Source organism: Rhyacophila brunnea, unplaced genomic scaffold (genome assembly GCF_057557595.1).
Source record: "Rhyacophila brunnea isolate RB1 unplaced genomic scaffold, BYU_Rbru_1.0 scaffold_23, whole genome shotgun sequence".
Classification (NCBI taxonomy): Eukaryota; Metazoa; Arthropoda; class Insecta; order Trichoptera; family Rhyacophilidae; genus Rhyacophila; species Rhyacophila brunnea.
In genome coordinates, this window is record NW_028232893.1 from 17,445,914 (window position 1) to 17,506,861 (window position 60,948).

The 60,948-nt window shown below is 33.8% G+C and overlaps 2 protein-coding genes across 4 annotated transcripts; one reads left to right on the forward strand and one right to left on the reverse strand.

The window, feature by feature from the left end:
- Positions 1 to 17,430: 17,430 nt before the first annotated feature.
- pasha (microprocessor complex subunit partner of drosha) lies at positions 17,431 to 46,996 on the reverse strand. 2 transcript variants are annotated; one of them, XM_085950434.1, is made up of 11 exons: positions 46,908 to 46,996; positions 43,571 to 43,840; positions 40,647 to 40,772; positions 38,324 to 38,466; positions 35,592 to 36,535; positions 34,422 to 34,558; positions 28,485 to 28,622; positions 23,224 to 23,426; positions 21,933 to 22,070; positions 20,674 to 20,793; positions 17,431 to 19,012 (listed from the first exon to the last, which is right to left on the reverse strand). In XM_085950434.1, exons 2-11 carry the CDS (start codon positions 43,803 to 43,805, stop codon positions 18,731 to 18,733), a joined length of 2,466 nt encoding a protein of 821 aa, XP_085806560.1. In that variant the 5' UTR covers positions 43,806 to 43,840; positions 46,908 to 46,996; the 3' UTR covers positions 17,431 to 18,730. The 2 variants fall into 2 exon arrangements, with proteins under 2 accessions (XP_085806560.1, XP_085806559.1); XM_085950433.1 differs by having other exon boundaries at positions 43,571 to 43,897.
- A 3,442-nt stretch (positions 46,997 to 50,438) lies between these two features.
- On the forward strand, positions 50,439 to 60,002 carry LOC147069607 (gephyrin-like). 2 transcript variants are annotated; one of them, XR_015071193.1, is made up of 6 exons: positions 50,439 to 50,548; positions 52,197 to 53,158; positions 53,685 to 54,013; positions 54,684 to 55,167; positions 55,535 to 55,797; positions 57,068 to 60,002. XR_015071193.1 is itself a non-coding variant. In XM_085950631.1 (5 exons), exons 2-5 carry the CDS (start codon positions 52,208 to 52,210, stop codon positions 55,661 to 55,663), a joined length of 1,893 nt encoding a protein of 630 aa, XP_085806757.1. In that variant the 5' UTR covers positions 50,439 to 50,548; positions 52,197 to 52,207; the 3' UTR covers positions 55,664 to 57,670. The 2 variants fall into 2 exon arrangements, 1 of the variants encoding a protein (XP_085806757.1); XM_085950631.1 differs by having other exon boundaries at positions 55,535 to 57,670.
- The last annotated feature ends 946 nt before the right edge of the window (positions 60,003 to 60,948 follow it).

Below are 60,948 nucleotides of genomic sequence, written 5' to 3' on the forward strand. Positions count from 1 at the left end.
AAAATTTTACTCATTAAAAGTTACATTTGAACATATTACTTAATTTGAAAAAATCACAAGCATGGTAATCGGTCAAAACATAACATTTCTTTTATAGTGTTGACTGTCAATTCATGGTGGTACTGCATTGTATTATTTGATTAATTATTTGTAATTAAATAAAACACAATTTTATAATACGTACTCCACTTTTTAATTAAATCTTGTACTGGTTTCAATTTTGTAAAACAGAACATGAACAAACAGAATGGTGACAAAACAGAGGGGAAAAATAAAACATTAATTTTTGTAGTAAGTATCTATTTATTAATTTAATACTTAAGAGCGTACATAAGTGAAACGGCAAATAATTCTCAACAGTATGTGGAACGAAATTTCGCAGTCGTCGCCAATCGGAGACTGACTGAAGATGTGTGAGCACGTCAATTTGTTTTGTGATGGCGTCGGAGGAATTTATTCTTAAATCGTGTAAAGATGACTAAGAAACGTTCCGCATGTACTTGAAAAAGAAAACATGTCAATGAATATACTATTATTATTACGAATATAATAATAAACATAACATTAAAAGGACGCTTGTTGAATTTTTATGACAAATTATATTTCGTTCGGCTCGCGTCATTTGCACAATCCGCGCATCGCCTAGTCACGATCTTTTTAGACCATGCCATATTTAATAAATTAATACAATTATAATCACTGCATGTTGGCCATTCGGCGTGAAAACCTCAATTTTTCTGCTTGATTTTGATAATCATGCATAACATAAGGGCCTCATACCTTTTTTTTAACTTCAAGGTGACCTGTATGGCCATTGGCTAATAATAATCGCTGGCAAGCTATATCTCGCCTTAATCAATCTAATACTAATAAGTTCCAAAAGCTTGGGTGACTACAATGAAACAATGCGTTTAAGGCGTTGTGAATACCTTCACAACAATAATTTGTAGTCTAAGGACATCTTTCAGCAGCAGCCTCAAAATGATTCATTGTTCTAATTGGAAAGAGAGGTGATCTTCCTTTTTTATCTCTACAGAATTATTGAACTCATTATTTCGTTGTACCTAGTCACCCAAGAATCCTAGCTTGCTGGCAACACCGAGTTGAGTCCTGTTTAAGTTAGACTTTCCAGCGATTAAGAATGTAGAAATTATATAATTTGATATTTTTTATGGCATATTGAATACCTGTTGATTAAAAATCTATACAACATAATATAGAAATATGACAATTTCAATATTAAATGCTATATTTTTCCTGAAAGGTCATAGTTCTATTTATCGCTGTTCTCTTTTGCCACTGTTCTGTTTTGTCACCGTTCTGTTTCTTCATGTTTATTCATGGTACCCTCATGCATATACCCACTAGAAAAAATCTTTTTTAGAAAAAAAAAATGCGACACCCAACAGGACTTGAACCTGTAACGGCTGAATCCGCGTTAGCGTGCTTACCAAAAATATATAAAGCTTAAATTGTAACCAAATTACTACTAATAAAGCAATTACTGCTAATAACACCAGGTATAACTTTGTTACTTAAAACAGTAACAGTAAAAACTGTTTTAAGTCAATAAAAACTGTTCTAAGTAAACTTTGACAAGAAAACCGTTGTAGTTTAACTTCGACTAACTAATTGTTAGTGAAGCAGAGATTTGGCAAGAATGTTCAACCCACAATCTTCTTATTGACCAAAAAAAAGTCCCCAGTAATCTATGAGGTGTGGAACCTTTTATGGGACGATAGATTGATAAGGTTAAGTGCTACTTTACTGCCGAATTTCACCCCTACCATGGACAATGACCATGACCTTAGATTTCTGTCAACCTTAACTAGCCTGTATGGTCCAAGTGACAAAACTGCAAGGAATAAAACACATTATATATTATTTTCATCAATTTTATTCTTTAAACTTTAGAGCATAATATTAAATTGTGCATCCCAATTGGTTTTATGTACATAAAAACAAACTTATACCAAGATCAAACACTTATCAATAAAAATGCATAATTATTACCGACTAATTGGTTGTTTCAGTTAGTCGAAATATTGTTTATTTATAATCACCAAATACCCTACAATAGTATTAAGACAAAATAGCATTAATAACTCATAATACGTACAATCTAAGGCCGGTATTTGACTATAAAAGATCTTAATCAAATAACTTTTATAAAGAATATTTTATAAAATCTTTTATAATCTATACTTTATAAAAGATTTTTTATAAAAGATAATAGCGCGACCACACGCGCGTTTCTCTAATGCAACATGACACAATCAATTCATTAAAAAATTGAAAAGGGGGCCTCCGAAGAGTTAAAATCTGCCACTCAGTAATTAAATTATATCGCAATTTGGAAACGAAATTGAGTGGAAAATAGGTATTTCCCAAAGCATAACAAAATCCCTGTATATAAAAGGGTTCTTATAGCTCTTGATTAGAAGTAAAAATAGGTTAATTAAGTATATACAAACAATTAGATTGTTCATTTTTTATCGTAGGGGGTCTCAATACCAGTCAGTGCGTCAGGCCTCTACGTCACTAAGTACGACATTATCTTTTATCAAATATTAGTCTATCGCAGCACCCTATTTTATATATATATGTATTTCATAATTATTCAAACAGATGTCACTGTGTGTTAATTTTTTTAGATTATGCAAATCAATCGACAGTGGCTAGTAATATAAGCTTAAAGTCGGGCGAGATAACTCACGAAATTTCTATGTGCGGCCTGTCGATCACGGCCTCATAGAAAGACATAGAACCAGTTCAGTGATCATGCAGAATCTATCTTGTCTCCAATGAGTTAAAATAAATGCTATATAACATTTGATAAAAGATCTTTGTCAAAGATCTTTTATAGTCTAATACCAGCCTAACACAACCATTTAATACAAAATAGCAACAAAAAAAAATAAGACAATATTATACCCAATAGTCAGTAATAAGTGTTCAAGTTCTTATTAAAATTTAACGATTTAAGGGACATCCAGTTAGAACTGTCATATTATTGCTATATACGAAATATAGTAAAGCTCATACTGATGCAAAATATAAGGTACCCCATAAACTTTAGTATTAATTTAAATCACTAGAATAGGTAAATATACTGAGTTTTGCTACACAACTATTTTAATGGATTTTTTATCACCGTTATTCTTAAATGGCAATTTTAAAAGTGCACATATTTTATGATTAATAATCGCTTTTGCAGATTGTTTTCAGTCCCGTGAGTTTCCATAAAAACATATTTTTAAAGGAACAAGCACAGCCAAAGATATCCAATTTTTAAAAATTAGCTTATCTATGCACAATACAATACTTTTTCCACGACTTTGTACATCCATCAAAAAATCATTTTGGGTCACTCGTAATATTTAAACTTTTTTCAAACTATCCAACACTGAAAAGTTTAAAAATTTGTAGTACCTACTTATATTGTAATAAAAAATATGTATACATATTATATCTATCATTTCATCGCTGTATTTTAAATACCTCCTATGTGGTTTGAGTCATATTCTGAAATAATCGAAAAAAACTGTTTTAAAAAATAATCGTAAATGATATACATATGTTTTTTGTAGATTCTAATCATAAATTAAAATTGGATAATCATATTTTTTCTGTAATATATTATTATCTATTATTTAATAGAAAAAATGTAGCTTTCTTCATGTTTTTATCACATAGGATTAATTCTATATACACCGTGTTGAATACGTTGATGTGTAAACATGCCGTGTTCACGTAAGAATATTTGAATATTGATCTATTGCGGCAGACGCTCACATAGGATTAATAATTACGGTGCATGATTTTAGATGCTCTCACATAGTATTTATTTGATATTGATTTCATTTGATTTTTTTTATTATTTGATCGTTCCACAAGTTACATAATACATATTATTATGGTAGAGAAAAAGAATTAATAATTCATTTTCGTCAAAATTACCACATATCGTCGCTAATTTTCTACAAACACGTATCTCAATTTTTGTCAGTTTTGAGTTGTTTGATGTAATGAATTCAGAATTTGAATACGCACATATTCCACTAACACGTATCTCAAAACATACTTTATAACATAAAAGATTTAAGCAATTACATAAAACTCGTATCACAATAAAAGACTTTTATAAATATTATAAACTCGTATCTCGAGTTACGTGTTTGTAAGTATACAGAATACTGAACTCCGACAGATGATTATACTGAAGCTCTTTCTCGTAAGTCAAGATACGTGTTTACTGCAGTAATATTCACAGTAAAGTTGCAACGCATTCTCGTATCTTCGACAATATGACTGATCGGTCGAAAGAATAGTGCGATAAATTTGAGAAACACAACATTTTTTTCATGAAAATATGTGTAACTATACGAAATGGATATTTCATAGAAGAAAATTTATTTCTAAATTAAAAACTGAGAGAATAAAGTTGGTATTTGCCTCTCCTGAAAAGTTGTGTTTTTTGAGATACGTGTTTGTAGAAACATACGACGATATGAGGTATTTATTATACAGTGACGATTAACTGTGGATATTTATTTTTCTTGCAACAAAGCATAGGTTTTGCATACTTACACATTTTTTTTCTGAGAGTGAGTGAAGAGTAATCTTTTGCTTAAATAAAAATATAGATTAAACATTTTTTTGGATAATGATTTTAAACAGTTTTACTTCACTGATACAACTTACAAAACATTTCTTGGTTTTTATTGAAATATTAAATATAATGATAACCATATCGTGACTCCTTTGTTCCTGCCTAACATAACAATATTTTACGATATTGAATATAACCTAACCTAAAAAAACAATTATTACATTTTACAATATTTTTATAATATAAAGGTTTCGTCAATTGTATACAATACATTGCAACAAAAATATTTCTAAACAGCAAAAAATATACAAACAAAATGATATTATTTTCAATACCAAACCAATTCATAAATGGAAGACAAATATACTTTCATTTTTATTATATTATTATGTCAATAGCATCTTCAAAACCAGCTATGTCCACGTCCACACTTTTCATCAAATAATATTTTTGCAATAAAAAAATTTTAACTCACCATTCCTCAAAACCAGCCATGTGCCTTTTGAGCCATTTTACTGGCATCTAAAACCCACTATATTCAGGCCGCGGCTAGTTATTGCTTATACTTTAAATGCAAGAAAATGATGACTGTTTACTCTGCAAAGCAGCCAACTGCACTTTTGACCGAAAATGAGATTTTGATGGCATTTTGTTATAAAGCATGTTTTCTATGCTCACACAAAATTTCAAACTCCTAAACCTATAAATAAATGCGTTATCGTTCTTCAAACAAAACAGCCAACTGCAGGTGCCAAATTTCCAATATCGTAAATGGAACAACTCCGCTCTTTATATAAATTTTCTTTATATATAAAAGGGAAGCTAAAATAGTGTATCACTTAATTCATAGTGGAGCTGATTTGTAAAAAAAAATTCCAACTATATTTTTGGAATTATTGTTAAATTCCGCTCGATTGTTCAATTATTAAGTCTTTTCTCCTTCCTGAACAATTTGCCCAAATGGAGTTAGCCAGTTTGCAGAGTAAGCAGTCGATATCTAAAAATGATAATACATTAATTAATATAAACGAAATATGCAATCAAAAATCTTCATTTTCTGGTAACCTGACTACCACAATTGTACAATAACTAACGCTACCATCGGCACTCACCATTTAGTGTTGCTACCTGACTATAGACAGCTTTTGCAATTTCAACAGATCAAGGAAAAAATTCTTTAATTAATTAAAGAATCATTTAAACATAATATGTCCAAGTTTTAAAATGCGGTCATTAAAATTTGCAGTGTGTTTTGCATATTCTATAACTCTTTGCAAAAAACACATAGCTGGTTTTGAAGGCACAATGACGATATTTAGATTAAATACAAGGTACGGGTTACTTTTTTAATGGATATACTTCACGAATCTCACCCGAGCACCACCCCTGTCAAGTCTACCTCAGCTGCAAATTACTTGGCAGAAACCAGGAAGCGTAAAAGATACAAGACTATTTACGCAAGCCATATCATAACTAATGAAACCAGAACTAAAACTGCAGACACCTCCTATCATATTTGCGCCTCGGGTTACGTCCAATTTAGAACAGATCCCAGTACAAGGTGGATTTGTTATAATATTGGGGGACACCACCTAGGGATTAAATTCATTTCTGTCCCATTTTTAATTTACACTATTTTTTTATTAAATTTTTTCGTGAGTTCATTTTTGTGCAGTTATTATCTAATGTTTTTTTGTCTCACTATCGTTATACCAGTATATACTCACATACTTATATTATTTTTACGTGCTGATATAGATTATTAAAAATACATAATTTGGCAAAGTCCTAAAAACATACCTTTGTATTAGAAAAATCATGGAAAATTTTGGACTAAGTGCATATTAATCATTAAGCTAAACCATACCGATTTATCCTAATAACTACGCTATCTGATATCGTGTCAAATTCCATCAATAAATGGCTACCATCTTTACAATTTAAATGCAGGCGTCAAGATTGAACCAAATTCAGTTAAGTCCATGTAAATAGTTTTCAATTTGATTATCTTATATGATAACAAGCTATAATATATAATTTGATACCCTAGTTCTATAGGGAAACAAAAAGGTTAATAATGCCATCCGATGTAGAAAGGTCTTTTCTTTATAATTCAACAAAAAAAAATAATCAAAAATTTCTTCAACAAATCATAAAATCGAATAACCATCTCTGGGATTAATCGTTAATTCAATTAAAAACGGGAATGTCTGGGTTAATTATTTGTTAAACTGTAAAATTTCACTGTGCATTGCTAAGTTCATTTGAACTAAATAAAAAATAAGCACATTTATTTAAAAAATCAAGGCTTTAACATTGAAATCAGAATTTGCGCAAATTTGTCAAACGCCATTATCTTAGAACAAGGTATTTTGAGTTGTTTCCTTATAGAACTAAGGTATCGTACATGGCGTTTTAATGCTTTGATTATATACATTCGCTTACTCCTCAATTACAATATATATACACGCGGGTCCCTTTTTATGCAGTAGATGTGTTCCACAGGATACCGCATAAAAAAAATATTAACTTACTTCAAAAAATTAAGATTTTAATCATACGAATTTGAAATTTCAATATTGAAAAGACAAACAATTTAAAATCAAATTCAAATTCAATCTTACGATAATAATTAAGAAACATACAATTAAAAATCACGCTATTAAGAAAAAGCGAAAAGGTGCAGTTCATATAATATGTCCGGTGTGTCCCGATTCAAATGCTCACTGTTATGTAAACAATATACTGGTCACTCAGCTTTGATAAGGATGGGGGTCAATATCGCTCAGGGACGCTCAATCTCGCTTGGTTTTATCAGCATTGTACTAGCCGTTGCATAAAACACTACGGGGTAAGCTTGCCTGCCTCAACATCGAAGCATGTGTCAATATCTCCTTGCAACAAAACGGAAAAAACACCGGATTTCGCATGTAACGTATATCGTCGCTGTATATTAAATACCTCCTATGTGGTTTGAGTCATATTCTGAGATAATCGAAAAAAAACTGTTTTAAAAAATAATCGTAAATGTTTATATATTATGTTTTAACATTTTTTGTAGATGCTAATCATAAATTAAAATTAGATAAACATATTTTTTTATAATAATAATATATCTATTATTTAATAGAAAAATCATAGCTTTTTCCATGTTTTTATCACATAGGATTAACTCTATATACACCGTGTTGAATACATTGAATCATGTGTAAACATGCCGTGTTCACATAAGATTATTTTAATACTGATCTATTGCGGCAGACGCTCACATAGGATTAATAATTACAGTGCATGATTTTAGATGCTCTCACATAGTATTAATTTGATATCGATTTTATTTGGTGATTTAATTTTTTATTTGATCGTTCCACAAGTTATATAATACATATTACGATAGAGAAAAAAAAAAAAAATTGCAGTGTTCCAAATTTCATTTCAAAATATTAAGTAATAATAACCTCTCAATTTTTTTTTCACTTCAAAACACTTAAAATGCGTTATTCTCAAAACTCAATTTATGCACAAGTGCCCTTTTGCTTTTAGGGCGAATATCGCAATATTGGTTATGCTAATACAGTCCAAAATATTTAATTTTGAGAATTTGCCTTAAATATAAACAGCATAAAAATGAGACCCGAGTGTATGTATTATAATATAAAATGTATATCTAGAGTCCATTTTTTTTTTCGACCATGTCCGATCCTAAAATCAAATCGTATTGAAGTGATGCTATCAATTTCAAAATGATTATTGTATAATATACCGGTGGCGAAGACTTATTACTAAGTAATTGTTTATTTTTTGACCATAAAAATACCAGTGATGAAGGCTCAATAGCAAACGATTATTTAATGTTTACCCATAACGTGTAGACTAATTTATTTATAACAGTTATTAACCACTAAAATGTAATTAATATGCGCAGTGACATCTGCTTAACTACATAGATATCTTACGATTATTGAAAACTACGAAAGCTACAATTTTTTATGGTCATTGTGATTACTTTCTCGAGTGCATAAAGAATTTTATTTCAACTAAATAAATGTGTAATATTAATTATTGTAACTTATCTACTTGTCGTGACAGATTGTCTTTTCATGCCCACCAAATTGTCAAATAAATGTAATACTAGTGTAAAGTTTTCTGCAAATGAACCTACAATGTGAAATCCTTGTAGCTAACTTAATCAGTGGACCAGCAGGCCTATTCTAACATATCACTTAACATCCAAAAAGAGCTAACTGTGATAAATATATCACATTTATCACTTTACGTATTCAGGCGGTTAATTATGTCAATAAGTTAACCGTCTGAACTGTCAAAAAGTGCTATCTTGTAACAGCCCCTGTCTAGACTGTGTTAACTTGTAGAGCGAAACAGTTTTTCAATTTAGTATTGATATACAAGATCTGACTGTTTTGAAATATGATTACGTCACGGCCGCCGTCTTAATTTATAGTTCTCCGTGAGCTGTCAAATATTGAGTGGCTAGTAGTAACTTAATATTTCTTTTGATGCAATTACATTTTATGCTGCAATCCCAGTGGCATGACTAATAAAATTGTAGGTTACGCTGGTATGTCTGAGGTGACAATTCAAAATTGTTGTGTTCGGCCGTAACGGCCAGCACGAACATAACCGAATTTGACCGATAACTACCAACCTAAATTTTCACTGTATTACGAATTTACCAATTATTTTAGATAACTGTCTTGCGTATGGAATGCCTTCTCTGTTGACCAATGAAAATAACGGAAACGTACCAAAGTGATAACTGTTAAGAATAGACCCGCAGGTCTTTTTGGATGAATTTTGTATATTTGGGCTCGATCTCTAGATGTTAAAAAAAAAATTTTAGATTGCAACATTATTTTGTCCCAGTCTTTCTTGTGCCCCTGCAACTATCGAATCCTACATATGTCTTAAACTTATATTTTATTACATTTTGTTCAAGGCCACTTTCAAATAGCTTGCGCGAGTTTCAATATAAAGAACGGTAAGCCGGCTCTCACATCTAAACTCACCTCGACTGCAACACCTACGAATTGGCCATTCCTATACCGGCTCAAATATATATTCGTTTCGAAAGTTACGTCTGACTGTCGCTAGGTAGACGTGCGCAGTCTTCATATCCAACACCGGATTGACGTTCTTAGAAGGTTTGATTTATGGCTGTGCGGCAGACGAGGCAAGTTTAGATGTGAGAGCCGGCTAAATTATATAGTAGATACCTAGCAGTGGCGAGGGATCGAGGTAGGCTGTTAAGATTCAACATAAATAGTGCACAATAGACTTTGTCAGTCATACTTATTTATTATCATTGAACGAAGAATACAATTTATAGATGGTGCTGGTTAGTTTTTAAAATTCAATTAAACCAAACCATAATAGTTTAGATATGCTATGGGCGATCTGATAAAAATAGTGCACACTTCTTCAGTCATATTTATTTCTTTTCGTTAAATTAAGAATACATATTATTACAAATTATGTCAGTTCTTTTATTGATAAAAAATATTCTCCATCCTATGGCATGGTCTATGTGGGGTTTAAATAAATTTTAAAAACTAACTAAACCTATCTGCAATTTGTAATCTTAGTTCAATGAAAACAAATACGTTTGACTGACAAAGTTTCGTATATATACTATTTATGTCGGATCTTAATAGCCTAACTCCACCCTTCGCCACTGGTACCTAATATGTACAGTGGTTTTAAAACTTATTTATTCATAGTACTATAATCATCTATCATTTCGAGGGTATACTGACAGAAAGCATTAAGTCATTAAAACAAGTTCTGAGATAATCGCATTAATAGCTTATTTTTTTTTTCAAAGCTTTCTCCCATGTAGAATGTTTTATGTTTTATATATTTTTTTTCTACATTATAAAGAATAACCTTTTTGGCATACAAAACATAAGATTTGATGTTGATAAGTTGTATGGATATTTTTTTTTAAATGTAAATGTGATGTGACCGCTGACATAATGCATTCTGTCAGTAACTATTCGCTAACTTTGACATATTATTAGATAAATGACAATGCATTATTGTTATATTTTTTTATGTTAATGATTAGATTGGTACATAATAATACAAATAAAAATAATATTTTTAATGAAAATAACATTATTTATTTCAAATTAGAGAAATATAGAAAATATACAATGAAATAATAATAAATCACAATAATTTTTAAACAGATTTTTTTAAAATTAAATTATTTACCGTAAACTACAATAACATTTCTCTGAAGGGTGTGCAGATTGGATAGTATGCTACATATTACGACTAGCCTTAATTCTGATTGACATTCTTTGCATTTCCTTGCACTTGCACATTGCACTTATTCATGAAAACAATTAGATTAGTATCAGTATTAATATTTAAAAAAAGAACGTCGTTTTCGGCATCGGAATCATTTATATCGGGCTCCGGAAGTAAGTCTGGATAGCTGTTATTCTCGGCAGATAATTGTTGAAACCACCAATGAAAAATGTCCAGTATTACACTTTTTTCACACAAATCCTTTTTTTGGCACAACTTGTTTTTAATGGATTTTTATATTACAATTGTGGAATGTTTTCGATTTCTACAAAACAAATTTGGTTGATACGCGAAGCATTTCTAATGTTTAAAACGTTTATTGTTTCGTACACATCACTAAAACTATATTTATATTGAATGGTAAATGGTAAATGGTTTTTCCTTTTCATATTTAAGACATTTCATTTTTAGCCAATTTACGCCAAGTTTTTATTTTTTATTAACTGATTCGATAAAAATTTGAGGTCATAAAAGTCAGTATATTTTAGCTCGCTTGTTTCGTATGGTTTCTTTTTCGAAATGAAACGAGACATTCAAAAATCATTTAGTCATTGGCACAATAAATCGACGCAAACTTTTGCCTGTTTTCTATGGCACTATGCATAGAATCGCATTCCATAGATTCAAGAAAAGAGCAGATACTTGCAAATTTCTATTATAGCCTCCGCATGTATCGGAGAAGAAAGATATTTCAGTTACACTCGATGGAAGCTGCTTGAGATACCACATGAGACAACTTCCTATTTCGCAACTACCTCGCTTTCCATTTATTTCGGTCCAAGCCAAACAAAATCCTTTATTCGGCTTTGGACCTTCGTAAATAGTTAAGTTAAACATATTTAATTTTCTTTTATAATAGAGCAGTGAAACCTCTGTCGATGGTATATGTAACACACTCTGAAGATCGTATGTTACAGTCATGAATAAGGAATCATTATTGGACATATTTCTTTTTCAGAATGACATTCATTTTTCCTTTTCAAATGACTCTGAAAATCCTCTTCCATTATGATGTTGTCTTCGGGGCAACTTACTTTGTATTTATTACAAAATGTGCACTGGTCCTTTTTTGGTTTGAAAAACGATAAATTATAATTTTTGCAGAACACTCTATGATAGGTTTTCTGTGTCAATGGTGATACGCCTTTTTCTGTGCAATAGTCTTTACACAGGTTATACATTTTGCAAATTGTTAATTTACTGTCTAAATATTACCTTATATATATGTCCTTTCTCGTGTAGTGACTCTCCATAAACGGGAAGGATTCTATGTGAGACTTTATATGGATTAAATTCTCATTGCTTGTTTTGTGAATAGGGGGATGTTTACCTCTACGATCGTGTAACGTAAACTGTACTCCCACGTCTTCTTGTCCTTTAAATGCGTGAATTACTGATCTATTTGAAATGTGTAAAGTAACTACTTTAAAAAAAAAATTCAGACTCTGACTTTTTGTCCACTCTTGAAAAAGAAATAACTCTTTAGTTTTGTCTGGATTTCCTTTTTTCATTCCTTGGTTTTCTATCAACGGGAATTTCAATCTCAACATTTTTTAGAATGTAATCTTTTTTGCGATCATAAGAACAACTCCAACACATCTTTAATATATTATGTTTTGCTCTTTGAGACGAAGTCATTCTAATAAATTCTTCAAATGGTTCAATGTATTGTTTCACTAATCACTAAAGACATATGAATTAAAATTGCAAAGATATTGCCTATGCCCTATGGTGACATCTATTGACAAAATTTGTACTGACAGAATGCATTATGTCACACTTAATGCATATGCCATGTTACAAGTCCCGTATTTTGTACACACAGAACGCATTATAGGTCATATAATGCTTTCTGTCAGTATAAAAAAATAACAATATGACTTAATGCAGTTTCTATTTTCTTACCAGTATATCCTATGACTAAGTGCGTTTTACCAGAACGTAGAGCGTAAAATTCTAAGAATTTTGGCATTTAAAACAGAAAAACAGCAAAAACTCACTTAATGCGTTCTGCAAGTATACCCTCGATTTGAGAATGAAACCTCATGTACACGTTTTATTTAGTAGTTTGCCGACATTTCATCAAAGTGAACTAATTTTAAATAGGAACTACATAATATATAATTTTTAATCTGGCCTACAAAAATTGATAAGATTTATCAAATATGGCCAGTATGTTGTGTACAACATTGTGTAATTTTTTCAGTGGGCAAAGCACACATATTATAAATATATTAAGTACATACAGCATTTCATATTTATTATTTTACATACATCATAATAGTGACATTCTACTGTATTATCGGTATATATTGCCCATATCCTCTGAGGTATTAGTACCATTTATTATATTAATTCGTGGGGTTACTGCCAAAAGTTGGTAAGTCTCGTAATCATGCTATGGAGTAATTGCAGTTTAAAGTTTGACATGCTATGTGCACATTCTATATATCGGATGACTTTGATTTTTTTTCTAGCATCATTGATGTACTACTGGATGAACCATATTATGCTTCTTCAAATGACCCCTGATTTTCTGCGACTCGGCCAAGTGGCGAAACTTACTGTTTTAATATCAGCGGACTAAACTCAATATACGCTCAATTATATATAATACGGCAATAGTCATGAATAAGCCATATATAGCTTGCATCTTACTCTAACTTAGTCAGCTCATGATGACTTTCTCTGACCGCTCAGACATGCATTTTTGGTGGCTTGCAAGCTTTAAGTACAGGACCGAACTCACATAAACGAAAATAAAATGGAAGGAGAATGACAATGTAGAGATACTTAAATTTGACGAATTTCTTATTAAAATAAAACATTAGTCTCAATTTACAATCACTACCAATATTATGAAAGTAATAATTTGTTTTACCGTATCCTTTGGATATCGCGTATATTATTTATGTTACTGAGTAAACTTTAATGTTTTTCTTGTACTGTCATGTTTTCATATTCGTATATAATCAATTTAATTGTTACATAATCGAACCATATATAATTATCACTAATATCAATACAATTTGTTATAATAATTGTAATATTGTTATATAAAATATTAAAATCAACATATAATTAATGGGACTTTGGAATTCTTCGCGGCGCAGAGGCGATAAAATGGACAGAAATACAAAGTTTAAATAAAATAATAAAAATATAATAATTACCATTAGACTTATTTTTATATTTGGAAAAATCCATTGCTTTTAAATTTCATTGTTGATCTTTGTTTGGAAACCATAATGGTTAAATATAATAAATAATATAATTATTATGTATTATATTTCAATAGTATTTTTAATTCTTCTTTCTTTTTCTTTCGACCATGTCCGATCCTAATAGGATCATATGGGCCTCCACAGAGTAGAGGTTTGTATTGACAGATTTTGTTTTTTACGAGAAATGGATGTCAGCCATTTGCTCAACCTATTAGGTCCAAACTTAAGATTAACTATCAGTAGACCAATGACATTATTAATGGACAACGCACTCAATACAGTAGCTAGCAAGTAAATTCACACACAGCGACATTCGCACATGTATAGGTAGACGTCACGCAATTTCCATTATGCGATATCACGCATCGGGAATTTATAGCAATATGACCTTTATTGTAATGGCGTTAGAACAGTGTTTCTAGTGTCAATGTTCATTTGAGCGAACCCGTTCGAATCGAACCTTTCGGCAGACCCGACAAAAAGCATCGGGAATTTATAGCAATATCACCTTTATTGTAATGGCGTTAGAACAGGTTATGCCATTCGGCAGACCCGACAAAAAAGTGAATATCATTTTTATTCCCAGATGCTTCGTCCATATTAATGTCATAGCAGTAGACATATGAAAATGCTTTATTAAAAAAACAAAACGTGGGAAAATAGGTACTTACCTTAAAATATAAAACAATGATAACTATTGTTTCTTATCTAAATATTATGTTTAGAAGATCTTCAATAAATATCTAATATCAAATGAAAATGTAATATTGTTTGATTGCATAATATGTTAATACATTTAATTCCATCTCTCATATTACATTAAGACTTAATATATCAATGTGTCTGATTATTGCATTCCTACTCCTCAACACAATAAAGTTATTAATCTAACAATCAATGACATTAATATGGACGAATCATCTGGAAAAGAAAATGACACTCACTTTATCGTCGGGTCTGCCGAATGGCATAATCTGTTCTAACGCCATTACAATAAAGGTGATATTGCTATAAATTCCTGACGCTTTTTGTTGGGTCTGCCGAATGGTTCGGTTCGAACGGGTTCGCTCAAATGAACATTGACATTAGAAACACTGCTCTAACGCCATTACAATAAAAGTCATATTGCTATAAATTCCCGATGCGTGATATCGCATAATGGAAATTGCGTGACGTCTACTTATACATGCGAATGCGCGAATTTACTTGCTAGCTACTGTATTGAGTGTGTCGTCCATTAATAATGTCATTGCTAACAATGCAATATAGATTATACACAGTGTAACAGAAAAGGCAATTATATAAATGTAATAAATATTACTGACATAATATTTAAAGTTATATTAAATTAAAAGTAATATTCCCAGTTCGTTCCTGATTATTTTCGAATGCCATAAACAGTGTTTTTCAGACACCCTTATGTTCACTATTGTACAGAAATTAAGTTTTACATCCCTTGTAATACGGGTGATATTCGAGAATCCATGATAACGGTCTTAATGCATTATACCTATAAGGAAGTATTATAAGACGATATTCGTAATATCTTCTTTTGTGGTACATTTTTAAAATGACACTTGTATGGTAACTACTCATCTAGTAGTATATCAATGTCTAGCATACATATTTATATATATAGACACATAATCCATTGATAACTCTAAATATCTAAATTATCGACTTACCAGCTTTTGGCAATCTAAGTGCCCATACGCACTTGCGGCAGGCCGCCTTGCGGCTAGCCGCGGCGACCTGCCGCCTATCGTTTTTTGTATGCTGGCTAACCGCAGCGGCCTGCCGCATGCAAGTGTGTATAGGCACTAACATAATATTAGTCTGACGCATCAAAATTCGTGTATATAATTATACTACACCCGTCCTACAAGCAGCTGTAATAATTAAAGTCCTTTGTCGACATATGAAAAACATTTTCATCAAGAATAAGTGTAAAAATCTAAATATATTTTCAATTCAGGTGAGATTTAAGATCATAAATATTTATTATTTTACAGTTACATGTCATTCATTAAAATCATTGCTATTATCTATTACCAAAATACTTATAACTATTTAAAAAAATATTTCATTATGGTTTATTATTCACACTAATAGAACAACACTGACAATATTTTATAATTTGACTATAACGAGTTCTGGTAAAAGACGACATGTCTAATTGTCTAAATCTGTCACTGATCATCGGCCATTAAGGCGAAGGTCACTATCGGTAAAACATAGATCTCAAATATGGCTCTTTGAATGTTCAAAGATGCATGAAAAGTATGTAGGTACTGAATAAAAATTTAAAATTAGGTAACTAAAAAATTACTAAAATTTCATCACAATCTCTATGTTATGTGACAATGAGCAACTATATTTGACATTCTTGAGTGATACACAACCTTTTTACAGTCACTGTCTCCTGTTCATTATATACCTACATGATAATAATATATGAGATGAAATGGTCGGTCGCACATATATACTCGTCCTGACTGTAATTCATCGAATTTATCAAAGTGATTCTGTTTGCATTCACAAAACACATGTAATTTAATGTACCATCTCAGTGTCGATGCAACATTGTTGGTTGAAAAATAAAACAGCTAATGAAACGCGCAGCATATTTAGATGCACATGCCATGAATGTCACTTATGTGTGCAGTGCAAAAAGTCACCGCTGCCATTTATTGATTCCACACAATTTAGAACACGTAAGTCGCTTGTCAAGCTAGTCCAGACGACTGGCCTGTCACCAGTCACGATGAAAATGACAATTGAAGCCACTGTGCATCTCTGTTTTTTTGTGAGATATAGAATGACGTTTTCGAAGCCTAAATATTATTTTGACAGTCGAGTTTTAACTATAAATTGCGGCCGTGTATGTGTGTCTGCGGGCGCGGGAAAGAATGCAACATTGTAAACAGTTTTGATTTATGATTATGTTGGTTTCAAGTTGAATTTCAATATAGGTACATTGAGACCTAGTCTTAATTGAGATTAAAAGGGTGCGTAATGGTCCCCATTATGGGAGGGCTGAGAGCTCTAGCCTGGGGGCCCGGCGCGACGGGTTGACCAGCTGAGTAAGATAAACGCACATCACAAATTTTCTGATAGTAAAGACGCTATTTCACTTCAAGAATAATAACATTTTAAAATATGTGATTGTATGATACAATTTTATGTAATATGCTGATTGATTAAATGATAATATACGTGTAAAATTTATTGTATAAATATAAATAAGTGTTTATTAATAGCTATTTATCCAATATGGCGAGGGGTCACATGTTACTTGCCGTGTCCGGAAACTTGTACATATGCAGTTCGCTGTATCACACTTCACTGTGAAATGTATGTATGAAATAATATATGGCCGTATATTAAAAACCATCCAACCTCTTTGAGTCGTATAGTACCTACTGACATAAAATTCATGTCTAAATAAAACACGGTTCATGTCGGTTTACACTTTACAGAAAGCCAGCAGCAAACAAATTTTGAAAATAGCCGATATATTGGATTATTTGTTAGGTTAGGTTAGGTTTACATTCTTGAATAATTCATGAATTTTGCCAAAATCAGCTATGAAAATTGAATTAATGTTCATATTGAATCTAATAAAATTGGAGACCGTATAATATACTGTCATCTTTTTACGATAGACAGCTCACGGCGAACTGTGCCACGGTGATAATACAGAGGGACTCCGATTTTACGTGCCCGAAATTTACGTTTTCCCCACTATCTTCGTGTAGTTTCTGCAGTATCGTATTTTTCCCTCAGGCAATTAGAAATATTCGAAAATATCTCGAGACACATTGGGTCTGTGTGTCTCTGTCATGCGCCACAATACATTTCCTGGAGCAGCAGTATTAATTGCTGTGAACGCCTGATCACCGATGTATTCATATTTAAAAATTAATTCTTCAGACTCAGCTCTAAACTCAATTTTCTCCATTTTCCATTTTTCCATTTTCCACAAGCAAATTTTTTTTTTAAATGTACGAGAAACACACAACAACCCGACCAATCTGATTGAAACTTCGCAGCATACTGAATCGGTAGTGCCGCTGCATGAAAACAAACCGCTTACAGTACTAGTCGCGCCACCTGTCGGCTTTTCTAAGGACTTATTGACCCACCCTCGTACATAAAGCGATATATTTAAAATATATTCAATAACCATATCCAACATATCAATCCTGGGATGGTTTTTGGTCAATCTATTAGGAGAGAAGCAATAACCATTTTCATTTCTTTACTCAGCTTAACCATCAACCATGAGGAACTACGCATGACCTTGACGTATCCACTTGATTCATATTACATCACTCACGGCTTGTCGCAGAGGTGAGAGAAAGAGAAAATGTAAATCACCGCACTTTAAAGTGAGGCATAGTTTTATCTTACCGCCGCACTAATAGATGCCTCATATGACTGATTGATTGTCTATTGCGAAGCAATACAAAAGCGGTCATTGCCGCGAGCAGTTGTGGTATATCGCACTCGCTGAATTTAAAAGGCTATCTTAACAGCCAAAGACACTAGATGGGGAAGGTCAGAGATCTACGTTGTTGAGATTGGAACCGGAATGCTGGGGGAGGTGCTCCTGGACGAGCAGGGTCCCGATGGGCGCGATGGCCTTGTCCTTGTGAGCAAGTTTGGTCATCTCGCTGCGCAGCTTCTCCAGAATGGCATAATTGGGTTGATTGACGGCGGCCCGTGACTGCAGCAGCGTGATCTCTTGCTCCTCCTGCTTCTTCTCTTTGAAACTCTTTACGGATCGGTTGCCGTACAGTCGGAGGAGGGAGCCCCAAGACGTGATATTCGGGTGCAGGGCCTAAATGATCAGAAAAAATACATAACCTTCGGAGCGATGAAGTATGACTAATATAGAGGATGCCTATTGAATTTTCTTTTTACAACCCTCAATTCCTTAAAATTCATAGCATTCATGCGAAGGGTGGAGGTAAGCTGTTAAGATCCGACATAAATAGTGCACACTAAACTTTTTCAGTCAAACTTATTTGTTTTCATTGAACAAGAATACAATTTGCAAATAGTGCTGGTTAGTTTTTAAAATTCAATTAAACCCTGACCAAACCAAACCATAATAGTTTAGGTATGCTATGGGCAATTCGACAAAAATAGTGCACACCATTTCAGTCATACTTATTTGTTTTTGTTTAATTAAGAATACTTATTACAGATGGTGCTGGTTAGTTTTTTTAAATTCATTACGCCCTGCCTAAACTAAACCATAATCGATCAAAAATATTGTTATATCTATAAAATATCTAAAATTATGTATGGTTTAATGGCATAATTTTAGATACTTTATAGATAAACGAACATATTTTTACTATTTTCTACCACGGCTTGGATTAGGCAGGGTTTAATTGAATTTTAGAAATCAACAAACACTATTTACACATTGTAGTCTTAGTTCAATGAAAACAAATACGTTCGACTGACAAAGCTTAGTGCGCACTATTTATGTCGGATCCTAACAGCCTACCTCCACCCTTCGCCACTATTATGTATATACAGTACACTCTCAGTAACCCGCCGTTCGATTATCCGACAACTACTATAATCCGCCGTTATTTTTACTAGTTGAAAGCACAAAATCAAGCCATTCAAGAATATCTGCCTCACTGATTGTGTCGAGTGATTTACTGTTTAACTAATAAACATAGTTTAAATATGTATAATTTAGTAAATACTTGATTTTGATTATAAATAAAACCGTAATTTGCTAGTACAGATTTCTCAAAAAAACTATTTTTATGAAATACCAGTTTTAATTTTTATTTTGTATGTATGCACTATAATCCGCCGCTTTCACTCATTGGACACTTGTCTGGTTTTTGGGGTGGCGGAATACTGAGAGAATACTATACATGATTTTACACAATTAATTGTTCATTAAAAAAATGACAATTAATTATATAAAAAAATACTTCTTTCAGGCTTGTGACAATAATGCGTGGCGAGGGTCTAACAATAGGAGAAGAAAATAACCAAATTGTTACCAATACAAACACATACACAATCATTCATTTCGGTAATTTAACTGCCTGAAAAATTCCTAATGCGGAATGCACACATAATATAAGACTCATTTTACATAGAATCAGAATTCTTTGGTTACGGTGTAATATTTCCATATGCATAGATGCGAAATTTTTTGATTTATGGTGAAAACGGAATTAACCATGTTTAGATTAGTCGGCAGATTGGAGATTAGAAATACGTGCATACTCCGCAACACTCACACAACACACTGGCGCCACCACTATTGTTTAAGTTATTGTAGTCTAATGGAGTTTCAATTTGTGTGTGTCAGGGTATGGGCCTAATAGGTTGAGCAAGTGGCTGACATCCATTTCCCGTAAAAAACAAAATCTGTCAATACAAACCTCTACTCTGTGGAGGCCCATATGATCCTATTAGGATCGGACATGGTCGAAAAGAAAAAAGAATGGAGTTTCACTGTACCTGTAAAATACCCTGAGAAGCCCGCTGCTTTCCTTCTCTCTTGTTCTTGCATATTACGGTTATGGAATGTTTGCCAACCGTCATGGTGAATTCATTGCGCTGGTGTTTCAAAGTGTTCATCTAAAAATACAAACTTCAAACTGATTTCCCACGACTTTCAAGGTGCTGAGGTTTGAAGGAATGCAAGTGACATAATGTCAGCTGAATTCAGAACTATTTAAAGTCACATTTTTTTATCTTACAGGCTGTTTGGAAAAATTTACTTCGGTTATTTATCTATTATAGACATAACAATAAATTAAAGTAGGATGTTTCAAATATCTCTCAAGTAAAATATTGCAAATGCGTCTTGGAATAGTTCTGTATTCAGGTGACAAATTATATTTTAATTAAAAATTAAATTAGGATGCGTTTTATGCATGAAATGTATTGATTTTTAATGAAAAATTATATTCTATTTTATTCCTTAGCCGGATGGCTGCCAATAACGTCTTAAGCGCAAATTTTCCGTGAATGCAACGCCGCTCATACAAAAATGACGCTTAAAATGGGATTTTACTAACGTAAATCAATTATTTTAAAGATACAAATCATAAGCATTTTAATTTTGTTATTATGGATAAATGGTGGCACAATTGGCGCACTCTTCATTTATTTAGTAAGTTTTTATAAATAAACTTTGATACATTTTTTATTTTTACAATAAAATTCGCGGCGGCAAGGTACCGCACTACATACACCTATGGGCAGTTAAAAGGTTAGATATGGTATATAAAATGATTTTATTTTTCATGACAATGTATATAAATTGATTGTTTTGGCCTGACTAGTCCTACTTCAAACATTAAAAACTATTAAGTACAGGTAACACTTGTTCATGTCGGCTCCAGTGAGTGCGATTCATTACATTCCAATTGATTTTTAACAGTATTTATTTGTCCTGTAGTTGTTTTGACATGTGCCACATTCCATAAATCGTCAAAATGCGTGTAATCACCCATATAGAATTTTTTTGGTCTGTCACATATAATAAATTTACGAGCGCTAGTGAAACAAAAGTAGACCGATACGTCGCACGTAATGTTTTTGAAACACAGAACAATATTAATGTTATTTTTCAATTTACAACAAGACATTATTTTATGCGTGACATTTATTAAACCATTGATTGTGAAATTTCGCTAATTGTGACCGTGTACAAAACGTATCCCCGCGATCAACGTGAATTAATCTCAGGACAGTGATATTATAAAAAATACCTGATACTTAATTTCTCTGTCACCGATTCCAAAATTCCTGGCCAGGCATGTCTGCAGGACGGTATGCGGAGAAGGCTCCATAGTCTTGGCACAGAAGTCATACACCCGAGGATCCTCAATCTTGATATCGTCAAAGAACTAAAATCAAACAAAAGAATGTTGACATCTCAATACATTGCAATTATCATATCAGATTTTCTTCTTCATGAATGAGAACCTGATTCCTGGTATGGTCGTATTATATGAAGACACTAAATATTGTCTTGTTTTTCACGCAATTTTAATAGGAAAAAAACAGAATGATCTGGCAATTTTTATACATATTGTCACCTCCGAAAGGGGTAAGAGCGCTGGACCCCCGTGATGATGTAATGTCACGGTGATATCGTATGCTGGCTTCTTTCGGGGACATGCTTATGTTGATTGACAACGCGGAAATATTGGCGAAAACGGCGTTTTATTGTTCGGAATACAGTTAGGTACAAAGTACTACAGCATAGGAAATATTCAAAAATATTTAAAAAAAAAAAAAAAAAAAAATTAAAATGGCGGTGACGCCGAGAGCGCGGCGCCACATCCAACGTCCGCAGAGACCAAAAACCGAATGAATCAACCTTTTTGGAGTAGGTTAACTCAGGCAAGAATTAAAAATATTACCTACAAATTCTGTCACTGAAAAATGACAAAAGGACAGCCCTTACACCCCATGTACCTGGCTGGTAGGTACATTGGGTGTCATACTTCTGAGAATTTTTGCTAACCACAGAAATATTCAACCAGACCTTTTCCAGGTACATGCTTTGAAAGGGACTGCATTTGCTGGGATTAACATTACTGCACTAAATTACAGCTTGCTTGTATGTTTAAAATTGAATAAGTATAAAATTTATAATGACGCTAGGTTTTACTTTGCTTGCTTCTAGAATTAATGTAGGTATAAAGAAAATGCAGGATTTTACATACATTAAGGGCTAGAATGATTTCATTAAATTTTGTAGAACTTGCAAAAGGGTGACTATAAATTTTCATACATCTAAGCTTACGGGCTAGAAATTTGCCTCGCAGTCGATCTGTTCATGTTTGCATGAATCAGCCCAATGATAATTCAGGCCTCATGGCCTTGGATCCTCTGAGGATGCCATGGTTTAGGCGGTATCAATATTAATAAAAAGAATAATGATAAACTATTTAAAAAATCTAATTTTAAATAAAGAAAATCAACTCACTCTTCAAAGCATCCACCCAGTTTACTCTCATAAGACTTACAACGCCATAAAAATAAATGACTAACCTCCAAGTCTTGATCTGTAGTCCTGCTAGCCGTTCCGTTCAGTTCATTGTCCTGTTTGATCTTGTCTCTCATCTCTGGAATGAGGATTTCGATGGTGGCCTTAGCTGCAGCCGACTTGGCCTGGCGCTTCGAAGTCCCGTAACCTACTCCGTACTTCATACTATTAATGGACACAGTTGCCGAATAGGGGGTGGACCCATTTTCTATAAAATAAAAAATATCTATTGAATTTTCAAATTTTTTTCATTTCACGGTCCCTATAAAAATGTATATTCGGTCAATTGAATATTTTTTCTTCAAAACCACATTTAAGACTTCAAAAAAAACAGTAATCGGCTGTGCATAAATGAAGTCATATCTGTGTTCAACTCCATGCATAAAATCTACGACAAGGGAAGAGCAGCTTAAATTTTATTACAAACTAAAGAAAACAGCCACTGAAAAATACTATATTAAGATTGTCTGTAATTATTAGATGCCCATACCAAACCAGGTACTAAATGATTATTTACCATTAACTTTATTCTTTCATCCAGTTCTATGCCGTCAGCGAGTTATCTCGCTTTATGAGGCCGTGATCGACAGCCACACATACAAATTTCGCGAGTTATCTCGCCCGTGACTTTAAACTCAAATTACTAGCCACTATCGTAGTGGATTTTTGGGTTTCCACCGTGTGTCCTTCTTCCTTCTTTACTCGACGTTTCGGGCTCGTTGCAGAGGCCATTATCAAGAGATGATATGAGGCGCCGAGTCGCTAAACTGGCTCCTGGGGGTTTTTTGAGTTTTGAGTAAATCACGAAAAACTGTTATGGGCAGTGTGATAACTTCAAGTGTAATTTAAGTTATTTTCTAGTTTCCAGTTTATATGGAATAGTAAATTAAAACGTCAAATTCAATTTATATGCGCCAATATTCTAAATAAATGCATTTTAATTGTCCGGAGAGCACACTTGCATCACCCGCTGTCGCAAGGAGCCAAATTTGTGACTCACACTTTGACGTTACATGTCAATAGAGTCGAGTTTGGCACTTACTGGAATAAGGTCGGCCGGAAATGACTGTTCAGTAGCGGGCCGTATTTATTTCAATTAATATAGATATTTTAGAATTTATTTTGCCAAACAAATATTTTCTAACCATACTAGAACCATACTACATGGTAAATCCTTTTTTACTTTGCATCTTTTTAGCATTTATAGCGGTAGGTATGTATGTATGTACATAGAAAAAAAGCATTTTTTCAGAATAAAGAATCGTGTTTATTAATTGAAATTACAAGAAATTACACAAGTATACCAAATATGTGAATAAGTGATGGTCCCAATAACACATACATAGAAAGCATAATAAAACACAATGTATTGTTTAATGGTTTCAACGGAATATACTTTACAGTATATCGACCACAGATAATAAATAATTATTAATTGCGGTGTTTTAGTCTATGTATGCTATTATACTTCTTCCATAACTACGTGATATTTAGTTCCGCCGATAAGTATACCCGACTCAGCGTCTTATTCCGGCAGTAATGTGGCTCACTACATTTTAACTCCTTTATAAATGCAACAACACTTGCTCTTTTCCCTATAAAACTCGCATGTGCCTTATCACCGCCTCTTCTCTCGGTGGGAAGTTTTCCCGCGCTATTTTGAAAGCGCTTCACAACACCTTGGATTCTACCTTTTTTAATGTTTAAAATGCCCAAAAAGGTTTTTTGGCATACGGGAACCAAAGCACCAGTTTGACTTTTTCGGGCATAATATTTTATATTGAAAGATTTTTTTCTTTCAGCCCCACTGTGACATCACTGAAACTCCTTCACAATACTTCACTATAAATGTATCTTGAGCAAGTTTCACTGCCTTTTCATAAAATGCAGTATGGAAATGTCTAATATCAGTTCCATTTAATGAACTGCACTTGAAGTTCTTAGTGTCATGATTACACTGAGGATACTCGGGCAATTTTTTAGATGAATATCTGCAACAAATTATGAAAAATACAATAATTAATAACTTTGAAAATAAAAAGTAAAGATAGAGGTTAATAAAATATATATACAAAAGTATAAAATAATGACTATACTTAGATATTATGTAAATATATATAATGAGATTTATGGCGGTTATCTTAAATCAATTTATTATACTTATGGATTCGCTTAGAAAGTCATCAAGTGATTAAAAAATAATGTTCAATTATTAAAGGTCCCAATAATATTATTTTTTGACACAAGCAAAATATGTTAAAAATCTGTACTTAGAGATCTCATAATAATTACATCACGCTAAATATACAATATGTATCTACGGCATAATTTAAAAAAAGCATACGAAACAAAAAATATTATTATGAAACACCACTGGATTATTGAAACATCTATAGCAAAAATTAATGTTAGGAATGTCAATTTTTAAATACCTTTCTTGGCGTAACACGTTACATTTCCAGCCAGCTGGATTTTTTAAACGCTTCCTTGATTCTCCTGGTAGAGATTCCATTACACTTACTAATGAAACATCTATTATTAATTAGTAAAAACAATCAAATAGATGAAGCAAAATCAAGACTTTCTCACTGCACAGACGCGAACGGTTTGACGCGGTTCTATAGAGATTTTACCGTACGTTTGAAATCAGTATTTGAATGGCGGCGTCTGATTGGTCGGTTAAGAAGAGACAATTTAGCGACTCCTTATTTTTTCGAAGAGCGCGCTTGGCGACTCACGTCAATATTCATTTTGATTTTTTGATGAAATTGGAAGGAATTTGAAACTCTCAACTGGAAAAGTCGATAGGTCTATCGATAGAGCATCTAAGTACATTCAAACCTCATTTTATCGAAAAATCGCCAGGAGCCAGTTTAGCGACTCGGCGCCTCATATGTTTTATGATGAAAATGTAGTGTAGGTATGTGAATGTAAACGTTGCTCGAAGAATGTCAAAAGGAATCCGATTAGCTAAGAGCAAATGTTCCTCAGAGTAATCTGTCAATCGTTACGACCAAAACATATCATCTCTTGATAATGGCCTCTGCAACGAGCCCGAAACGTCGAGTAAAGAAGGAAGAAGGACACACGGTGAAAACCCAAAAATCTACTATGATAAAAAACAACCGTGAAAGCCTCACAAACATTATATTACTAGCCACTGTTGATTAATTTGCATAATCTAAAAAATTAAACACACATTGCTATCTGTTTGAATTATTATAAAATACTAAGCCACAAATTATCGGTATTACAGCGATTGTAGTAAGAGCTTCGCTCTACATTCAACATGTGTTGTTAAAAATCTGCGGCCTATCAGATACTGCCATAGTAATACTGTGAGCCATAGAAAAGGTTAAGGAATTAAATTACAACATGAGAAATAAGCGACAACACACATATTTACACATATTTTTTTAAACTGAACATAAATGTTTGCTACGGGAATGGGACGATTTGGCACCGCGAACTGGCCTCCGCCGATTGGCCTCCGGTAATTGGCCGCCGGTACAATCGGACGCCGGCCCAATTGGACGCAGACCCAATTCGACGCCGACCCAATTGGCCTCCGGGAGGATTGGACGCCGCACAGTTCAATTAAATGCGCAAAGGAATAGACGTACGTTACGATTTGTTGGAGTAAGTAAGCAAGTCAGTTTAATATGCTTCTATCTTCTCAGTAGTCGTACCTTATACATTTCGCGCTTGACACATTTTTAATATAGATTTTGAATAATTATTATGCCTTATGATGTTTATTAAAAGAAAATAATTCTTCCCTCGCTAAAACTTAAAGATGTGCATAATCAATTAATTTATTGTCTATACATGGGTACTTATTTATATTTACAACAAATATTAAAAATAATGTTAGATGTTAGAATGAAAATTATATTATATTTCAGTGTTTTATCGACTTAATATTATAATAAAGCTTAAACATGTATATTATTATGCATAAATGCGTATTTTAAGATAGTATGAAATTACAAACAAAATATGAAGTAAGTCATCTGTTAAGTATAAATGTTTCAGTAGTTTGATTGATAAACTACTTAGGTACTGGGTGCCGGACGAAATCCCGAAGGCCAAAATCCCGAATGCTGAAATCCCGAATGGCCGAAATCCCGAAAAATAAAAAAATTCAAACATCAATAATTGCGCAACCGTGAGCGCAATTTTTGTAAGAGAGACAAATCCCATTTTTGCGGAAAATAGGTGTTTCCGATTGCGCAATTTTTTTTCAGGAGAGACCATTTTGCAGAACGAATGGATTTTGTGCCTCTTGTCAAAATTGCGCAATTCATGATTGCGCAATTATTGTTGTTTGTATTTTACATTTTTTTATATTTCCACAAAAAATGGGTTTTTGTGTCTCTTGCAAAAATTGCGCAATTATTGATGTTTTTTATTTTTCGGGATTTCGGCCTTCGGAATTCCGGCCATTCGAGATTTCAGCGTTCGGGATTTCGTCTGGCACCCAGTACCTAAGTAGTTTATCAATCAAACTACTGAAACATTTATACTTAGCAGATGACTTACTTAATATTTTGTTTGTAATTTCATACTATCTTAAAATACGCATTTATGCATAATAATATACATGTTTAAGCTTTATTACAATATTAAGTCGATAAAACGCTGAAATATAATGTAATTTTCATTCTAACATTATTTTTAATATTTGTTGTAAATATAAATAAGTACCCACGTATAGACAATAAATCAATTGATTATGCACATCTTTAAGTTTTAACGAGGGAAGAATTAATTTCCATTTAATAAACATCATAAGGCATAATAATTATTCACAATCTATATTAAAAATGTGTCAAGCGCGAAATGTATAAGGTTCGACTACTGAGAAGATAGAACCATATTAAACTGACTTGCTTACTTACTCCAACAAATCGTAACGTACGTCTATTCCTTTGCGCATTTAATTCAACTGTGCGGCGTCCAATCCTCCCGGAGGCCAATTGGGTCGGCGTCGAATTGGGTCGGCGTCCAATTGGGCCGGCGTCCGATTGTACCGGCGGCCAATTACCGGAGGCCAATCGGCGGAGGCCAGTTCGCGGTGCCAAATCGTCCTAGACCCATTTGCTACTAAACAGAGGACACGGAACTCGACAAGGTGGAGGTTATACTAACAAACTTTCGGAATACAAGGAATGGTTGTCAGCCATTTTCTCAATCCATTGACACCTTGCACTGGATCAAACATACATTGAAAAGTATTCCGTTTTTCGAAAATATTTGCCCTTACCGAATTCCTTGTATTCGTATGTTGGTTGTTTTTTGAGAGCTCTCTGCAAGTATTCATGCAAAATACAGACATAACTCTTGCCGTTTGGATTCATGAGACATTCCTTCGGCGCAGTCTTGTTAAATGTGGTGTAGGCACCTGAAAGGAGATAAATAAAACTGATTGATATCCATTCACCATCACATCATCGTGACCATGACAGCCGCCTTATTCCATGTAATAAAGTCAGTATTTAACGCGCTGTATGGCATGTAGCAGTGGCGAAAGGTGGAGGTAGGCTGTTAAGATCCAACATAAATAGTGCACACTAAACTTTATCAGTCATATTTATTTGTTTTCATTGAACTAAGAATACAAATTGCGGATGGTATTGGTTAGTTTTAAAATTCAATTAAACCCTGCCTAAAGCAAACCATAATAGTAGATGTAGACATGGGAGATCCGACAAAAATAATGCACACTTTGGTTTTTATGCTTTTTTATGGTTATGCTTGAACCTTTTCACATTGCACATCACATAATCATCAAAATCAATTTTACAACGAATGAAAAATAACCTAAATAATGCAATTTTAGCTGAAATCTTTATGAAACAAATTGTATGGAATTGCAAGTAACTTTCAAACATATTCAAAATATAATTAATACGATTTCTATAATATACTATTTTACAGTAATATATATATAAGAATTTATTACTTTCATGGCATACAGAAGCCGTAGAAAAGATATGCGATAAACATCCCTCCCGTAGAAACGTTCGCGAGAAACTTCCGCAATTTAAACATGGGTGGAATAATTTTTAAAGTTTTCAAAATTATGTATTTTCAATAAGAAACATTCTTAAATCTTGTCTCTATTCAATATTGAATAAAAGAATAATAATTTAATCTTTATCCTATAAATGAATTACTTCATGCAAGATAGATCCACTTCCGAGGAAATCATATCGTCGGTATAGTGGCAGAAGACGATAAGTCAAAAATTGGCTGTTTTCAGTTATGAATGCAGAATGATAAAGTTCGACACGCTCTATCGTCTGAAAAAACAAGTTCCGCCAAACTCCATGTAGCTGTGACGATATTTAAAGAATTCAATACGTATTAAGTCACTTTCTTTCATACTTCATAGTGGCAAGTAACAATAAGTAACTAAACGCTTTTTGCTATACAGATTTTGTAATTTTATCTGTGCACAAAGACGATTAGATGACTTAACGTTATTTGGCTTCAAGCTTCTAGTCACTTGTCCGTTATTTATATTGACTTATTGTCTTTGCCACACGCAGCTTGCAACCGTTTGACACATGGTGCTGAATGTTGACATTTCGCGCGTATTTATATCTTATTATTTTGTGCAATTGTGCTTGTTTATTGTTATTGTTTAATCGTTTTTATTAACATGTATAATTCACGATTGGATAAGATTATGTTTCTGTGTGGGCAACAGAATAAAATAAGGGAGCACGTTAAAGGTAAGCAACTTAATTCAACTTAACCTCAAATTGAAGTTTGCTCTACAATTGATTATTTGTGTACTGATATCACGTTACTATGGCGTATTTTTATGTCATCTAAAAGACATCCTTACTAACGCATATGTTTTATTTATATTTCAGATGAAGCACACCACAGTGATGTTGTGGATGGAGACAATACTACTAATAACCCTAATACTTCTATTGCAACAGGTTTGTATGACAATAGTTAAGTTTTTTAGGTCGTTCATTACTTACAAATTGATATTGTAGCCTCAGGAAGGTTTTAGTAGTATAATTTAAGTTGTAGATGAAAAAGTGTGTACTTTACCATTGATTTACTTTCATCTTTATAATGCTAACATTATAATATTATTGCATTTGATTACAGAAGTCGGATCGATAAATAATGAGGTTGACTTGGAGAATATGCCGATAATCATATGCGCTGAAGAACCTAATACTTACGGTGACAACGGACAGAAAAATAATGAATCACATGGAAATGATATCGGTAAGCTGAACATTTGACAGTTTAATTACTATAACCTGAGGTGGGCTCATCTCCTCTTGTTTGTCTTGAATCACCAGTCGGATACGGTTATGGTCTCCCCACGTGCGATTATTAATCTTGTTTCATCATCCGCCCACTCTTAATAATTATCCTGCCTAGCCATAGATTGCTGTATTTAATATATTTTTATGTGACCTATGTGCATGCAATATTATTTGCTTATACAAACAATATTTTTCCATGCAATATAAAAGTTAAATAACATAAATGAAATTGATTCATCATTAACATGTTTATATTTTTAATGGCTTAATCAAAGTATGTTTATTATGTTACAGAAATCATCCAGAAAGGGCTCGATGAAGATATGGCGAATGATATCATCGTAGAAGATATGGCGAACGATATCATCGTAGAATACATGGAAGAGAGCGATTTAGATGAGGAGCAAATGAAGGTTGTCAATGAAGTCGAAGGCATCCTATCCGATGAAAATTTATTTTCAAATGTGGCTTCGCCTGATCCATTCGTCACAGAAGAACCTCAACCACAACCTCAATGTTCAGTTCACCAATCTGCCAATAATACTCGTTGGAAGAAACGTAACCCTGCTGGATGGAAGCGAAATATACAAAAGGAGAAAAGGGATACATGTTTACCCTATGAAAACAGAAGTGGTAATGTAATATCTGCAAAAGTGCCAAAAGTAATTGATTGCTCTTCGTGTCGGTTTAAATGCAGCACAGCACACACTTTACTCATGAAGATCGAAGACAGATTTGTCAAATTTACTGGGGATTAAAGAGCTACGAGCGCAAAAGGGATTTTATTCTAAGGAATGTTGACAGTGCTGCTCCAAAAACCCAAAGGGTACGAATTGCTGACGGCAAACTACGCAAGGACTCAAAGTCATACCACTTTTATAGAAATGAATCAAAAGAAAGGGTTTGCCAAAACTTCTTTCTTAAAACCCTTTCTATTTCAAATACTGTGGTGACGAATGCTTTCCAGAGTAGCAATAAGCAAGGTGGATTTCATGGAAAGGATATGAGGGGTCGCAAAAGCCCTGTGAACAAAACAAGTTCAGACGATGTGGATTTTATAAAAAACCACATCGAAAAATATCCGACAATGGAAAGCCATTATACGAGGGCATCCACTAAAAGAAAGTATTTGGACAGTAGTTTATCAATTGCAAAAATGTACGATCAGTACAATATTTATTGTGAAGAAAATAACAAGATTCTCGCAAGTGCATTTGTTTATAGAAAAGTGTTTTGTGAAAACTATAACCTTAGCTTCTTTCGACCAAAAAAGGACCAATGTATGACATGCATGCAATATTCAAAAGCATCAGCCCAAGAAAAACTAGCCTTGGAAGCTACATACCGTGAGCATATCGAAAGAAAGGATGCAGCAAAAGAATCAAAAAATGCTGACAAAAATATTGCACTGATTGAAAGCGACAAGTGTCTCACGGTAACGTTTGATTTGCAAAAGGTACTACAGATTCCCACATCACAAGCGTCATTAGTATACTATTTAAGAAAACTCAATATGTATAATTTGACTGTATATGAAAGTGCTCACCCAAACAGAGGGTTTTGTTACGCGTGGTCTGAGGTTGATGGAAAGCGAGGAGCATGTGAGATCGGCTCATGTTTGGCGATGTATATCAAAAATGAAGTTCCGGTCACCACAAAACATTTGATTCTATATTCAGACACTTGTGGGGGCAAAAACCGAAATATACATGTGGCTTTATTATTTTTGAACCTAGTTCAAAGGACAAATTTGGAAGTTATCGAGCACAAATTTCTAGAAAGCGGGCATACCTACATGGAAGTGGACAGTATGCACAGTGCCATTGAGCAAAAAAAGAAATTTCTAGACGTCTTTAGTGTCCAAGACTGGCTGAACATTTTTAAGATGAGCCGTGTGTCAAGGAAGTCTAAAAATAGTAATAAGCCGCCATATCATGTCAAACAAATGACTTTTGGTGACATGCTGGACTTGAAGGCGTTATCAAAGTCTTCAATTAGAAATAAAACAATCGACGAAAATCTGGACAAAGTGAATTGGTTGAAAGTAAAGTGCTTTCGATATGAGAAACATTCTCCATCAGTGCTATACTATAGATATGACTATTCTAGTAACTATAAAAAAATAAATGTGTTCGGTAATCGCCAAGGAAGAAGAAGTGATCTGCCAACTCCCCGAGACATACCGTGTGCTTACCGTTCGAATTTATTTATTTCAGAAGAAAAGAAACAAGACTTAATTACAATGTGTAAAAACAATATAATACCACCAGAATTACACCCGTGGTATGACAATTTACCCACCTCTACTTCTTCGGGTAACAATGTTCCCGAACCATCACAGCTAGACTCTGATGAAGAAGTAGAGGAATAATGTGTAAATTATATTATTATTTTATATTTTCTTGATTAATTTTGTAGGGTAATTGTTTATTTTAATTATTTCTTTTATAATTAATATTATTGTCTAATTCTCATCTCCATAGCATTTATCCAATGTTTTAATAAATAAATTAAATACTTTTCCGGAACTCTTCTAGGTTGACTATGAAGCGGAGTAATGATCTCAATTATTGTATTTTATGTTTTCTTGTTTATTTTGTAAGGTAATTGTTAATTTTAATTGTTTCTGTCCATTTCTATATTATTATTGTCTAATCGTCATCTCCATACCGTTTATCCACCTGTTATCCAATGTTTCTAATAAATAAATCAAATACTGTTCCGGAACTCTTCTAGGTTGACTATGATAAAGCGGAGTAATGATCTCAATTATTGTATTTTATGTTTTCTTGTTTATTTTCTAATGTAATTGTTAATTTTAATTGTTTCTGTACCTACCTATATTATTATTGTCTAATCGTCATCTCCATACCGTTTATCCACCTGTTATCCAATGTTTCTAATAAATAAATCAAATACTGTTCCGGAACTCTTCTAGGTTGACTATGATAAAGCGGAGTAATGATCTCAATTATTGTACTTCATGTTTTCTTGTTTATTTTCTAATTTAATTGTTAATTTTAATTGTTTCTGTACCTACCTATATTATTATTGTCTAATCGTCATCTCCATACCGTTTATCCACCTGTTATCCAATGTTTCTAATAAATAAATTAAATACTGTTCCGGAACCCTTCTAGGTGGACTATGATGAAGCGGAAATGATCTCTTAATTATATTTTAAGTTTTCTTGATTAATTTTCTAATGTAATTGTTAATTTTAATTGTTTTTATAAATTATTTTTTGTGTAATCATCATCCCCATACCGTTTATCCACCTCTAATCCAATGTTCTGATAAATAAATTAAATAAATATGTATTCCTTTTTTTTATTTTTACCTAGTCCTCAGCTACACATTTTTAAGTTCAATAACTTAATAAAGATGAAAAGTATCTTAATTTGAAACAAGATTATTACTAATCTTACATACAAAAATATCAAATTACTTCTATACCTACCTAATATTAATACCTAATAGTATCTTAACTAATATTATTTCTGTTTTAATTTATATTTTATCATAAATTGGCCAGTTTTTATTATTATTAGAGTCCAATGTAATACTACTCAGTTAAAACATTTTTTCTTTGACTATTCAATTAACTCAAAAATCTCTTGTGGCAAAAAACGTTAATTCACCTTTTTGTAAATAAACTCAAAAAACTAATTATTATTACTATAAAAAAGACTTGACAATACTCAAATTGAATTCATAAATGATTACCGAATATCATAAAGTAACAAGTTAAGGTAAAACTGTTTAAAGTATTTAAGTAGAGAGGTTTCAATTTCTTGAATTTAGAAAAAGACGATTATCTCAAAACAAGGTTTTTTGACTTAACGCCTTTTGCCACTATACCGACGATATATAACGTAAGATAATCCATGTCAAAATATTACCTGACTTCACACTTCCATCTGGATTGTTAGGTGGATCCTCGTGAACGGGAAACGTGATGAGTTTTGTGCCGTCTGGAAGGGTCGGTCGTTGCAACGCCTGCCGGGCTTTCGTGAACTCCCTGCGCTCCGACCATGACCTGTGAAAAAATATAGATTAACAATTTTGCCTGTCCTAACACTGTTCTATATTACACAGGATTTACAAGATAGGAAACCAAGATGGCAGTGTTTTAAAACGGACAATACAAACTGTAGAGTTTTAATGTCTTTGTGTATGAATGATTCATCAATGTAGATTCAGATGTAGTGATAAGGTCACTTTTTAAATGGACAACTTCGAGACAGGTGGAATTTCTTGACAAGAGAGCGAGTGGTAAATAATAATAAACGATTAACGTGCAGGAGAGCTCTCCCCGGTGTATTTATTTTATGAATATTTTTACGGTGAGCAAAGATACAACACAAATTGAACACAAAATAAAATAATTTACAGACCTTGGTTTCAGGGTTCAACTGAAGAGTTCCCTTCCCCACGTATAACAAAAGAAACGACTCGTACCGGCTACAATTTTACAACAATACTTTCCGACAAGATAAGTTACAAAGGACAGCGCACAGCGGACTGAATTTCCGGTATTGAGAAACCTTTGGCGAGAATGGTTCCAACTTAAATTATTCAATTTAAATTTTTTTAATGGTGAGTGGATATATAATTTTTTTAACAACGATGAATGTTACCTACTTGCTGATAATTACGTGTTGGAAACAGCGATGGAGATAATATGTCCTCAAATTTAAATTGAATAATACATATGCCAAATTAATCATAATGCATATCATAATATGCTTGAAAAAAAGGTGAGTGGAATTAACTCCTATAAATTAATAAACTTCACATAAGTTCATCTTTTATGAGCACTCGAATGCGACAAAAGCGAATCAGACAGACGCAAATCTGAACCAGAAGATGAGGAAGTGACTCAGGTTCACGGTTGGGAAGTGACATGTAAGGTGAAGATTGAGCAGAAATTATGTTCTTCGTGATTCAATGACTCAACAGAATGAATTATAAAAAGTTATTGACATTTAGACTAAAATTTTAAGGTTAAATTGCCTGTGCATGAACACTACCATGTAGCTACGGCAACACGCAAATAAAAATACACTTACTTGAATCTCATAATCTTGATGTACTTAAATTTGAAGAGCTTTTTACAGTATTCGGTGACCTCGTCATGCCTGAGATGCTGACTCTTCCAGTTCTCCTGCGCCGTCTCCACTTTGGCGCACGGCATCAAGGCTACTAGTGCGTTACGCTCCTCCTCCACATTCTCCGTGTTCACCAATTTCCTTAGCAGTTCCGTGTTCACAAACGGCTTTTCAACAACCTCCGTGACCGCTATACTAGCATCAGTTTTATCTACTTCGCTTATATCAACTGCCGTCGGTGATGGCCCGGAACTATCCCCCGTTTCCCCATTTGATTTGTCTACGAAACATTTTGAACTATCGGAAATTTCTTTGCTTAATACATTTACAATACACCTTGTAATATTACTCAAAATTACATCATTATAATCAGCAGTATTGTCTCCACCAGAATCCATTTTAACAGGTGATTTTTCATAACTTTCAGGACAGCGTGTTTCAATATTATTTAATAAAATGTCATCGGCATTAGCGTCAGTCACATTTTCATCTATACAAAGTGTTTCGCTAATTATATTTTCATTTTTTATTTCATTATGAACATTACTAGAAGACTCATCAGAGAGTTCAGTAATATCTTTACTGCAAATTACTTTGATCGAGTTTTTTCCAGAACTCTCAGAGATGTTTCCATTGGAAACAATTTCCAGTTTACATTTCTTCGCAGTTTCTTCAGTCACATTACAAGCGTCTACGCGTCTTTCGGCGCCGTCTTTCTCCGCTACTTCAAAAGGCCGCTTGAATGCCTTCTTACAATTTGAGTTATCACCGGCGGCATTGTTTACTTTCGGTTCTTGACTCGTTGAATCTTTACAAATCGACAATTCTTTTGCTAATCTTTCTTCTTCCTGCAGAGCTCGTCTGTAGTTGAAACAAGGGATTGCGGTTACTGGTATCTCATGTTTCTAGAATACAAAAAGAATCATAACGCCATCATTACGACATCCACACAAAACTTTTACATTACACAAAATTGTCAGGATAGTGCACACTAAACTTTGTTAGCCATACTTATTGGTTTTCATTACATTAAGAATACAAATTGCAGATGGAGTTTTTGAAATTCAATTAAACCCTGCCCAGCTCAAACCATAATAATCGAGGCTTAAAAGGATTACTAGAAAAACATTATAGTTATAAAAACTAACCAACACCATCTGCAATTTGTATTCTTAGTCTAATGAAAACAAATAAGAATGACTGACAAAGTTTAACGTGCACTATTTATGTCGGATCTCCACAGCCTGCCTCCACCCATCGTGACAGATGTGCACTATACTGCCCTTATAAGGAAAAAGGCAGCTTTTCGACAAAAATAACAAATTGAGTTAGTGTACAGATAATACTCTACGTGAAATTCTGAACCATTTGACATAAAGTCAAAAGCGGTAGAAAATTTATTTCAATATAATAATCAACATATTGTTTTTCGTTTTTTTTCACAAAAATACGGTAGTTATTCTAAACAAAAAGACATTATAACGAGTTTCATAAGCAAAAACACAGCATCGATTAAAAATATACTGATTTTTGCTTATACCATAATATATCAAATGATTGATCAAAGAAAAGTTGAAAAAACTTTAATGTCTCATTATCTCAAAATGTGACTTTGGCGAAAAGCTGCCTCTTTGCTTATGGGGGTAGTATAGTGGAACAACTTAACCTTGAAATTGTGCAGATTGGGATCTACTGCACACGAATTACATATGGTAAATTTAATTATCGTTATTATTTTAGACTGCTCTTACAAGAGGCATATTGCATCGTTTTCTCTCGCTCGGTGTCGCTCTAACTATGCCATATTTTCTATCAAATTTCACGTTTATCTGGTATATTTGTAGTATACTATTAAAGGTACTGTTCATCAATGGTGCCAATTGGATTTTTTTTATTATTTCGCCAAGGCTTTCACAACAACTCGCTGTCGTTAATTTCTGCTCGGAGAAAACTCAACCAACAAGAAGACCAGCGAGGCTATCCTAACATATCACTTTATTTATTCAGGCAGTTAATTATCATAAGAAGTTAACTGTCAAAAATGCTATCTTTCAACCCATTCGGTGCGGACCTTTTAATTAATATTTAATTACCACATTTAAATAATATACTAAATATATCTAATGGCCACCTGATGGACAAGCAACGCACCAGTTGCGTTGGACGCAGTGGGTTATGTTATATACCCACTCTCTTGGCTGTGTTAACTTTTGGAGCGAAATAGAGAATGTCAATTATATTTTGAAAATTGAGAGGTGACTATTTTGAAAAATAGTCTAAATCATGGGTCACGGCCGCTGCCTCATCAAATATCGAGTGGCGAGAAGTAACATATTTTTTTTAGTACATACTCAATGATATGACTGATAAATTGTAAGTTACGTTGATATGTTCAATTCTTGTTTGACATTTCAATACTAAATTTCGGGGTTCAGTAGAAAAACTGACACCTTGTACAAGAATACCAGAATTTGACCGAGCTTCGCAAATAAGAGAAGTATTCCACACAACAGGCGAACCAACTTAAATTTTCGCCATGTTAGGAATTAACAATTATGGTAGATGGTTATCTAATTACAAAGTAATTCCATCACCTTGTGTATGGAATTACTTTGGACCAATAACAATAATGAAAAAGTGTACTCTACAGGAGTGGATATGATAGAATGGACTTGTATTTATTAGTTACTTACTCTAGCGCTCCCTGGACCCAAGAAGTATGGCCTGGCCAATGTGCAGACCCGCGAAGTCTTGTGAAGGTAAAGTGGCAAGCCGCTGTTGTGGTTCACGATGAGCCACCCCAGTGGAAGAACTTCGAATTGATTGATGCCCTTATCTGCGAAAATTCAAATAAAAATCTCTCAACATATTATGATGGCAGCTAATCCGTTGCTGGAATGCCTATATGTATATGTAACTCTACTAAGAAATTACCTCAGATCAATAATACTAAGAGAGAAGGCATTGCATAGATATATGAAGCCGTTTTCTTTGCGTATGACACACAGTAGAATGTCAACTTTATCATTATTAACTTACCTATGAAACTTTATATATGTTACGCCGAATGTGCGAAATTGACTATTACATGAAATGGGAAAACTTTTGCCTAAATCATGAAAAATGCATGCCCGTTGCCTTATTCATAAATTAGGTAAAATATCTGCCAAGTGCGTGAATTCGGCAGTAATTTTTCTGCCTAGTTCATGCATTGGGCAAATTAGATAGTAGCGCTACGGTGGTGTTTTTTGCAACTAATCAAACTAACCAAATGTGTCAAATGTCATTGATTGGTATAAAAATATACCAATCAATAACTACAATGATGTTCATATCCATTTACTATGCCCAAAAAAAATCTAGAACTATAATATAACGGAAGAATTTTATTAAAAGGTATTTTCGCGATTTGATTCGTGCTTGTGCTTGGGTATCAATCGTGCAATGGTCGATTGTTTGTTTGTGATAGTTTGTTGACACTTGTTAACTAACCTCAAAATTGACATTCAGTTGAATTCAGAATTACTAAACCTAACCTAATAATATTATAATATGTCCAATTATAACTAATAAAACCATCCATATTAAATTTACTTTTTCTACTGTGTTTTCTACTGTTATGTTTTGACAGTTTAAGAATTCCATACCCTGGCGAATTCACGCACTCGGCAGATAATTTACCTAATTCATGAATAAGGCAACGAGCTTGACTATTACATGAATTAGGCAAAATTTTGCCCATTTCATGTAATAGTCAATTTCGCACATTCAGCGTAACATATACACCATTGTGTTTCTCAGTACAGATTCCAAATTTAAACACATCTAAACATCATAACTAAAAATATTGACCAGTAACTTTAAATGTCACATAAAGAAACTATATACTTCAGAGACACACTTCTGATTTTGCCCTAAGTCAAATCAACACTTAGGGCCGTATGCATGAGATTCCCAAATACTTTATAAGCTATTCAACCGATTATTCCACTATATAGCATTGATCAACTGTTTGTGACGTAAGCAATGTGACGTCACGTCATTCAAAATGGCTGCATTGTCTGTCACTTTAATAATGGATTCCGTACAGCAAACACGTATAATATTAACAGCTATGTAGCAGACGTTAGTCGCTGCGAGGATTCATTATTTAAATTATTTATTATGAGATAACTTGAAGCGATCAATCGGATCAATTAGAAATGTCAAGAAGCGTTACAACCCTTTTATTTCATTTTTTCACGAGATTGCCAGCGCGCTTCACAATAGTATAGATCTGAGGTATTATAAAATTCAACTCCATATATTCAGACAGGTTTACAAACAACCTTTTATAGGACTGTTTTTTATGTAGTTTATAACTAGCGGCCGTTTTATAAACTATGCATTTGCAAACTGCAAACCTGTGGCTGCATTAATTGTGTTAAACTTTTTGCGCCTCCCAGTCCAGTTTGGAAATCGCTGCTCTAATGCATATTACGGAGATTATACGCGTGCCGAATGGTTTTTAACTCGCATGTAATTAGTTTTTGTTCAGGTCTTAGTAAATACTATAAAAATTTAATTAATCATCAATCAATAACTGTCGTCGGATAGGTCAGTGGTTTTCAAGCTTGTTCGTTTCACAGGGCCCTAAAAATATATCTTCTGAGCAACCTTAAAAAAGTTTCCCTTCAGAATCAGATTTCAAACATTTATTTTAAACTTTGAGATGCTAAATGAACATTTACATTTACACTTCAGAATCGTATTCGACATCTTTTAGCTATTCTGTAAAGTAGTAATATCATTTACCTTGGATTAATTACAGAGCCGGTCAATCTACCATTTTGCAGGATGGCATAGTTATTAGCAATAATTCGCATGAATCATAGATGGATCAATAACTCAAAGGATAAGAGCACTCACCCAGTAAATGAATTAAGCTTAATTTCCACTCTATCCACTTTCTGACTAATACCAATGAAATTAATTGTTTTGGAGTCTTGTCTTGATTTCAGAAAAAAAAATTTATACCTTCCATGATGATCTTCTGTATTTGATCGTATGGGCATTGCTTCTTCTTCGGTGCACCTTTGTACCCTTCAGGGAGGCCTTCATCCAGCATGGCCTCCACTTCTTCATCGGGAACATCGTCAGATTCTTTGGCATAAATAAACAAACAAACCTGAGATGTTAAAGCTTCATTACAATAGTTTATATTTTACTTTATTTTCACCGATTTTTAGCAATAATTATATCTAAATATCGTGCTTGATTTGAGTGATTTTAGCAGCCTGGTTGTATGGCCATCGGTTTTAACTATACTAAAATTCATTACTGGCAATGTTAATGCGAACCCCTGATATGATAAACGCACTTACTCAAGTATATGCCTGACTCAAAATAGTTGCAAAATATTTTCACTTCTCATTCAATTTCATCATTCAAAATCCTACAGAAAAACAATATGCCTTGGCAACTCTATTCCAACTGATTACACCCGATCCTCTTTTTGCACGGTTTCGAAATAATACGGTTCAACGTACCGATTATTTTTTATTTACACTGATTTTTTCGCTTTAACACAATTTAAAAAAAATCTAAAAAGAATAAAAATATGTATTTATGTTTATATTTATAGAAAAATTGCATTGCAATAGACCGCACGCCACTGGTGCATACATAAGTTGTTACCGGATGCCGCCCAGATAAATATACGTACATACATAGTGTCACTAGTCAGTCACTTCGGATTCGTTACGAAAAACGCGCCACATGCTTCGGCGTATGCGTCATTAAATATTTCCGGCAATGAGAGTGATTTTTCGCCAGCGAAAAACAGCAGTAAATGGGCATGTTTATTGTCAAGTAGCGACACTGAATGAATATATTTCTATATGCTAAATTCAATTTAAATAGAAAACTATGTATTTTTATGTATAAATATTTTATTATTATTACATTTTTCTTAGCTCATATTCTTATTTGTCCGGTGGTTCTTTGTCCGGTACAAATCTTGCATTAAATTTTTAACTAACTCCCGACTAGCTAGACATTTGAAACTTTTAGAATATATCAGAACACGATGCCAATGCTTTTTTTTAATACTTTTAGCCATTTTAAATAGAATTGAATTCATTTTCAGTTAATTCTGTTTTGTATGAAAAGTTATTTCGACACCATTATTGGTTGCTAGGGGTCTGGGGTCCTAGCAACTAAATTATTAATATATATGTGCGTTACTATGGAAATCAATATGACATTTCAGTATTATTTCTATCAAGTACATTTTTTTTTGATCGTTTAAGCTAATCAAGTCAAGTTTATATGATTCAACAGAAAATTTAAAAACGTTGTATATAAAAAGTTCTTTTTATCTTGTAATTATTTATTTATAAATAATAAATAAATTCGATTTATTTTTGAGTTCAAGAATTTCGTATTTTGAGTTGATTTTAGTAATGGAACCTATCTACCATTTTTGTATGGGCACCATATCTTTTTATACACGGTTTTGTTTTGCACGGTAGTCTTTGGAACGTATCCCCCGTACAAAAAGAGGATCGGGTGTAGCTCCATAACATATTTTCGTTATCTTGATCTGAAATAACTTCGATAACTACTGTATCAATTCTGCTTACACAACGTGGTTTTCTAAATTGCAAGTTATCACCTAAAACCTGCTGTGCGTTCGCAATGCTAATTTTTTTTATTATGTCTCTTTGGCAATAAAAAAAATGTTGTCAAACTGGAATTCAATATGTACCTATACACTATATATATATATTTTTTTTTGAACCATGTCTGATCTTAAGAAGATCATGTGGGCCTCCACAGAGTAAAGGTTTGTATTAACAAAGTTTTATTTTGCAAGAAATGGATGTTAGCCACTTGCTCAACCTATTAAGTCAATACAGTGACTAGAAACACACATTGAAAAACAATGTGTATTTGCAGGATTCAATCCTTGGACCCAACACATCATAAGCCAATGCGTAAGCTGCTCGGCCATCATGGGATCAAGCGGCAGTGGCGCTAGCACAGAACAGATTAATAAATAGAATTAAGATAGGGTATACCCATATACACTACATTTTGAAACAAAGTTTTGAATGTGAAAATGAAACACACATAGACCTGCAATAGTGTGTTGAAACCTTCAAATACACCAATATTGAATGAGAGTCAGTGAAAGACATGCTTAGAATTACGTATTCTTGACACGTGTTTAAGTTTATCCCATATTCTTCCACACTCAAGACCGGTTGCCTGTTACTCCACACCCGTTATGTATTTCAGTTTCCATTAATTCTGTGTTCCCCGGGCGCTAATATCGCTATGTGTAATCATTTTCGGCAAATCATGATGAAATTTGTGCTAGGTATTAAGAAATGTTACATTTAACGGTTAAATCTTGGAGTACATCGAGTTAGTTAATTCCTGGAACGTGACATAGCATCTTTATTGATTGTGGGGTTAAGTGTTATGTTGGAATGGATCTGCAGGACTATATTGACTCAATTGACTGGAATACCAGTAATATAATCTTCCATTCAATGACATTAATATGGATGAATCATCTGGAAAAGAAAATGACACTCACTTTATGGTCGGGTCTGCCGAATGGCATAATCTGTTCTAACGCCATTACAATAAAGGTGATATTGCTATAAATTCCTGATGCTTTTTGTTGGGTCTGCCGAATGGTTCGGTTCGAACGGGTTCGCTCAAATGAACATTGACATTAGAAACACTGCTCTAACGCCATTTCAATAAAGGTCATATTGCTATAAATTCCCGATGCGTGATATCGCATAATGAATGGAAATTGCGTGACGTCTACCTATACATGCGAATGCGTGAATTTACTTGCTAGCTACTGTATTCAATGCGTCGTCCATTAAAAATGTCATTGCTTCCATTAAATTTATAAGTCCTACCTGCACGCTCTATCATACCTTCATCGCTTTCAGAATCATCATTGGGATCTTTGTCGCTGTCATCAGCGTTCAAATCATCGAGAACTAGAAACTCCTTCAAACGGCTGATGTCATTCTCGGAATTGTCAAGGCCGGTCGCCTGCTCCTCCATAGTCTCGTAAGCCTCCGCAGCGGACATCCCCCCAGCTTCCGCCCTCGCATCACATTTTGCCGGTTCATCACTTTCATTGTCACTGTTAATCTGCTTTTTCATCTTTCAACAAATCCAGCTGTCAATCGTTGCTCGCCCTGTGTTTCAGTAAAGCCAGGCCGGAATTGTTTCAAAATCAATACAAAAATAACATCCTGTGTGAGAGATTTATTGTGTTTATAACTTATTCAAAATTAAACTAAGTAACAGTAGAAGTAAAATACAACATACAGTAAAACGTCGGTTTAGCGGATTAAACAGACAAAATTTCCGGTCCGTATGTAATCAATATACAGGATTATGTGCGGTTGTTTATATAATGCTGTTGCATTTATTTTCGATACAACAGCTAACGGCAAACTGTGATATAGCAAACTGCATACGTACAATTTTCCAGACATGTTATCCTACATTTTACGAGATAAACTGTTTGTTGACTGCTGATAAATGCTATATTGTCTCATTATCGACTGTAGAAAAGAAAAAGGGCGTAACCCTCAGTTTTTTCAAAATAAGTTTTTTATTGCATAATAACATTGTACACGACTAAATACATGTTGTGTCCAAAGGATGTAAGCTGCAAATGTCGCTTTATTATCTAAATTTAGCTATTAATTTATTAAAAAAAAAAAAAAAAAGGAAGTGATGTGGGAAAAACGATTGACCCATCATTTTTGTTGTTTTTTTTTTAATTAACTCTATAATTACTTAATATCAGATTAAGGATATAAAACCAAATTATCAAGATGGAAGTACTGATTCTTTTTTCACAGCCCTAGTCAGTAGTCCTGTTTGTCCTATACTCCGAGGCAATATTTTCAAAGAATAACCCACAAGTAGACCAGTAATGTTTAGTAAAAATACTCAGCCGTGTACATTTATATGTTTAACTCGCTGTCGATAGATGAGGGGGGATTTGGGAAACGGGGAAATGACAAATTCGACCACTACCCGTGAAATATCTTAGCAAAGAAGTTAAAAGCGTTATTGATTTATAAATCAAACCAGATGACCGGCGATTATCACCAATGAATGAACTTCGTAAATTATGAAAAGTGGCTCACAGACAAACGTATACTGAACTTACTATTCTTACCACAATGTGGTACGAATCCTTTTCCCACATCATCATGTAAAAACGACAGATGGGTAGGCAAAAGTCAAAATATTCCATTGGCAAGTGCAGAAACCCGAATTGTATGAATTAGTGAAGAAATATAAAAGAAACAGTATAAGTCTGTTAACTGGAAACCAGGCGGAAATAGCGGCAATTTTCATAGCTGATTTCGGCAAAATTCATGAATTCAAGAATGATAACCTAACCTAACACATAATCCAGTACAGACCTACAAATTTATCTAAAGAATGACCAAAAATGGAACTACGAACTACATAGGACGCCATTTTGAAAATGTCATTTAAATGTCAGATTTTGTCCAGTTATGAGTCTTGATTGGGTAGTTTTCGACAGTGGCTCCCCCATCCCATTCTTCAGATTTTTTATAGGTCTGTATATCGGCTATTTTCAAAATTTGTTTGCCGCTGGCTTCCACTAAACCACCAACCTAGATGAGATATACATTTTATGTTTTATTTTTAATTTAATAGTTACATAATTTTATCAGCAACTTCGATCACTCTCCACTCCGCATTACGTGCATATTTGCACGATGGAACTTAGTAGTGAGATTTCTGACATTGCATACTGGCAGCAAGCATTTTGATGTCGGGGGTTATAAATAAATGGGGAGAAAATTACTTGAGACACGATTAATTTGTTAGAAAACAATAAAAGTACATAAAGAACTTTATACACGCACTATACATACATATGTACACAAACAAATGTTTCATAATTGAACTGTATTTTTCTGTTAAGACAAGCGATTTTTTAATATTGATTCACAGACATTGTGCACTGTCAAAATTCCTGGAGAACTAACACTAAAATGTGCGTTTTGAAAACAATAATCTAAAAATAGACTGCACCTGCACCACAGACGGTGTGACTCATAGTAAAAAGATGAATTTCGTTCGCAAATCTTAAATATTAAATAATAAAAAATAGCACTAAGTTTTTTATCAGTGACGAATCAGATTATATTACTGTTACTACTGCATAATTTGTTCACATATCGAACACAGATTTTTATCATATTCAACGAAAAATCTGGTGATGAAGTACTTGTTATTTTGGGCCGCAAAAAATCCCATTTCGGGCCGCGTTTGTGCACCACTGCACTTAACAGACAACTAAAGAAGCTATAATAGAAAAACTAAAAAATAATGAATGAAATGACAACAATGGTTACAGCTGAAGAGTGGTCAAAAGTATTTAGTCATAATGTAATGACATGTGAGAAAGATCATATGGACAGCGAGAAATAGACGATCTGTCAAAGATGACAAATTATTTAAATAACACATTATGTAGTGAGTCTGCTACATGTGATAGTGATAACTCGGAGAATGGAATTGTACACTTCGATAAATAACATTTGAAAATGTGAATTTGTTTACATTGATGTAAGTATGCATATTTTTTGTTTTTTATGTTCTTCTCAAACACTTTCAATTCACCTGGCAATGCCGAAGATTGCCGAATCGAATGGCCGATGTCTTAAGACTATTCATTCGACCTCTACCTAACGTAATAAAAAAAATCGGTATGCTGCAGTGATTATGGCCGAACCACGCCTGTTACCTACAGACTTAAACATAACAAATTTTCTGAAACAAGGAGCAGAATTCGACTGTCTACAATATCCAATGGTGTAAAAATCCATCACAAAATACTATCACAGATTGGACTTTCCCATCAGAAACGGTAGAGAAATCATTTTTTGTAAATTCAATCAGGTGTAGTTTAGAAGACGCGCAGCACTGTTGATTCAGTCCTGGTGATTTTAACCGCACTGCTACAACGAAGAACTGAATGAACAACACAGATCTGCAGTGTAACAATGCTGGATTTCTTAAAGATAATAACACTATGTAACATTGATTAAAAAGAAACCAAATGTATCATAACAATATTAAGTTAATCTATGGGCAGGTAGAGTATCGAAGCGTGGGTTACGAAATTGAAGCATGGTCAATTTTTCGATTACGAAAACTTTTGTACAACATTTTCAAACGTAATATGTAAACAAATCAACTACAAACCCGTAAAATATTTTGATTTCTCTGACAAACAAACTGCAATAAGTTATCAAATTATTATAAACTACTCAATTATCCGTTATGTCAAACTCAGTGTTGCCATGATTTTATCACCGAATTATAGTACGCGGTCCATGAAATTATAGTATTTGAGTAAAAATTATAGTACGCGTTCTCATGATGTTGAAAATGTATAGGTTTTTTGCTTCTCATTAAAATAAGGAGAATATGAGACCCGAAATATTCCGAGATCCCTTTTTATTTAGGTAGGTAACTCTATCGACCAAAAACGCTTACCGAAGAAATTTCATTTTTAACTAGTCAATAGCTTTTTTGACAATTTTCGAGATTTTTTTTCCAGGTTCTTCAAATTTTCTTATATTGCGAAATCATAGTATGGAAATTTCGAAATTTTAGTACTTTTTGCGTATTTTTTCCGATATTTTTTTCCTATACCTGTTTTATATCGTACATAGTACGCGGACCAAAATTATAGTACAAATACTATAAGGAAAGTACGGTTGGCAGCACTACTCAAACTTCTTTTAGATACTGAGTGCATCTAGTATTGAAAATTTCTTTATGGAATCGAACGCTTTCTCATAGTCTATAAAACCCATGGATAGCGGCAGCTTGTATTCCTGTTACCGCTCTGATTTCTCTGATGACTTGGATATGGTCCATAGTGCTGTATCCTCCTCTAAAGCTTGTTCACCTGGCTGGTCCTCGTCTAGTAGATATTGCAGACGGTTTGAGAGAATTTTATCTTAGTTGATTATTGGATATTGGCTGATGGAAAAGAAGGACATTATGGAAAGATGGAAAGGCTATTTCACAACACTTTTAAATCTGGCTTATAGTAATGGTCATGAGGAAACAGAAGAAGTATTGTACCACACTGCTGAGGAATTTATTGATGAGCCTACTCTGCCTGAAGTAAGAAGAGCATTAAGAACGCTGAAAAACAATAAAGCACCTGGAACCGACATGATAACAGCCGAGCTGATAAAGAGTGGTGGCCCAACATTGGAAGCAAATATCCACAAGATAATTCTCAATATTTGGGAAAAAGAAATTCCACCTGAGGAATGGAAGATGGGTATAATCGTGCCTATTCTGAAAAAGGGAGACAAAACAATGTGCGATAACTACAGAGGGATCACAATTCTAAGCACAGCTTATAAAGTTTTCTCATCTGTATTGTATAGCAGGTGATCTATAGTGAGGAAATCCTGGGAGAATACCAATGCGGCTTCCGACCAAATAGATCCACCATAGATCACATCCATCTCATGAGGCAAACTATGGAGAAAGCGCACGAATACAACCTTACACTCCACCACCTGTTTATTGATTTGAAACAAGCTTTCGACAGCGTGAATAGGGATAAGATGCTGCAAAGCCTAAAATACTGGGAATTCCCTTAAAACTAGTAAGGCTAATAAAGACCACAGTGACGGATACTCAAGCAGTAAAGTTGTCACTGTGCAAAATGAGCAAACTGAAAGCTTCAAAATCGAATGAGTTGTGAGACAAGGGGATGCGCTATCCACTTTGGTATTTAACCTTGTGGTGGAATCCATAGCTCGTGAAACCAACATAAGAGGGTGGGTAGATAACAGTACAACGCACATGTGCGCTAATGCTGACGACATAGTAATTACAAGCAGATCCAAACAGAGGATGATCGACCATGATGGAACTATGAAAATAAAAGCAGAAAACGCTGGGCTGCAAATAAACCAGTCTAAAAGTAAGTATATGGTCAGCACACGCGATCAGATACCGCTGCAGAATATAGACATACTAGGACAGAATGCATATGAAGGGGTGGACAAGTTCACAAAGGAGATGGGCTGACGCCGTAGAAGTGGACTGGCTTCATATAGGAAGACCCGGTAACTGGAGAAGTGTGGCGAGAGACCGGAGTGAGTGGAGAGCGGTTGTGGAGGAGGCCAAATCCCAACCCGGGATGTAACGCCGTGGAAGAAGAAGAAGAATGATTATTGGATTTGCATCTTTCTGCTTCTAAGGTGGGTATGGCAATTGCATCTTTATGCTACACCTTATATAGCAACTAGGACTTGCATCTCTCTGCCTCTAATTAATAAAGCCTTTAACATGACGATTCTTAAAAAAACTCATTTTCCCCAAAAATGGAGTTGCATCCGTCTGCCTCTGAGGTCACGCTGATAGCATGTTAGGTACCTCCAATTCACTGTATAAAATTGTTTCAAAAATAGATACCTACCTACTTTCAAGAAAATAATTCTAAACAGTTCACATAGGTACCCAAAAGAGATTACATAGACTTAAGATCTGAGGAAAATAAAGTTGACATCCTGTGCAGTTGGCTATGAGATCATGCATTGCTTTGGGGAGGAAGAGGGGGTCGCAGATTAAAAAGAAATGCGAATAATAATAAAAATAGAGTAGACATCGCTAATAATTATCTGTGTATGTACCTATTCATATACATATAAATTTTTTATTGTGTCCCTTAAAATAACGAAATGATCCAGTAGAAGTAGTACCTACCTAATGATTTTACGTGAAAATCTAAAACTAAAAATAATACGAGGGATTTGGATGGAAAAAAGCAATATTATATAGCCAACTTTTCGATAAGAGTAGGTAAGCACCTACACATTGATTTATATTCCATGTCATTCAATTACTCACGTAGGTACCTACCTATCTAAAGTGTAGGAAATATTATTTATAATTAGTACCTATTTATTTGTATGAGTATAAATTTATTAAAATGAATAAGCGCAAGAACGTAGTAGTCGGCGGGCGGCGGTGTCTTGCTCAACTCAAACGTATAACCGTGTGTGAAATGTTCGTAGACAGTGTCTTTTTTGGAGCATATTACACACGGTTATACGTTTGAGTTTCGCAAGACGCCGCCGCGCCGTTGCCCGCCCGTCACTGCGGCCAAGCGCACTGCCAGTAAGTCCCGTGAGTCTGCTTATCGTTGCATATTATTGTTGTAATTTACCCCGAAATTTTATTAAATTTTCCAAGAGTTCCGCTGACCAAAAAAGGTTAAAAGCCACAAGCGTTTCGTTTCAAGTCTCATTTACGCCAGCATTTTTAATATTATGACTGTATCTACCAACCTACCATTTTTATATCAAACGTGTTTTAAATCAAATGTCTCTGGTCGATGGACGAAAACCGGCAACTAATTTTCTGATTTGGGTACCAAAGGAATTTTAATAATATTATTTTACCATGGCAATTTCATCTACGAATTGTGTGACAGGTCATAGACTAGTCCATAGATTAGACTAGACATAATTATATTATATATGATTAGATACTTGAGGCAGTGTTGCCAACCGTACTATAATTATAGTACAATACTATAATTATGAGCCTGCAAAAAATGTAAAATACTATAATTTTACGCCAAATATGCCAAAATACTATAATTTTAAACGATTCGAGCCGAAAAATGTTCCTGTACTATATTTTTTACAGAAATACTATAATTTTTACGCCTTCGTACTATAATCAGCATAGAAAAATATGGCAACACTGACTTGAGGTGACAGCCAGACAGCTTTAAAACACAACCAAAAGTCAAAACTCTAAACAATTAACAAGTTGATAAGGAGATAACACAAAATTTCCACTAGGTAACAAAAAAATAACGTTTATATCTGTGAACTATTTACATTTATTTTTTCGTACAATCTTCACATAAAAAAAACAATTGATAACACAACCTTACACTAGGTACTAGTACCTACATAAGTTTGAAAACAACGTATAATGTCTTGTTTACAGATTGTAGTTTGTTCTTTACCACTTTATTATAAGTAAGGTATAATCTAGAGGCCATTACTGTTCGTTTATGATTTAATCTGATTGTTAAGTTATTGAAATCAATAGTGTGTAAGGTAATTTCCTAGGTATAAGGCTGTCATATATTTTTTAAAATTCAAAATATATCAATAATACTGTAAGTATTCCAATTTCGTAATAAATTTCTACGTGTATTGATTGGTCCTTGATTCATTAGAATCAACGTGTTTTTTTGACAGCAATAATGTACTAAATCTATTATACAGGATTCATGTGAGTAGTCTATGTAGGGAAGAAATTCAAGAATTGATAATAAGAGTATATTATAATATAATTCGGGTGATTATAAATATAGTATCAGAAAATATAGCCCCGCAGCTTTGAGCCTGTCTTTGTATTCTTATCAAGTATTAATAAGCAGCATAATGAAGGGCTGAAAATTCATTTGATAAAGATTTGCTTTATCGCACCATTGTTCTTATCAATCTAAACATCTGGAATGCAATGCGTCTTTGTCGGTCATTTTTTCCAACCTTCTTTCTAACGGGTATTGTTTTTTATCCACTTTTCTTATCAAACTAAATGTCTGAGAATGCCATGCGTAATATTCATAAAGTTTTTTTTATATAGAATCAAAATAGTTTTTCAAATCAGTATTAAGTACCTCAACCTTAAAGAAAGACGCATCAACTGCATTCAATCACTGTATCAGATCAGACTTAAAAAGTTACCGTCTAAAACATAATCTATTATTTATATCACGTTCTAATAAAGCCACTTTAAATATAAAAGGTGTTTATATGAAGTTGATCCGGCCGTTCCATAACAGCGTAAGTCTCTAAGATACGCTCCTATCTTTAGGAGGCCAATTTTGGTAACTTAGATTCCGTCGTTTACAGTATCCATAAATAATAATACGTCATTTATCAGGTAGTAAATCTACAGAAAAAGGCAGTGGCTCAGAACGAAACCATTTAACTAAGTCGAGCTAAATTGGCAACTCTGGATCGTGTTTATTGCCAAGTTACAAGCTACTAAGTACTTAGGTTTTACTAATGTCTAAATTTGTTAAATGCGCATCTGTGCAAGTTCAAGGTTAAATTGTTTCATTATATAACACTCACGATGGCCGAGCAGCTTACGCGTCGGCTTATAATGGGTCTGGCAAATACACGTATTGTTTTTCAATTTGTGTTTGGAGTCAGAGTATGGACCTAACAGGTTGAGCAAGTGGCAACACTCTGTGGAGGCCCATGTGATCCTATTAAAATCGGGCACGGTCGAAAGAACGAAAAGAATATGTCTATAATACCTTCTTAAACACTGACATTTTGCACCACATTTGATGAAATTAGTTTGCGGTTGTTGTATTTCTAATGGACCTCTTCTGTCTGGGCATCGATATCTGCATCCCATCTGACAGTGTGAGAGTAGTACATGCTTAGTACCTACATGCTTATTAATTTTTTTTTTTTCTAGATAATTTCAAGATGTGTTCACAAGTGAAGTGTGCAGTGATTACCATCAGTGACACTTGCAGCAGAAATGAAACCCTTGACAAATCAGGACCTGCCTTGCAAAAACTACTTTTACAAAAATTTCCAGGTGCCAACATCAGATGCCATATTATACCTGATGACTCAGAATGTATCAAAGCAAATCTAATTTACTTTTCAGACACAGAAAAGACGGACCTTATTTTAACCACTGGAGGCACTGGTTTTTCAAATAGGGACGTTACTCCTGAAGCAACCCGCAGCGTTATTCACCGTGAAGCAAACGGTCTTTCGATGGCCATGTGTTTAAAGAGTTTAGAATCGACTCCGTTTGCCATGCTTTCTAGATCGGTGTGCGGTATTCGCGGTAAATCATTAATTGTAAATTTACCGGGAAGTGTAAAAGCAGCGACAGAATGTTTTGGATATATCGTAACTGTGTTGCCGCACGCTTTACAATTAATCAACAATGAAATCGATCAAGTAAAAATAACGCATGAAAAAATTCAAGGCGGTATTTCGACAGATGAAATTAAAAATGAAATTAATATTGCCGTTAACAAATCCTGTAAAAGTACATTAGACATTTCTGCCATTGCTACGAGACTCAGGGAGTCACCTTATCCTATGATCGAAGTCCCACAAGCTTCTGATATCATATTGAAAAGTTTACACAATTATCAGCATGAAATACAGACTTGTAAGTTTGAAAATATCTTGGGTGCGGTATTGGTTTACGATGTTGTCTCTCCTGAGAATTTTCCACCGTTTCCTGCTTCCATTAAAGATGGCTACGCTTGTCTGTCTGCTGACGGAGTGACGCCGAGGGAAGTAATCGACGCTGTAATAGCCGGGGACGATCCTCAAATGGTTTTAACGCCTGGAAAATGTGTCCGGATTAATACTGGTGCCCCTATTCCATTAGGTGCTGACTGTGTTGTTGAGGTAACATGTTTCAAACTTCATTACAACACTATATAGTCTGTTTCTCATAGTTATAAGAAATAATTCACATTAATCATAGACAATTGATAGCTTTGAGGCAAAATTAATTAAAAAGAAATTTATAAACTGCATTTGACAAATTTTAATATTTGAATATTATACCTATCTCAAGGCTGAGGGTAGGCTGTAGAAATCTAATATAAATAGTGTACACTAAACTTTGCCAGTCATACTTATTTGTTTTCATTGGACTAAGAATACAAATTGCAAATGGTGTTTATAACTATAATGTTTTTAGTAATCTTTCCAAGCCTCTGACTTGGTGGCTTTCTTCCGCATTAACATCCATGCTTTAGAAACAAAGTTTATTTTTTGTAAATTCTACAATATTCAAATTAGTTATGTTAACAGCTGTTTTGGGTTGTAAACCCATCTTCGGAACGATTAATTAATCAATTTTTGTTTCATTATAATTGCCTTTCGTCTAGGGTGAGCAATAAACGCTATCTATCCTTTTGTATTTCAGGTGGAGGATACTCTACTACTCGACAGCTCTAAAGATGGTGAACGAGAATTACGCATATTGTTGAAGTGTGAACCAAAACCAGGACAGGACATCAGACCGATCGGATCGGATATCAAACAAAATGACGTGCTCCTAACGAACGGAACTGTTATTGGACCGGCGGAGGTCGGCTTATTGGCTACTGTTGGCATTACAGAATTTTTTGTTTTCCAAAAACCGTGCATTAGTATCCTATCGACTGGCAATGAGCTGAAACTCTCGGATGACGCACAGTTAAATATCGGCCATATTAGAGACAGCAACAAACCAATGCTCGATTCCTTATTTAGGTAAGTTAAAAACTGATTTTTTTTTCTTATTTCAGTAAATAAAAACAGATATATAGTTTTCAAAATAACATGCGTTGATTGCATGTTTAGTTTTATTCTTATAAATATTTTGGGTTGCATACGCGTATAGTATAAATACAACTCCCGACCGGACTTCAACCTGTAACTACTAGATTTCTGACAATATATTTTACCAATTAAGGTATGGGCATCTTACTAATTAAAACAAATTTAACTAGTAGTTCTTACATGAAATGCTTATTAAATTACGTTACAATGTTGACTATCGGTTTTGGTGTTTTTAATTAATAAAGGTATCAATTGAAGTGCTCTAATTACTAATGGACACCCGGATCACTCCAAATTTTAGTTATAACGTACTTGCACTTGCTTATTCAATGAATAAAAAAAATGGTTTACTGATATTTGTTGTGTATGCTTATCTACTCATTATGGTGGATTGCTTTTTTTATACACCCTGAAAATTGGTAATTAAATATGGCAGTAGTGTGAAGTTCTCTGCAAATGAACCTACAATGCGAAGTCACTTAACCTAATCAGTGGACCAGAGGAAGTTTTTTGCTTAAATTTCATACAATTACGCTCCATCTCTAGAAAACGGTTTTTTTCAATATCTTTGTCATTAAGTCAATAATTTATGTAATTCCAGAGAATTGGGTATCAAATGTGTCGACATAGGGATTGCAATCGACGATCCCGACATCATGAAAGCTGCTTTCGAGAAAGCATTTCGAAGCAGTGACTTTGTCATTACAACAGGCAGCGTCTCGATGGGTGACAGAGACATCATCAAACCGATTTTAATCCAAGACTTTAAAGCGACCGTCCACTTCGGTCGGCTCAACATGAAGCCTGGAAAACCTACGACATTTGCGACGTGTCTCTTCGAGGGCAGAACTAAATATGTATTCGCCCTACCCGGCAATCCTGTTTCTGCTTTGGTCACATGTCAATTGCTGGTTGTTCCCGCTTTGAAGAAGTGTATGGGAATAAAGAAATGGTCCTGGAATGTGATGCAAGTTATTCTACAAGAATCAGTAACACTAGATCCTCGGCCGGAGTATGTAAGAGCGACTGTTACATTTCCAGAAAGTGGAGAAGGATTCCCAACGGCGATGCCTACTGGACATCAGGTATGGTGTCACTAGAGCTTAAAAATCCTGCTTGATTTCAGGTTTAGTTTTAATGTGTTTTGAAAAAAGTAATTTGTAATTTTTGTGAAATAAACCACCAAGTACCAGCTGTAGTAAATTGCATATACAAACGATTCTCTAAATTGGGCCACCGGTTAATTGGAACAGCCGCTTGTTTAAGCGAAATCTCAAGGAATCGGTAACTTACATCACTTAATTAATTTTGATGTGTCCGAAACTTAAATACTTATTTACTTGGTTTCTGTTCACGATACGTATCGATTTGATAGCCGCTGTAACTTTTGTTTCAATCACAGTCTTTTGTGGTGTCATTATGTAACATTATTTCTTTTATAAAATGTTGCAGATAAGCAGCCGTTTACTGAGTGCAGCCGGAGCTCCCTTACTTCTCCAGTTGCCATCCAATGGGAGCACGAAACGAGTGTTACAGGCTGGAAGTTTTATACCTGCCCTTATTGTTGGAAAGATCAACTAAAACCGCAAGATCGAATTGCTGGTGACAGCAACCGATACTGTATATCGGAAGTGCGTGGATTTTAAACTTATTCTGAATACGACCAACAAAATATAATCATTAAATGTATGCTATCCGCTTGAATATTGTTAACTGTTAATTAACCCTTTCGCTGCGAGCCATTTTCGCGGGAATTTATTTTCAGTCAAGTGATCTGTTAAAACGGTCACTACAGCTAAAACAGATTGATTCCAAAATTAAAAAATAGATTACTAGATGAACTATATATCAGTTATTCCAAATGCACCAAGAAATAAACTATATTCGTTACATTCTCACTAAAATAAATCGAAGAAAGTGAAGATGCTAAAAAATATCCAAGCTTTGACCGCGCGTTCAAAATGGCGGCCGTCCACTCTTCACATAGACGGTTTCAACACATGCTACCGAGCAATTCGCCGCGTTTGTATTTGTCATACACAGGGCTGTGTTGAGTACATGCTGCCGTAGTTGGTTACGGTCTATGACAGATATATTACTAAATCACTTGTGGAATAATCAGTGGGTTATCGCTTATCGCATTTAGTAAGTCGTAAACTCAAATTTTATTACCGTTTCAAATTCTGAACCTATATTTATTTTCGTCACCATAAAATAATGTCATCCACTTATTCATTAGGATGTTTTGGAGAATAAAACACTAAAAATAATTACCGCACTGCTAAAATATTAATATAATATAATTTATGAGGCGCCGTCGGCTTTTTCATTGTACAAAGGGCCTGTCGAATAATCGCCAGGCATAATATGAGCATGTGAACAGAGCTAACACAGTTTCGTGGCACATAAAAATAAAAATTATTACCCATTATAATAATGTAAATATCAAATATGGAACAATGAACAAATCCAAACAAATTTACTGGAGAGCTGTGCATCGATAAAATATTTTCCAGCATTATTTCTTCGATAATATTATGTGGTAGTGACATTTTGGTGGGTGAAATAATTATTTCACTTATATTTATAATGACAAAAAATACTAAAAACAAATCTTCAAAATGTTTCTATCGAGATCACAAATCACTAAGAAAAAATACATAACACTAACGTAATCATAATAATTAATTAAAAGGTAAATAAAAATATTATCGATGCATGACCAATGTTTTGTTTTGATAACCCTGGTGACGCAACTAGTACACCCGTCTTCGCAATGGCGCGCGATTCAAACGACTGAATAACGAGTGTTCTTTTCAAAAATATATTTCCTTGTGTTTTACTTGACATTTTTATGATCTGTTGCCTGATATGTCTACCTAAAGGTTTGAACTAATTTTTAAAGCATATTATCCACAAGTGTCTCTTCTAGTTTCGTCAAAAATACGAGATAAAGTCTATGGCATGTTTACATGCCATACGCAGTCTAAGGGTTAAGGTACTGAGGATTGAATGAAAACAATTGCGAAGAGTGTCGGTAGGCTGTGGAGATCCGACAAAATAGTGCACACTGAACTAAACTTAAATAACTTTTCTTAATAAGCAATTATATACAATACGGGGATACGTTGTTTTGGACATGGTCACGATAAGTGAAATTTCACAAACAAGAGATGAAATAGGAAAATACTTTATCAATATATCGAAAAAAATACATACATTTTCTTCAACGAGATCAAGAATCTACATAATGTACCCTGCTCGACCTGTCTGCATTTATTATGTAAAATTGGGCGATAACACTGTTAAATAATCTAATTGTACATGCGTAATTCCACTTATTATGACGATTCCTGGCACGTGGCACATGACAAAATAAGTGTGGGACAAAAAAAAGTACTAGTAAAATTCAATCGCGATTTTTATGAATTCACATGTGATTGGGTCACGATGAATGAGGGTTATCTGTATGTTAAAATCCTGTTTTATGCATAAATAAGTAATGATGATGTGAATTATTCTGCTCCTAGATCAATTTTCATTACATGCTACTTATACTTGTTTAATCCTCAGCACCTCATCCAATAGAAAAAAATTTTTTTGAAAAAAGTAAGATACCCGGCAGGAATCAAACCTTCGTCTCTTGGGTTTCGCGCCCTGTGCATTACCACTATAGTACAACTGCCATGCTTAATTGCGACAAATTTTAACTATTGGCCTTATTAATACCTGCTCATAAGCCCTCTATAGGCTATATTTTCTCATGAGTGTTTTCAAAATTATGTATGTTCAATAATTAGAATGGTACATTCTTAAATCTTGTGAATTATTCGTTGAATAAAAGAAATAGTTAATTAAAACACAATATATTATAATACTTATTCCACACTATTTAATTACAGGACCGATTTTCTTAGTTAATGATTTTTAATAATAATTGATTGATTTCCTTATAAGTTTCATATAGATTTAATTTTTCATCTCTTCACACCCACACCCAAGGACCATGAGCTCTCAATCAATAGGTATCCAATCACAAGGTTAAAACCAACATTAAAGATGACAAGGATAAAAGCCTGTTTGGCCTTGATGCCTCAAACTATATGTGGCAATGGCGAATGGTAGAGGTAGGCTGTGGAGATCTGATATAAATAGTGCACACTAAAATTTGTCAGTCATACAATTATCGAATTAACTTCATCAAACCAAAGATTTTTAACCAATATACTACTTAATTTTTTTATTACAGCATTGGCACTGTTTGTAAATAAACACGATTTCAGTATATTTTAACATATGGTTCTATTATCTAAATGTTGTGATTGTTCATCTAAATAATTATGTTTTATTGTATAAAGAACTGTTTAAATCCTATGACACTAATACAATACTGTTTTTATATCAGTTCAATCCTGGCTAGTAAATCTCTTGAGTGTAAAGGTGTCAACTTGTTTCAAATGAATTTTCAGTACAAAATAACTTTCACCTGTTTTAACCATTAGTCTTGGTATTTTGTTATCTTCACTGTCATAATATAAGCTCTATCTGATTTTCTTCAGATTCATAGTATAAGATATACCAAAGTAAATTATTGTCTGCTGTTTGAATTTGGAATTAAGCTTATTACAGTATAAAAAATTCTGAATGGTTATGGCAACTGCATCCTCACTAAATGGACAACTTATACTGATAGATATATAAAGATTGTTATTACAATTTTAGCAATAAGGGGGTCCTAACAATTGAACCTTCTCCGGAAAGAGTGTTATCATGATAATGCTAGTTTTCAGTAAATCATTTCAAATGATGTGCACCTTTACATTTGTCTGCATACTAGCCAAAATTCATTATTTAATCTCTTCGACTCTTGCTATAGGATTGGTTTGTCGAATATCCGTTTTTGTCGAAATCAACCTTTTAATGCAGAATGTTTTTTTGTATCTAAATACACCAGAACCATGCTTTTCTTTAAATTACTTTGTAATGGTAATGAATACATCATTCGTATGCTGTAAAAATAACAATTTAAATATCTCCATGTATTTAAATATAGGATTATGAAATTTGTTTTTCGTCTCCTGAACATTTGGTCTATTCGACAAACCAATCCTACAGCGATGAGATGGCACTAGATGTCCTGAAGTAGTGATGCCAAACATGTATCACATGGCTTTTGAACAGAAGCTTGTGTTTAATTTTTATTGTTTTGAAATATCGATTTCAAGATAATGCTACTTTTCTGGCTAAGGACTCAATTAATGTTTTTATAACAGGGCTTCTCAACCGTATATAGGATAATAATAGCGGGCAATTATTATGTGTTACATTATTGTTAAATAATTTTAGTTCAAAACTATTCACCAATCACTTTATTCATCCTTGGAAAATGTACAAGAGAATTTTTTGCCAAATTATTTATCCAAAACTGTATTTTAGCTTTGAATGGTTTTATAGAGCTAATCATTTCTGCTGTGTTTATTTTCCCCCTGAAGTTATAAATCTAATTATTCGAATGTTTGACCTTTGAAAATAAGGTCAGCTTGTGAGGGATTGCCTTTTTCTACGAGGGCTTCAAACATTGTGTTATAAAGGATTTGTTCGAATATAGTTGATTATTTTAGACCGACATTCATAACATGTTCAAAGGATAATATTTTGGCACATTATGCTTCTTGATATGAATAATATAAGTACGTGAAGGATTACATCTCTTTTGCAATGGGAAATGAATCCATTCTTGCAGTCCATAATTGCTGGAGCACCATCAGTAATAATTATTGCTGATACCTTGGGCACATGAAAATAGCTAATAGAGTTAAGATCCACTGGGTAAAAGTATAAGAACATCAGATTTTATAAACATTTAGGTAAGTTGTTGATTGTAAAAAATATTCTACCAAATAAATATATTTTTGTTAAACTTGTTTTTTTTTTATTGGTGCAAAAAGATGTCTTCCAATAATTCCTTTGGCCTTAACCCTTTTCTGTCTAATTTTGAGTCAGACTCGACATTGATTTTATTTGAATAGGTTAGTAATAGAAGTGAAACAATTGCAAACACCCAGCTTTGATAAAATCACATAAATATATTGTTGCCTCACTGGGAATCGAACCCGGAGCCACCAAATGAAAGGCCAGCGCTTTACATACTGGACTACGGGGACTGACTCATCTAAAATTTAGGATGCATCGTATGGTCCTCTTAAAAGTCAAGGTGATTTCCATCGTAGCAATATTATTGTCTGACAGGTTTTAAGTTGACAATCCCTAATAGATTTCTTCATACCTGGCCAGGTATACTGGTTCTCGTGGGTCTATTCTATACACAAGGCGGCTATAGATGTTAGTTTACGTATTTGAGGTATTATAATTATTGTTACAATAGCTGTCTAAACTGTCTATCTCGCTCTAAAAGTTAACACAGCCAAGAGAGGCTGTTAAATCATAGCACTTTTTGACAGTTTACATTTCTAGCCTTTTTTGTTTGGCGGAATCGTCAACAGTTTAAAATCTTGCAGAACTATATTTGGCTGACACATAAAGGGGTAAATTAGCAATAGAATAAACATGTAAAGTCAAGTCCACATTACTTATTTGCATCACTCTGTTACCAGGTAACAAATGCAGACGATATCGTGTTACCTCATACCGTTACTTGTTACCCAGTTCGGCTGCTCCGTGAGATGCCGGTAAAGTAACATTTTTCCTCTTGAACAAGTCGTTACTCATTACCACTGATATTTTTTAGTGCGCTCTGTGCCAGCCAGCAGAATAGATCTGCGCACTCGATTTTCCCTCTGCTTTTATAACTATGGAGTGGAACAACGAAGCTATAATAGTTTAATGGACATGTTTAAAATATACAA

What these genes read in the sequence shown, in the direction of transcription:
- pasha (XM_085950434.1), bottom strand. Translation starts at nt 43,805, where the DNA reads ATGAAAAAGCAGATTAACAGTGACAATGAAAGTGATGAACCGGCAAAA. An exon ending in ACAGAAGATCATCATGGAAG is followed by an intron (nt 38,467 to 40,646) that starts GTATAAATTTTT and finishes GAATTTTCGCAG; the next exon opens with ATAAGGGCATCAATCAATTC. An exon ending in CTACAGATCAAGACTTGGAG is followed by an intron (nt 22,071 to 23,223) that starts GTTAGTCATTTA and finishes GTTTGATTTTAG; the next exon opens with TTCTTTGACGATATCAAGAT.
- LOC147069607 (XM_085950631.1), top strand. Translation starts at nt 52,208, where the DNA reads ATGTGTTCACAAGTGAAGTGTGCAGTGATTACCATCAGTGACACTTGC. An exon ending in GTGCTGACTGTGTTGTTGAG is followed by an intron (nt 53,159 to 53,684) that starts GTAACATGTTTC and finishes TTTGTATTTCAG; the next exon opens with GTGGAGGATACTCTACTACT. An exon ending in ATGCTCGATTCCTTATTTAG is followed by an intron (nt 54,014 to 54,683) that starts GTAAGTTAAAAA and finishes ATGTAATTCCAG; the next exon opens with AGAATTGGGTATCAAATGTG.